At 33.8% G+C, this 72089-nt stretch overlaps 4 protein-coding genes and 3 non-coding genes across 7 annotated transcripts; 5 read left to right on the forward strand and 2 right to left on the reverse strand.

Annotated features, from left to right (window-relative positions):
• The first annotated feature begins 13887 nt into the window (after positions 1-13887).
• Positions 13888-16461, forward strand: LOC108328372 (uncharacterized). The gene is made up of 3 exons (XM_017562232.2): positions 13888-14702; positions 15081-15800; positions 16121-16461. The coding sequence occupies exons 1-3, from the start codon at positions 14067-14069 to the stop codon at positions 16286-16288; spliced, it is 1524 nt and encodes a 507-aa protein (XP_017417721.1). The 5' UTR covers positions 13888-14066; the 3' UTR covers positions 16289-16461.
• A 130-nt stretch (positions 16462-16591) lies between these two features.
• LOC108329793 (uncharacterized) lies at positions 16592-21657 on the forward strand. Its single transcript, XM_017564182.2, has 7 exons — positions 16592-17065; positions 17176-17388; positions 17876-17942; positions 19095-19426; positions 19542-19683; positions 19819-19944; positions 20836-21657. The coding sequence occupies exons 1-7, from the start codon at positions 17044-17046 to the stop codon at positions 21218-21220; spliced, it is 1287 nt and encodes a 428-aa protein (XP_017419671.1). The 5' UTR covers positions 16592-17043; the 3' UTR covers positions 21221-21657.
• A 1197-nt stretch (positions 21658-22854) lies between these two features.
• LOC128195705 (small nucleolar RNA snoR26) lies at positions 22855-22946 on the forward strand. Its single transcript, XR_008247501.1, has one exon. It is a non-coding gene; the product is annotated as a small nucleolar RNA snoR26 (small nucleolar RNA).
• A 116-nt stretch (positions 22947-23062) lies between these two features.
• Positions 23063-23152, forward strand: LOC128195706 (small nucleolar RNA snoR27). Its single transcript, XR_008247502.1, has one exon. It is a non-coding gene; the product is annotated as a small nucleolar RNA snoR27 (small nucleolar RNA).
• Positions 23153-23553: 401 nt separating this feature from the next.
• On the forward strand, positions 23554-23644 carry LOC128195707 (small nucleolar RNA snoR27). The gene has a single exon (XR_008247503.1). It is a non-coding gene; the product is annotated as a small nucleolar RNA snoR27 (small nucleolar RNA).
• A 9323-nt stretch (positions 23645-32967) lies between these two features.
• LOC108327362 (uncharacterized) lies at positions 32968-34394 on the reverse strand. Its single transcript, XM_017561076.1, has 3 exons — positions 33810-34394; positions 33494-33719; positions 32968-33419 (listed from the first exon to the last, which is right to left on the reverse strand). The coding sequence occupies exons 1-3, from the start codon at positions 34392-34394 to the stop codon at positions 32968-32970; spliced, it is 1263 nt and encodes a 420-aa protein (XP_017416565.1).
• A 4596-nt stretch (positions 34395-38990) lies between these two features.
• Positions 38991-40480, reverse strand: LOC108327755 (L-type lectin-domain containing receptor kinase S.4). Its single transcript, XM_017561452.2, has one exon. The coding sequence runs from the start codon at positions 40246-40248 to the stop codon at positions 39178-39180; it is 1071 nt and encodes a 356-aa protein (XP_017416941.2). The 5' UTR covers positions 40249-40480; the 3' UTR covers positions 38991-39177.
• Between the last annotated feature and the right edge of the window lie 31609 nt (positions 40481-72089).

A 72089-nucleotide genomic window follows, 5' to 3' on the forward strand; every position in this document is an offset into this window, starting at 1 on the left:
TGACCGAACGGTTTACAAAAGCCAAATACCGAACGGTCATACATACAAAGATGGGAAAGTGGCGACAGACCACCTTATTACAAAAACTACTCTACTGACCGAACGTCCTAAGGTTCGGTCTTAACTTCAACTTCTACCAAATTTTCTTCTTCCAGCGTATCTTCCAACAGCGCGTCCCCTTCTGCTCACATCCACACGGATGATCATTGCAACGACAAGACGAACGTACAAAACGAGACACGACAGAAAACAAACACAAGGTAAGCTTATGTAATTTAATTCATGCATAAACATACATTTCACAAAATCATTCAACAAGATAATTCATAGTTCGTTCACACAAATCCTAATACTAGACTGACTGTCCGGACTGTATGAAATCTGCGTAGCTACAGGCGTTCGTGCACCCGGGTGATGTAGTAACTAGGATGCCCTCAACAACTGCCACCCGAGGTTAGCCCTTTTCAATTCACTCTTTCCTTTTCAATTCACTCTTTCCTTTTCTGACCATTTTCAATCCCTGACATATTATTTTAACATAAATTAATTCAATTTTGCCACGTCATAATTTTTTAATTTAAATAAATATTTCATCTAATCAAACAATACACATCAGCATAAACACATCAGCTAAATTTAACGTCGTTTGAGAACACTTAACGGTTAGGGTAAAATTTGCTCATTTTTACAAGAAATATGACCCAATTGAGACAGTTGCAAAAATGAGGACCCAACTGAGATTTTCATACAAAATTTAGGACCAACCGAGGGTTTAAACCTTTTTATAATTATAAAACTCATTAATTTTAAAATTAGAAGGAAATTTTTTTATTATTTTTATAATGACAAGAAAACTTCTTTATTATTTTTAAAATTAGAAGGAAAAGTATAATTTATTTTTAAAACTAGAAGGAAAATTATAATTTATTTTTAAAATTAGAAGGAAAAATTGTAATTTATTTTTAAAATTAGAAGAAAAATTCTTCGTTATTTTTCAACCAACTCTAACCTTATTTTTTACATGTAGAAACAATTAAATATAAATCTAATAATTATATTTCAATAATATAGTTAGAGTTGGTTTAAAATAATAAAAGAAATATTTAATAAAAATGTTAATTTTAATAAAAATTAAATTTTGTCTTAATTTAGAGAGGGACAAAAATGAGACTGAATTGAAGAAAATTAACCAAAATTGAAACTAAATTGAACAAAATTAATGAAAATTAGGACTCAATTGAATAAAATTAAAGAAAAGATTTTAAAAAATTAATAAAAGGTTAAAAAAAACGCAACCTGACAAGTGACACTTATATTTTGTTAACCATTTAGATGACATTATGAAAAACAGTAATAAAATTGAACATAATTTATAATAATAGGAATCACATTGAACATCTCAAAAAAAAAAATGAGTATCACATTGAATAAAGTTAACAAAATAAGGACCAAAAAAGAATTTAAGGCTAAATTCAACTAATTCAATTTGAAAAATTGATTGGTTAAAAATGTTGTCCTTGTCGTTAAGTACAAAAAGGTGTGTTTGAATCTTAAAAATGATTAGAGGTGGAGTAAGAATTTTAGAGAGAAGGTTAAGAATTTCATAAAAAAGTGTAAAACCCAATCTTGTCCCAATAAATAAATTCATTTAAAAAATATGTTTTCAATTAACAGTAAGTAAAATAAGCAAAAAATGAAATAATTTTTCTTTAAATTTTCAAACTGTAATTTCAGCACAAAAATAATAAAAAATGATAATAAAAATAAATTAGTCCAATTTGTTTTTAATTAATTTTGTGAGTCCAACAACTCAAGGATTTTATACATATCCTCGCCCCTAATCTTTGTTTTACACATCTCACAAAACATGTCACAAGTAAATATTTTAAAATCTCTGGTTTTAAAGGAATATATGATTTTAATAATTAGAACCAATAATAATACTAATTAGAAGCAATATCTTCATATCATGTTATGATTTGCTCCATAGAGTTTTTAAGTCAGAGAAAGATATGATTATAATAATTTGAAGCAACATATATAATAATAATTAGAGTCAATTTCTCAGACATTATATTATGATTTGATTTTTGCAATATAAAGACCAATTCCTTCCTTAATAGTTCACTTATAATTAAGACTAGGATTACAATATGTGCATAGATACACCATTATTTAATACCTCCTCTCTACATATTAAACTTCATACTTTATCTTGTCCTTACACTCAAAACTAATCACCATTAATTCTTCATCACTTCCCCAACATCAACCTTGTCATCTTCCGTGTATCTTCATAAACAAATTGTTTCGAGTAAAATTTTCCTGCATATCATCATCTTAACATTTTTCAACAAGATACACACATTTTTGTTCTTATTCTATTTTTGCTACACTATTTTGCTCATTTTCTAAGATTATGAATTTTCTTTTCTTTATAAGATTTATTTCATTTTTCATGTCTTGTCATACCCTTTTACATTTGTGTATCATAAATATTCAAACTCATTTTTCTTCTTAAAAAAAACAAAATATTAAAAAACTATAAAATAATAAAAAATTATTTTTTGGCGTTTTAAAGGTATGAGTACTTGTATGATTGTCTGCATCGTCCTAGTATTTAATATCTTTTTTAATAATTGAATAATGTTTATAAAGATATAAGTACTCGTGTCATCATGCACATTGTAAGGCCCTTGAAAATAGTTGTAATTAAGATGCTAGATTATTTTTGAAATATAGAAAATTTTTATGTATAAATGCTACAGTAAAATGCTACAATAAAATACGTATAGTGCTATAGTGAAATATGTACAATGCTACAGTAAGAATACCTCGTGAATCATGTGTTACTATAGTACTGCTACAAGAAAAATGTAGTACAAGCTACAATACTGCTACAGTGAAATGTAGTACATCTACAGTACTACTACAGTACCCCTAACTTCAATAACAATAGGGGTGAGAAATGAAGTTTTGGAGGAAGGAAAGTGAAATTGAGTAAGACTTTCATCGAAAATAAGGAGATATTAGGACTAGAATCTGAGTTGTAGAGAAGGTAGCAAGAGCTTTTGAAGAGGTGCTCTTCATCCAGGAAGGAGTGAGAATCAGGTAACAGGAGTTAACCTTGAGTATTTTATTTTTGTATGATCTAAATACTTGAATATGTTTAAAATTGTGATTCTCTTTATGGATTTAGAATGATATTCTGCTTCTGTTGCATTTTTTTCTGGAAGGATAAGAAGTTGTCTAACCGGCTTTGCCAAATTCAACTTCTCTTGCATTTTTTCTGGAAGGATAAGAAGTTGCCTAACCGGCTTTGCCAGATTTAACTTCTTGTTTCCCTGAGACTTTTATTATGTTTCTTTTTCTCTTGCATTTTTTTTGAAGGATAAAAAGTTGTCTAACCGGCTTTGCCAGATTCAACTTCTTGTTTACCCAGGACTTTTATTGTGTTTCTTTTTCTCATGCATTTTTTATTGGAAGGATAAGAAGTTATCTAACCGGCTATGCCAGATTCAACTTCTTGTTTCCCCAGGATTTTATTGTATTTCTTTTTCTCTTGTATTTTTTGGAAGGATAAGAAGTTTTCTAACCGTCTATGCCAGATTCAACTTCTTAGTTCCCAAAACGTTTATATTGTGATATTTTATTATATTTAATTTATTTTGTGATATATTCATTTTGTATGGAATCTCTGATGAATACATTTTATTATGTTGAATAAGTAAACTATAAAACTGTGGAAGTAAATACTCAATCAAATTGTGAAATTTAAAATTTTGATCATGTTTTTTTTGTTTTCGAAGCTATCTTAGTAAAACTCTAATTGCTACTTAGTCTACCCTTAGATCAATCTGGAAATTTAATATATAGTTTATAAGACATAGATATTAACTTTGACAGTCATGATCTTTAATTTGAGAATTGTACTTAGAGGAAATAATATTATAATTTTAGGTAGAATGACCATCACTTTATTTTTATCTCTAACTTATATCGGAAAAAATCTAAATTCCCACTTCTTTTTCCGATAGATTAAGTTGGAAATTTTGATAAATGATTCTAGAAATATATTTTGATCACGCGCATGTGTAACTGGATGTCTGTACTTATAGGAATTAATTCTGCATTTTTGATAGAGTTGAAAACCCAAATTGAATAATGTTTCGAGTTGTATAAATCTCAATCTCTACCTAGTTACGCGTTAGATTAACCTAAAATTTAGATATGTAGTTCCTAAGACATGTTGATGTATCTTGACTGTTCATTTTTTTAACTAAGTGGTGTTTATTAAGGATCTCAATTTTATGTTCCTGAATTACGGATGCAAAATTTCAAATGTCCACTTTATTAATGGTTAGATTGAACTGAAATATTTACCCAAGATTCTAGGTAAATTATGATTTAATTTACCAATTTAGATCATGAATTTGGAACTTGTACTAAGAACAAATTTTTATGTAACGTCATAAAAGAATTGTTGATTTAAAAACTTTGATTGGTGAAATTGTGTTGACTTTGTACTCGTTCTGGGAAAGATAAGATTATAAGAAGAGTATGATATCTGGTAGTAGGTTTATTTTATTTTGGATATTAACACGAAAATGGGTTATTATCAATTTATGATTAGAGAATGAACATGATTGAGTTAGGTGGATGAGATGATATGATTTGTTGATTTTAGGAAATGTTGGGGTTAATATAAGCAATCATTAATTATGAAATGATGGTTACTACCGGGAGTAGTATATTTGGTTTATACCATGAGACCTTGATATGAGCAGAGTAACCCATGAGGTTTATGAAAGCAGGCAGAGAGTGGTCTAACCATAAGGCTTTGACATAAACATATTACTCATAAGTCTTATAGAAGCAGGAAGAGAGCGGTCTGACCATAAGGCTTCGGAAAGTAAAACATAGTATACGAATAAGGCTTAAGGAACCAGACAGAGAGCAGTCTGACCATAAGGCTTCGTGAGTAAGCATAGTTGTCGCAACCAGAATCGCGACGAGACGATGATCCAAAAAACATAACGGGTTTGAAAAAGAAATTGTGGAGTCGCCACCATAGTTTATTCTGGAAAACTACGAAAAAACCATAAAATGATAAGGCATGGTCTAGGAAAAACCAGATTTTGGGTTCGGGAGTCGGTTACGTGTAAGGAAGGTATTAGCACCCTACAACGCCTGTCCTAAGGTAGTACCTTTAACTAAATACGCGAATGTGATGTGGTTTTCAAAATGTTTAACTATCCCCTAAAATAAAACTCTTAAAGAAACAAAAATATTTTTTTAATTTTTTGGGCCCGACAAGGATTGACCTCGCTCCTACGTATTCCCATTCAGAATGAGAAATCAGGGTTACGTAGTTCTTTTGGAAACTGTGTTGGAAATTTTGTTTAGGAAATTGTTTGAGAATTTTGTTTGGAAATGATTTTGGATTTTTGGGAAGTGAACTTGACATGGACTAGCCTTGCTCCTACGTATCTCCACTTTTGATAAAGAATCAAGGATCACGTAGTTCTGGCTGAAAGATTGCTTGTTCAAGATGGATGTTTTTAGTTTTTGAAGGTTTTTTCATTTTTGGTATTTTTTATAAAAAGAAAGAGGAAAGGTCTTTAGCACAAGGACGATGCGAGCGATCACACATGTGCTTAACCTTTAAAATATTTTTTAGTATTTTTTTATAAAAGAAAGAGAAAAGGTTTTAGCACAAGGACGATGCGAGCGATCACACATGTGCTTAACCTTTAAAACATATTTTCTTGGTATTTTTTATAAAAGAAAGAGAAAAGGTTTTTAGCACAAGGACGATGCGAGCGATCACACACGTGCTTAACCTTTAAAATATATTTTTTTTAGTATTTTTCATAAAAGAAAGAGAAAAGATTTTTTAGCACAAGGACGATGCGAGCGATCACACACGTGCTTAACTTTTAAAATATTTTTTTGGTATTTTTTATAAAAGAAAGAGAAAAGGTTTTCAGCACAAGGACGAGCGATCACACATGTGCTTAACCTTTAAAATATGTTTTGGTATTTTTTTATAAAAAAAAGAGAAAAGGTTTTTAGCACAAGGACGATGCGAGCGATCACACATGTGCTTAACCTTTGAAATATTTTTTTTGTATTTTTATAAGAGAAAGAAATATATTAAGCATTAGAACGATGCGAACAATCACAAGAATGCTTATTTACTTATTTAGGAAAACTTGTGAGTATTGAGTGTTAGGCCAATGCGTATGATCGCACAAACACTCCTACCATCATTTAATTTTTATATTTTATTATTATTTTTTTTTACTTTATATTTTTTACTCTTTTTTTTATCTTTCATTTTTTTGTAATTTTTACTAAACGAGAATAATAATGATATTTGTATATGTGTCCAAATGAAATAGAAAATAAAGAAACTTTATTTAGTTATTAACAAAGAAAAGAAAAAAAAATACAAGAAACACTACGAACGATATTTTTGTTTTTATAACTTTATCTTTTTTTATATACTATAATTTAAAATTTTATCTTTCTATTTTTATAATTTTGGTTAAGCAAATGTTAACTAATAGAATAAAAGCAAACCCAAACATAAAAATAGTGCAACAAAAAGACAACAATAAAGGTGTGGTGTGTGCTTTTGAAAAACGGATGCAGGAAGTAAAACAAAAACACATAAAAGTCCAATAAACGTAGGGGTGTATAGAAAAAACCAGGTGTGTCGGAAAACTCCTTATCTCAAGCCCAAAAGACGATAGGAGTGCAACAGTGAGGTTTAGGGGTGCCGCGTAGTAGATGTTGGTCAGGCCCGAGGCTCCTTTCTTGTTGTTTGCAAAAACAGAATGGAAGGGGGTGTGGATATGAGTTGCGCCTCAACAGAAAGAAAGGAGCAGCCCACGCCGGGCCCAAGGCCTCTTCCCAGCAGAAACATTTGGGGTCTGCCAGCTTAAACCCATTCATGCCCAGCACTCCAAAGACCAAGGGTTCCCTTCGAGGAAGAAACAGTTCGCCTTTCCCACGGGTGCGTGTCGCCGTCCTCACCAGAACTGGTCGTCGCGAGTCTCGGCCTAAAGCATCGCCAGCACCGTCGCTCACCGCCTCCGCCTAACCAGCCGCCGCTCACGATCACAACCCAACCTCCACCCAAATGGCCACCGCAGACTGCAATCCACGGCGTCGCTAATGACGACACTCGCCGTCGGAGCCGTCGTCGGCCACGGCACCAGGCTCCCCTTCTCCTTCTTCTTTTCGCGAGACAGAAACCCCCTCGTTCGTGAAGACGTTGGTCGTTCGTCACGCAAGCTGTCGCATGCCTCCAAGCCAGGGTCCTTGCTCTCCGTCGAGCTCTCTCCACCATCACCGCATCGCCGCCACTATCGAGCCTGCCGCCAGCGCTGCCTAGAGCCAATGGCGCTTCCTAAAGCCGGTTGTACTGCTCCCTTCTTCGTTTTCTGTGAGACGGGTCCTCCCTCCAACTTGGGGCACGTCGTTCTGCCTTCCACCTTGAGACAACCACCACCAGAGGTTCTGCTAGCGCCTCCATTGGACCCTAGTCGCCACCCATGACTACCAGTGGGCTTACAAATGGAGTATGGGTCAGTGACAACATCTCCTTTCTTCTCCTATCTCTATTTCGATTAAGTACTGACAATGAAGACGATCAAATTTGGGGCCTCCTTCTCTGTTTAATTGATGTTATGTGTGATGAATCGGAAGAGCGGATTTGATGCTTCAAGAGTTTCGATGGATGAAGCCAAATGATAAAATACTTGTGGAGATAAATGAGAAGAGTAAGTTCAGTATGTGATGGGGGAAAATGGGTTTCGACCTCTGCTTGAGTTGAATTTCTAAAGATGAAGGAGTATGTGGTTGTATGTGATGGTTGAAGGAGCTGGAGGATGGAATGAGAGCAACAGAAGCTTGGGCTGCGGGTTTTTGCTAATTGGAAAAAAATGAAGTTGAGTGGGAGAATCCCCTTCTCTTTGATGTGCGTGATGTAGAAAAATAGAGAAAAGGGTCCGAGGTGAATGATGGATCTGTTGGAGGTGAGGAATTGGGAGGGAAAGGGAAAATGTGGTTGGGGGTGGTTACTGGTGATGTTCTTGATGGAGGAAATTGGTTTCTCAGGAGGTCTCGCTGTTGTGAGTGAGAGGAGTTGAGGGGAGTGTCTGAGTGAATCCTCTTGGTGTCTGCGTGAAGGGAGTCAAGGTCACAGGTTCTCTCTAGGGCGTGGTCAGTGAGCCCCTCCCATGACCCTCCTCGCCGGATTCCAATGAAGCCCTCTCCTTTTGACTTTTTTCCTTTTTCATGTATCTTTCCTGATTAAAGCCATCCTTGATTAAAGTCATCTTGTTCAGACATCCTTTCACCTATAGGAGCGTTTTAGCTTGTACACTATGAGCGTTACTATGCATGTTGTTGCAGGAGGACAAGGCCCTATGTTAAGCCTGTTGTGATAGCTTGCAGGTGAAAAGCTCAATTCGAGCTTGTGATGAGAATCGGAAGAAAGCAAAGCACCAGTACTACTACCTTTTTCTTCTTCTTTTTTTTCTTCTCTTTTTTGTTTATTTTTATTTTTTCTAAAAAAAAGACTAAATCAAATAAAGTGAAATAACTAATATATAAAAAAAGTAAAATTAAAACATAACTTAAAAATAAAAATGAAAGAAAATAGCATAAAATAAAATAAGACAAAAATAAAATAAAATAAACCTATTACAGTCAATCCGGACGAAATTGGGTGTTGACAATAATATACTTGTAAGGTTTACGAAAATGAGAAGGATGATTATAAAAGAAGTTAAGAAAAAAAAAACGAATTAATGATATCGGGATAATTGTGTTTATAATTTGTAATAATACATGATTGAATTATATATTATAAATAAGTTTAATGATTGTATGTTATGGTTAGCTTACTCTTATTTGTTTGTACTATGATCGTATAACTCATGTTATACGTGAGCAGATAATGGTGCAGATGCGGTTGAAAAAGCTTAGAATTGATGAGAGACATGCTTGGAAAAACTTTCAGGGATTTTTGTAAAAAGAATAAGCTTGTATTAGAAAAATATGTTGTGTAAGGCTTTTAAGTTTAATTTCAAACTTATGTTAAGTGGTAAAGACTATATTGTTTAAAGTTTGTAAGTTTGGAACCGTACTTTGGATAAATTGAAATAAAGTTTGGTTGTTTATATCAAATATCAAATTAATTTGGTGTTTACTACTAGTAATATCCTGAAATTATTTGGGTGTTACATTGTGGTATCAGAGCAATGGTTTTCAAAAATCTTTTGGGGTTGTGGGGAATGAACTTGTTATTCTTAGTAAAACTCTTTATTGTTTATGGTGAGAATGACTATTTGAAGAAGTTCAAATCATATGCTAAATTGTATTATTTTTTTTTGAAAGAAATCACTTAAATCTCGACAAAGATGCAACAATAACCAGTTGATCAAGTACCTCAAAATCATTCTAGCTTGAATGACTTCCTATGGCATGACCCTACTAAGTTTAATGGGGAGGCTACTCCTGATGAGGCTGACTCATGGCTAAGGCAAAATGAAAAGATTTTTCGAGTAATAACATGCTCAGAAGAACAGAAATTAACTTATGCATCATTTCTTTTGGTGGGTGAGGCCGAATATTGGTGGGAAAGTATGCAAAAGTTGATGACGGTTTGTGGTGAGGCTGTGAATTGGGAGAACTTTAAGATAAGGTTCTTGGAAAAATATTTTCCAAAGAGTGCAAAATTTGCAAGGGAGGCAGAATTTTTGACCTTACAACAAAGAAGGCTATTATTGCAGGAGTACGTGGTAAAATTTAACTATCTCTCGAGATTTTATACCCAAAATATTACAGAAGAATGGAGATGTCGAAAATTCGAGGGAGGACTAAGGCATGAGCTGAAGAAGGTACTTATGCCATAGAAATACAAGATTTTCCAGCATTGGTAGAGAAAGCCAAAATGATAGAATTACTAGAGGTTGATCCAAATAGGGTTTCCAAACCTTCAAAGGGAGAATCTTCAATGAAATTCAACAAAAAGCCTTATGAAAAACCACAACTATCCTATCGAGGAACAGTGAAGTGTTTTGAGTATGGAGAAGCACATTTCAGACGCGACTACCCTAAACTTATTGGAGAAAAAGTTAAAGGGAAGAAATGTTTCATTTGTAATGATCCGGGACACTTTGCTAATGTTTGTCCAAAGAAAAAGAAAGTGGGTGAAGCACAACAACAAGATTCTGCTGAAATAAAACCCCGGGCAACATGAAAAGTATTCGCAATGTTTGCGGAAAAGGATACTAAGCCAGGTACTTTAATCTTACACACCTATATGTTGTTAGGAGAATGTGTATATGTTTTGTTTGATTCTGGAACCACACACTCCTTTATATCCCTAGCATGTTTTAAAAGACTAGAATTACCAATGCAAGATCTAGGGTGTGAATTAGTAGTTTCTACACCAGCATCGGGATCAGTTACGACCAGTTCAGTCTGTGTCGGATGCCCGATCCAAATTGCAGGACATAAGTTCTGATAACAGTTGAAAAACTATTATTTTTATACTTAATTTTGACCTTAAAGACAACCTTTATGACTTAAAAATTAGCTTGGAATCATGCTTTTGCTTATGTTTTGGAAATAAGAGAGTTGGATGGGTTTTATTCTTAGTTTTCCTTGTTTTTGCAAGAATTGAGATGAATTAGATGAAAGAAGTTGAAGTAGTATGGAGCTGGACTCAACAAAGGAAGTGAAAGTGCTTAAAAGTAGAGTCGCAGTCACCGTTGAGCGCAATTCTACTGCTGAGCGGCATTCTGAAGTCCCGCAATCACCGTTGAGGGGCCAAAACTGCAACTGAGCGTCAATTCTGAAGACGCGCACTTACCGATGAGCGGAAAAAGTGCCGCTGAGCGCCATTTATTTGGGCTTGGGCCTATTTTCTGTAATCTTTAGGAAACTTTATAAGGTTTTAGCCGAATTAGGGTTAGTATCTTTGGACAGAAAGAGACGAAATCACACTTTCTTCACCCCTTGGAGGAGGATTTTGGATGCTCAAGCTCTATTCTTCAACTTCTAGGGTTCTATCTTTCATTCTTTCATTGTTTTTCATCTAGTTTCACCATGTTTATGGTGAACTAAACCTTCATTGTTGTTGGGGAACCGATGTAATCCTTTGAAACTCTCATGTATTGAATTGATTCTTTAATTGATATGTTTTCTTTCATTAATTGTTAGGGTTTTTCTTCTATACACTATGCATGTTTTGTTTAACTCATTCAATTGCATGATCATTGATATTATTTGTATGGACACATATAAGTAAATCTAGAACTGAAGAAATTCTCCCAAGAGCAATATTGCCTAGACATAGGGATAGAAGGATTGGTTGCCTTTAAGCTTCTGTACGAATGTAATGCATGAATAATTGCTAGGGAGACAATACATTGTAAACTAGTGATTAGGAGTAGGCTTTCTTCACCGAGACATCGGGTTTAAGGTAAATTAGAAAGTGGCATTAACATTAATGAAGAAAGATGAATTCTTGAATACATGAGAGTGGATAGGATGAATCGGAAACCCCAACAACATTATCATTCATATTCTACATCAACCGTTTTTGCATGTTTTTATTCCATTGATCAAAACTTTGCATTCATGTTTATTTTTCGTAATTCAACAACAATGTTTTCGTTTACAAGTCTAATTTAATCAATAAATCACATAACTATTTAGGCCGCGAGTCCTTTGGGAAACGATACTTGGTCTTACCATTTTATTATTACTTGATACGATTCGGTACACTTGCCGAGTGTTAACAAGTTCAAAGTGAACTTGATCTGCTTACCCCTTTAAAATCTACACATTATCTAGATCATTTATAGAAAGATTAAGTGTCAAACAAACCTTAAAAGAAACCACAAAAGCAAAAGAATTGCACAATAAAGAGAATTTGGAAAAGATCATGACGTTGAGCGGCACATCCTTACTGCTAAGCGCCATTTGTTGCACAAAATTGACGCCTGAGCGCCACCTTGGTGCCGCTGAGTGCCAAAGCTCTTGGCTTTCTGGCGTTTAAGCACTGTTGCCTACTGTTGAACGCCACACTAGAAGTTTAACAACTTCAAATTTTGATCTATATGCCCTCAATACTTATTTAAAATGATCCAATTTGCATCTTTAACACTACAATTGATTTTAAAACATGTTTATCCTTCATCTTTGATACAAATTAACTCATTTGATTAGTGTCTTGGTCCATTAGATCAACCCTAACTATCCAAACACACATGCAACAAATTTGACACTCTACTAACCATAATTTAGTGAACTAATTAACTATACAAATCTCAAATGACCCAAAAACAGTCCTTAATCATCAAGTATACCCATTCAACCATCTCTTCAAAAGTTCACCTATCAAAACCCATCTTTTTAGACAAAAACTAACACACAACACTCCCTTTTCACCACTTTCAATTCTACAATAGTTTCGTACCTAATTAAACTTCAAAACAACAATATTAAAGGTTCAAGCTCGTACCAATTCACAATCATAAATAGCAATATTCCTCAATGGACAACATTCAATCATCAATATACAAACATCACTCAACAAGCATCTCAATTGATAACATATTCAACCAACATTATCTAACAACCTATCATACATACAATCATACTCCTTAACATGAATTTAAAGAAATTATTAGTTTCCCATATCTGGTTGGAAAACTCACACAACTCTAACAAAGTAAACCACTCTTACTTCAGTTCTGATAACTCTATCTATACCTTCAAATTGTAGAATGATAATCAGGGTAAGTTATTAGGACCACTGATTAACAAGGAGCTAAAAAAGAAAGTTGGATGATACATGCGACAAGATTACTTGCATGTGTCTTAAATAGCTAATCAAAGTAAAAAAGAATAGAAACTAACTTACTGTATAAAGTAATCTAATCAAATGAAATTGTAAACCTCACTACCATTGAGACATAAAAAAGAAAGTTGGATGATACATGCGACAAGATTACTTGCATGTGTCTTAAATAGCTAATCAAAGTAAAATAGAGTAGAAACTAATTTACTCTATAAAGTAATCTAATGAAATGAAATTATAAACCTCACTACCGTTGAAACATATAATTTAGGAACTAAAAAACTTAGAGAAAAGAAAGAAAAAGTCTAGAGAAAATGTTCTAAAGAGATGATAAGTGTTGTAAATAACGAGACACGTTTATAAAAACTTTTAACATTAAAATAATCTGGTCTCATTAATTTAAAATACCTACAAATTCTAATACTCTATTTTTTTAATTCTTACATTTTTTTATGAATAAAGAAATTATTTATGAAATAATGTTAACTTTTCAAAAATGAAAATAATTATTTACGAAATTACTCACTTGAATCTAAACATAGACTTACGTATAAAAGAATTATGTTGTAAAATTAAAAAAAAAACACACACATATATTCATAAAAATTTGCGAGTTGTTTCTAGTATCAGTTAAAGAATTTATTAATTAAAGAAATTATTTTATTTTTACATCCTATACCTATATAAAAAGAATTTATCATTATAATGTATTTTTTTTTTACTTTTATCTTTAGTTATCATTTTATTTAAATTTAAAAGATTTTTAAAAATTTAATTATTTTTAAAAATTTAATTACTTTTTAAAATTAAATAAATAAATAAAATTACTAAATAAATAAAATTATTTACAAAATAAATAAAAACTATTCATAATTAAATTATAAAAATTATTTATATTTATTTTTAAATTATAATTTTATTATTATGCAGGTTTGCACTAGTCATACATAACCCTTTTAAGCATCAATATATGAGGTAAGGTATGTTCCATCGTATAGTGGACCCACCCATACACCTTTCCTTCAATCTTAGTGAATTCCAAAGCATGAAACTTTGTTAGAAGCTTGCATTATTTTCCTTTTCATGGTTCCACTTCATTCCTTTACCCTTCACCAAAAATAAGAACAGAACATAAAACCCTTTTCGCTTCATTAATTTTCTGAAGTTTTATGTTTCAGAAATGGCTTCAAATCAAGAAGCAACAATCCCTTTGAAATTTTGGGTGGACGAAGAACAAAACAGTGTAATTGTGGCAGAAGCGAGTGGAGACTTCGTTGATGTTCTCTTCAGTTTCCTCACCCTTCCACTGGGAACCATCATCAGGCTTGTGTCAAAAAACCAACCTCACCAACCGTTAGAGATCGGTTGCATCGGCAACCTTTACCAGAGTGTGGAAAAGTTCAACACTAACGTCTTCTGGAACCGTATCTGCCGGCAAATGCTGCTCTCTCCGCGCAACCCTTCGGAAACCTCTTGCCAGAGACTGAAACTGAAGGTGGATGATACAGTGCCCACAAAGTATTTCGTGTGTGGGTACTGTTTAAAGGGCAGTGATTTGTTGCTGAGTACTTTTGGTGGGGCAAGTTGCTACTGTGGGAAGTTGATGACCAAAGAGATGAAAGTGCTGGAAGAGTCAAAGGAAGAGGGCTCTTGGGGAAATGGTGTTTTTGTTAAAGGGGATGCCATGTTCTTGATCTTTGATGATTTGAGAGTGCTGAACAGCTCTCCAGGTAACACTGTTCAGCAACTCCTCCAACTTGGATACAAAGACTTCAACAAGATGAAAGAAATTTCTGTAAATGTTGGCATGAAGGAGGTAATAATATGTTGATAATGATGTTTGCTCACCTATATGCTATTAGACACCCCAAAGGTGAAATAGCTATGTTAGAGAAAACTTCTTTATCATTATTTTCTTTAAGAAATGATTTTTAATTTATGCATGAGTTAATTTTAGATTATGAAGAAATATGGTTAATCAAACTTGTAATAAATTAGGCTTAATTGTATTGTTTTATCTTCCAGGTATCATAATTGTAACATTATTTCAGGTTGCAACTATGCCAACTGGGTCCTGTCTTGTATGCATTATTGATAACCTTGTGCAATTCCTTATGGAGAGGAGCATTCCTTTAGTATAATTTTTTGATAGTATTAGGAAATTACCTTCAGTATAACACTTTGTTTTTTTCAGATATTTAGCATACTAAAGCAAGCATTAACCTCCAAATCTCCTCTAAGTGATGTATTTTTGGCAAACAGAGAATCTAAGCCAACACTCCCTTCCTTCTCACTAGATTCTGGCCTAAGCCACCATAAATGTTCTTTAGAAGTCAAGATAACAGTGAGCAAATCACAGAACAAGATTCTGTTTGCTGAAGCAGAGGGAAACTTTGTGGATTTTCTATTCAGCTTCCTTACCATACCTCTTGGATCTATTATAAACCTCATGAATGGCAAATCATCCTTTGGAAGCATTGATAACTTGTACAAAAGTGTGAAGGATCTTAATTCATCATGGTTCATAGGATCAGCAAACAATTCCTTACTGAATCCATGTGTCCCTCATCAATTTGGTTGTACATGCCAGCCAATACATGTTCCAGAAGAAGACAGTCCCAGTTATTGGTATGGCACTAAGGTAGTGAATGCCAATATCAAACGTGAAGCGATTTCAAAGAATCAAGACGTGTTACAAGATCCAGTGGCTATGAAAATTTTTGAACCAAGATGTTCTGATGGAGCAAGAGGACCTGCCGTGGGATTTATGAAGAGGCCCTGTATATTTGTTGTGAGGGATGATCTTCAAGTGTCACCAATGACAACTACTTCTAGCATTTCCTTCGTACAAGAGTTTCATTTGCCATTGGATGATTTTGAGGAACATTTGGTGGAAATTAAGAACTCACGCGAGGTAATCATGCTCACAATCCACTCTTAAGACTTGTTCTTTGGCGTTGCTATAAGGAAATTTATTCATACATTGTATGAAAATCTGATCATATATATGGTGAAGTTATTACGAAGTAACTTTAGGTTGAAAGTCTACACTAACATTTACATCAAATTTGCTTTTACAGTGAAATTATCCAAAATTAGATTAGATTATTTTAAAGTCAGTTTAAACAAAATAATTTTACAAATAGTTGGTCATAATGAAACTTTCTACAACTTTTCTTCCATTGACACTTGTTTTTCAATTCTTAATATGTTAATTGTGTCTATTTTGGTCAGGCGCTAAACCTGTTGAGAGCTTCTTTGACATCTAAAGCTGCTTTAACAGATAGTCTATTCTACTTACTGAAGAGAAGGAAAAAGGAAATGTGTATTTTGAGATGTATTGGCTGGAAGGAAGAAGGAGATGAAAAGAAAAAAGATGGAAACAGAAAAGAAAATTATTGAATTGTTATTTTTTTTTTAATTTGAACAGGGGCTTGTCATGGTTGGACACGGTTTCGACACTTGCAAGAAAGGATTAAAAAATTATTTTTGTTTCGGCTTCTGTAAACAGATCTGAGTTGAAATTTGCATGGATTTTGAAAAAATAAAATAAAATCTTCTGTTGATTAAAGAAATCAATGTATTGGAAAAATACCATGTTTATGTAGTGAAGTTTATAATAATATCTAACTTATATAATAATATAATTAAAGTTTATAATCAATAACTTGAACATATAAATTACACCCTAGATTTACAACAGATATTTCGTATCGTGATACAAAATTGTGTTTAATAGGATCCTTAATTTTAAAAAAAAAAAAAATAGTTGTACCCACGTACCGTGATTGCATAATCAATGGTTTTTCCCCTGTCTATTTACCATTGAAATCGAGTGGTGAATACAAATTTATTTTAATTTAATAAGTTATTTTAAGTTGGAGCAACCAATATGATTTTAATTTAATAAATATATAATTTATGAAGAAATAATAAATTTCCACACCAAAAACTTCCGTTTCTGTATAACAGCAAGTGGGGCACGCGGTGTGTTAACCCGCAGGGTCATTCACAATGATCAAATCATAACACCGTTTGACTCGCGTGTTTGTGTATCCACAATTCTATTTCCTTAATGGCAAAGTTATTATCTCGATTATAAGGCACCAAAGTCAATTACCTCTCTCAACTCTCAACTCTAAACTCTCCATCCCGCCATGGAGGAGCCTCTGCTATCAGGTACAATTTCACTTCTTTGATGGCAAAGTTTCAATTTTAATGGCTGATTTTGAATTTTTAAAACGATTCTGATTCTGGGTAATTTTTAATTTTTCTTGGGTTTGAATTAGATAAGAGAAGTGGATCGGTTGAAGCGGACAGTGGAAAATGGAGCTCGTATCAGTATGTGGGTCGAACCGGTTCTGCTAGACCAACTGCTTCATTGGCTGGAACTGAGGTAAGTGTGGATGAAATACGATCCGCAGCTGCTGCTTCCTCTTCTGGTTACTATCCTCCTTCTCTTCACGGGGCTTTGGTTGGTTCTCCTGAGCCTGATCCTACAGGTGTGTTCTCTTGTGGTTCCTGATTCTCGTTTCAATTATGATGATTGCGAAGGTTTTCAATTGCAGTCACAGCCGCAGTTTCATTTCCACCCTTGAAATTGGGGATACATGCGGCTAAAGTAGCCACAGTTGCTTTCGCAAAGACCCCAAAGACATTGCTGTTGTGGCTGTAATTTACTGTTTTTTTACCTCTGTGTTTGGTTTTTATATTGTATTTTCTTTTTCATTGCACCACTAATTCATTCAAAAATTTTGACCCATATGTGTTCATTATTGTGTAATAATTAAAAAGTTGTGGGCTCTAAAGTAATAGTCATTGTACAACGGCTGCCATTGGAGATTGGGTAGGGGGATTTTTCTGGTTTTTCTTTAGCAGTGTCTTCTATTATAATTTTTAGACAAATGGAGATTTACTAGTTTAAGTTTATTGCCAGAAGATACTTTTCCTGTGTAACCTGGATGCTGAATACATTATTACCTGTTGCAGAGCAAGCTCTTGTCTATCAAGGTGGATATGGAGGAGATTACAGTGGACCAAGACTCCAATTCCAGAGGTATAACATCTGCAAAAAAATCCATAAAACATGTGTTTTCATGTAGCTTCTCATATTGGAACTGGGCTGTACAATAAGCTGTTTAATGTTTTGGTTTCATTGTCGGAAAGAATTAATGGAGGGTTTTATTATAACAATGATTCAAACCTTGTTGTTACCGAAATTAGATGGTGGAAATAAAATAAATGTATAGAAGTGTGGACAGGTAGACAATGTTTTATGAGGCAGAAAGATGGAGAATCAAATTAGATGGTGGAAATAAAATAATGTTGTTAATTCTTATGGTGTACAATGTAGAGTTACAAAGTGCTTTCTAGGTGCTAGCTTTTTGAGTGTTCGGAGGGGTCTAGCTAAGATTTCAGATCAGAAAACAGAAACAAAGATGTATGGAGTTTGATATTTAAGGGCTAATTTATAAGTCGCTTTGATTAAAGAGAACATGCATCAAACGAAGGTACATTTGCTACCTGAAAATGTGTAAGTAAATGTATCTGATGTTGGTGGTGGTGTTATGCAGCACTTTTAGGAATCATTCGGAAATAAGTGAAATCATATTCAGCAGAAAGCAACTAATTTATATGCTAGAGTCTATTTTACAGTGAAAATAAGATAGGTTATCTCCCCCTTTACGTGCTTGAGAAAATAGTAAATAGCAATAGCTCAAAAGGGGTTTGAAGGGGAGAAAAATTAGGAGGGTTCATCGAGATAAATGTCTGTCATCGTTAATGACTTCATTAAAATGTTACTTCCCTCCTTTTATTATTGGTTGGCGTTTATGGTTTTTTCACATAAATTAAGAAAAAAAAAATTACTTCAAGACAATAATATTTGTTAGGGACCAATTATACTGAAATATCTTTACTCTTTTAATTTCTTATTTACTGAAATGTCAATTGGTATGATTTTTCTCGAAGCTAAAACAATAATCAATATGAAATGGAAGGACTTTTAGACTCTTTCCTCTAATAGGTAAAGGAATTGGCACCGCATTTTTTGGTGAGGCATATTATGATTGTTTATTTAAAAAGTATCTTCCGCATGTGACGTGTGTCTAAGATGCATCCTTTTGATAAAGGCCATTCTGATATGAACTTCTCAAGGTCAATAATATATTGGCAAATAATCTTTGTTTACCGGGTGATCCTCTTTTAGGAAAATTCTGGATGAAGTGGAGATACGAGAGTTGCTCATTGATCATGTTGGTCATCGCTGCTGTTGGGGTAGCCGTCCTGCTCGAACGTGGAAGATTCATGCAGTGGAAGACTGTAATGTTTATGTAGGAACACTGGATACATTTATAGAGGAAAGAGAGATCATAAGAGAGACTGAACCATACCTTGGTGGCGGTATTGATGGAAAAGATAATGGACCTGAACTTGGTATTTGGGAATTGGATCTAAGATCTCAGTTCCCTATTCTATTTGTACCCTACAATGAAGTGCGGCAAAAGATTCCTCATTCTGAAGTTATTGAGAAATGCTCAGGTGAATTCTCGATTTTGATTTCCAAGATTCACAAATAAAATATGTACACTCATATACTACTATTTCATCACTATTTCCTTTTACCTCTCCTAACAAAATTGTCGAAATTATTCAGTTTGTGCTGGAAGAGGAAGTACAGTCTGTGCTACATGCAATGCAGACCAAGAACCTGGATTTTATAAGGAAAATCAGATGACTCAGTGTGCAACTTGTTATGGAAGGGGTTTAATAGCTCATAAAGATGGTTCAGACACAGAGTGAGTAATTTGTTTGTTCATATAATAGATCAATGTTGAATCGAAGCAGTAGTCAAAAGCCCTGGCCTCATTGCTTTCTCTCAAGGTGGAAGTTTATAGTTGTAATTCATTTATTTAAGTTACATTTTCTTGCAGATGTGTGAAGTGTAAGGGCAGGGGAAAGATTCCTTGTGTGACTTGTGGATCACGTGGGCTAATTAAGTGTGTAACATGTAATGGAGGTGGTTCTCTTCTAGCACGCAATATAGCTATTATTCGATGGTATGTCAATCTGGCTGTCTAATATTTACTCAAACTTGTACATAATAATAATATATTATCTGGAGTAGTTACTTACTTTAGCAGGCACACCTTGTCATCATTTGCGTGCTTTAGTTATAATTTAAACCAGTGTGATATGCATTAAAAGTCTCTGTAGAATGAACTGCATCAGCAGTAATTATGAACCGTTTTATGACTTCTCTGTAACTGTGGCTGAATAAGACAATCCTGCATTTATTAGCTCCATAGCCCTCTGCGTCCACCTTTTTTTATCCCAAAAGGGTGATGTTCATTTTGTGAAATACAAGTGCTCTGTCAAAGCAAGGGAGTTTCAAACATGGTAAAATATTGATATAAAGAGAGAACAAGTAAAATAACATTTATGTAATTTAATCATCCTCTTGAAGCTAAAGTTGGCTCCAACTTTTTGAAATGAAACTTTGCTGTTTATTGTGATTTGGAAGTATGGTTGATAGTTAGAAGAGAAGGATATGAACGCTAAGGTGTTGTTTAGGTAACCCAAGATAGGAAAAGCTGAGGAAGACCTTTTGAATACACAAAAGATGATTCAATGCACGAAATCAACTGAAATAATACTAACAGACTTTGTAGAAAATGGATTATATGTACTTGAATGGCCATTGTGCTGTATGCATCATAAAGATTTTGTACTGTTTAAAGCGGTGAATCCAAAATTTAGTTAGAGGTCAAGGCCAGTGTCACAATTTGATGTTTGAGCGTTACTGCTCAATCCTTGTGCAGAAATGTTATCTGTCACTATAGATGCGGCACTTCTATTATATAATCTAGTTTAAGAGATTCATGTTGATGTGAATAACATTGATTCCGTTTATTTACAATTCTAAAAGACCAGTGTTTGCGCTGCTACAGGAAGACTCTTTCAACTCGGAAAGTAAATGCAACAAGTGGAGCAGCATCAGTACCGGATGAGGTTTTCAATAGGTCCAAAGGGGTGGAATTGTGTAACACTCAGGCACACCAATGCACACCAGCCTTTTTTGCAGATTCTTATTTTCTCAACAAGTTTTCTTCTGATGTAATTGCTGAAAGAGCACAAGTACCTGCCACTGCAAGGGTCATATGTGAGAGGCACACAATCTCAGTTGTGCCAGTAACTCGTGTAACCATGTGTCACAGTCGGCAATCCTTCAGTTTCTATATCATAGAATATGGCAGGGAGGTGTATCTTAAGGATTATTACCCTGCAAGATTTTGCTGGGGCCTGTGCCCATGTCTGGAGTGGTTGAAGTTGTAATGTTTGAAACTTGTCATACTGGCAGCATTAAGGGGTACACCAGGTTCCATCTACAAGATTATGAGTTGTGTTTATTTGTTCAGTTTGATACAGAAACAGATTTCTGGGTTTGAGAGGTGTGAAGATGAACAGTGTACTATTTATCGTTTTTTGCCATTGAATAAAAATCATGTATTTGGTTTCTATTTTTCATAAAAAATCATCACCTAGTAGGATTTCTAGCTGGTTTTATTAAAGCTTCAATCTTTGTGACATTCCTTGCTTTCTCGTCTCCATGGAATGGAAGTAATGAAGAGCAGTTTCAAGTCTAAACACAAGTCCTTCATGAGATAATTACAGCAAAACATGTGTTGTAAAAGGAAAAATCAAAGTTAGCAAATACTGAACACATTTTTGTCTTTCAACCTTTTATGAATCTAATTTATCAGTAACTTTAATTTTGAGAAGATTTAGATATGTTTTTAGTTTTTCTATAATGTAAACTTTTATTTTAGTTCATATATAATGTTATTATTTATTTTTATCTCTGAAAATTTTGAAATATCTATTTTTTTTTTTAGTTTTCATAACATAGTTTTATTCTTCAAAATTTGAAATCATTACTTTTAATTTCTAATTTTTATTTTAACATAGACAAATAAGAGGAATTTTAAAATTTTATTACTAGCGTCATATGTGTGATATTTATTATATTACAAACATTAATATGTACTTGAATTTTTCTTCCCAATATATAACTATCTAATATTACATAATATTATTAGGGACTATAACTTAAAATTGGTTTATTTTAGGCAAGGTAGAAATATATTTAAACCAATTTTATAATATTATATTAGATATTGAATTTTAAAATAAATTAGTTGTTACTCTCGAACAAACTGGATTTTGAACATAAGAGGAATGAAGTAGCATAACACTTTAAAAGTATTTAATTATTATCTTTAGAAATCTATTTCTGTCAAAGTTACATTTTTTTTTTGTATTTTAAAAAATATTTCAATTTTAATAAATAACATTTGAGTTGAAGTGAGATAAAATATATATTCTTATATTAAAAATTAAGTTATATAAGAAATACATCTTGAAGATTATCTTTCCATATATCAAAAATATATTTCTTCTTAGTATATTTTTTATTTGCTTTAATAATTTTATTTTATCTCTATTTCACTGTCTATTTGTTTAGGGAGAAAAAAAATTGTATGCACTTGTTTCCATAAAAATTAAAAAATTTATAATAGTTAATGTCAATAATTTTATGTATTTATTGTCAAATTTAAATTTAAATAATTTTTAAAAATGAAAATTTGGTTTAAGAGATCGTATCTCAATTATAAAGTAATGTATTGCTGGCGACAAATTATTTTGTTACAATTGAATATATATATATATATATATATAACTTCTTGTTGAAGAAGTTGGGAAAAATTAGCACATCCCAAGAAAACCCTAGGTTCTACGCAGTTCTTTAAATTCTCAGAACCCTCACGCCGCAGAGAAATCGTTGAACTTGAAACCTCCTCCATTCCCATTACCATTTCATTTGAATAACATAGTTTGAGGATCAAACATTCTATTCTCTCTTTTAGATTCCAATCACCTTCAGAGGTTGTGGTTAGGTCTCTGTTTTACGAGCGTCAGTGATGAGCAATTCCAATATGTTATCCTTGCACTATGATTGCCAGTGAAGAAACTAATGGGGAATGATTACTCTGAGATGCTCTTTCTTCAATCTCTCTCTATTTTTTTTTTCTAAAAAAATCAGTTTTTTATCAATTCACACGCCACAAAAATTGATTTTTTTATTTATTTTAATTTCTTTTGTTAGTTGGCTTGATTTATGGATCCGTGATGTTATAATTAAACTGCGTTATCTATCTGAAACTTCCTTCAGGAATTGAAGATAACCATTACTCGCTGAGATCCATTGTTGTTCTTATTAGATTTTTGTCATGCAATGTGAATCCGTAGAATGGAGCTTAAAAGATCATTTGTATGTATAGTGAGTTGCATTGTTGTATGATTTCTTCACTAGTATGGGTTCAGACTAAAGCTTTAAATTGTGGTGGTAATTGTGATTTTGTTAGGGTTTTGTTATTTCATGGAATTGTGGATAACTGCATGATGTGGTCACAAACTCTATAATGTTGTGGCCGAAATCACAGTTGCACAGCAGCTTTTAAAGTATTGCTTCAGGCTATTTGATGCTATTGAATATTGATTGTCTATATCAGATTCAGAGTTCTGTTGTGTTTTGTATTTGCTCTATTAAGATTTTGTTGGGTCTGCCTTGTTTTTTCACAGTAGCACGTTTGCATCTTGGGAAATATATGGGATCTGTGATGGTGTTCTAAAACTGCGTTATCTATCTGTAGTTTCTTCAAAAGAACTGAAGATAATCGTAATCTACTGAGATCTTGCTTGGCGAATTGTGCCTTTAAATCATCGTGCATACTAACGTCACCATTTTCTCTACATTTGTGATCAAATATATTTTTTGATAGGAAAAGTTTGTGATAAACTTTTATCTATTTTAAAGTTCCAAAATTCATAATGGGAATTCAAATATAATTGTTTGTAAACTCAGTCAAAAGAAATTATCCTAATAGACTTGTTCACGTTGAAATGGATTGAATTGTTACAACGGATAATTTTTAAAATGTAATTTCAAAATCGAATACGAAATGAATAAAAAGTATTGAAAGGTTATGTTTGAACTGATTACAGAACGTATACTTTTCGTCTCTAAACAGGGAGAATTCGAATGGAACAAAAACACGGTCATTTGTGTACACGTAACACGTCCATCTTATGAATTGTGTCCTTATTGCGAATAGTAAGGGCTTTTTCCTTTTCATCTAAGAGTGTTGCTTCCACCACTCCCTACATATTCCTCCACCATTCCATACCTATTTTGTCTGGTTATACATTCGTTTACATATATATTTTAATTTATTATTTTTATTTAAAAAAAAATGAACAGCACATCCGTTTAATAATTTTTTCAAAAATATTTTAATTATTATTTAAATAATAATACATAAACTAAATTTATTTAAATAAAATAAAATTAATTTATAAATAATTAAATAACAATTTTAAAAAAATTAAATAATATTTATATATTAATTTAAAATATAATAAATTAATAAACTAAAAACTTTGTTTTAATAAATTTTTTAAAAATATTTTAATTATTATTTAAATAATAATACATAAATTAAATTAATAATAATTATTTTGTTAAATAAAATAAAATTAATTTATAAATAATTAAGTAGTAATTTAAAAAAAAATTAAAAAATATTTATATATTAATTTAAAATACAATAAATTAAAAAACAAAAAAAAAATTAAAAAAAAAAAAGAAAACTCAACGGATGTGGCACATCTGTTAACGGATATGGCACATCTGTTAACGGATGTGGCACATCCGAAGAATTTTTTCTTCAACGGATGTCGACATCCGTTTAAGAAAAGAGGTGAGATGTAGGATATTTTAAAATATAAATGATAGTTTTGAAATTTAAAAAAAGTGTGGTGATGTAGGGAGCAATGTGGGGTGGTGTAGGGAGTAACTCTCTTCAGCTAAACATGAATTCACTTATGGTAACCCGATCTCTTTCGACAATACAGATGAGGCCTGATGCAAGTCTAACCTTGTGTTTGAATCGAGAATTTTAATAATAAATTAAATTACATAATATCTGAATTATTTATAATTGAGTTTTTGGATAAAGTAATTGAAATATTTTTAAAAATATTTGGTTTGTAATTCAAATTGCACTGATTAGGCTAATTAGGCTAATTAGGCTTGACATTTAGTATGTGTTAGATCGTCTTGATTTTTTATTTGATTCAAGTCATTTGATGTGATTTTTGATTCAAGTCAAGTGGTTTGATCCTTGACTATATCTATCCTTTGTTTAAAGTTTAATCAATTTTACCTATAATGTCAAAGATTAAGCTAAGTCGGTCTAAGTCTCAATTTGAACGAAAGGTTTAATCCTTTTTATCAAAGGTAATCAATCTTAACCAATAGTTGAGATTAGGGCTGGGCATGATTATCCTAACTGTACTAAACTATAGATTATCTATACTATATTATACTATAAAAACTAAACTGCTTTTATTAAAAACCGAATTATACTATTTTGTAGTTCAATTTAAAAAAATTGAACTTTCCTATTAGTAGTTCAGTTAACTCAGTTAACTGTTTTAAAACAGTAAGAAAATACAACTTGATTAAAACAAATTGCTGCTTCACCCAAACATAATGAAAACATACTATTTAATTTTTAATCAAATAACTTATTGAAAAGTGATTTTAAATAAACAAATATCCTAAATTAAATTTCTAAAAGAAAAAGTTTAAGTGTTAGTTTTAAAAAAAAATACTCTAAGAATTTAGATAAACTTTTCAAACTTGTTCCTCCGAAATAGTTTTAAGAAAAAAAATATATTTAATACTATTTACAAATTGGTATGAATTATTTTTTTCTCATACATGTAACTTAATTATTTATATTAATTTATATTTTTATATCCTAATTTTCATAATTATATATCATATTCGTTTATTATTATTTTTATTTTTACTAAAAATTATTATACTATTGAAATTTATAATTGGATAGATTTTGACTAAGGTTTTTCTTATCAATTTTTTTTAGTGTAATCTATGCAATTAAATTTTATTTAAGTTAAGAATTTAAATAAACTTTTCAAACTTATTCTAAAATAGTTTTAAGATAAAAAAAAAAGAAAAAACATTTAATACTATTTACAAATTGTTATGAATTATTTTTTCTCATAAAATATGTAACTTAGTTATTTGTATTAATTTATATTTGTATATCCTACTTTTCATAATTATATATCATACTCGTTTATTATTATTTTTATTTTTACTAAAAATTATTATGCTGTTGAAATTTATAAATGAATAGATTTTGACCAAGGTTTTTCTTATCATTTTTTCTAATGTAATCAATGCAATTAAATTTTATTTAAGTTAAGAATTTAAATAAATTTTTCAAACTTATTCTGAAATAGTTTTAAGATAAAAAAAACATGCAGTTTCTGTATGTTTACGATGCCAATACGAATTGCAGTTTATTTTGGTTACTATTGTATGGTTTACCATATGAAATAGTTAACTGCCAATAGAAAAATCCAATTTTTTTTAAATTGAATGGCGAGTATAGTTCAGTTTTTAATAAAAATAGTTTAGTTTTTATAGTATAGATATAGTTTAGTACAATTAGGCTAATTATGCCCAGCACAATAAATAGTTAACTAAACTGTGAATTATAAAACAATTTATTGAATTGTATTGCAGTTAACTAAACTAAAAAATAGTTCAGTTCAGTTTTTTTGAACTATTTTTTAGTTCAGTCCAGTTTTTTTGAACTATTTAATAGTTAACTATAATTGGTTTATAGTACAGTGCAAACAGTGCAGTTTGCCCACCCCTAGTTGAGATTAGTTTACCTTAGCCAAAGGTTGAGACTAGTTGACTCTTGATATGTTGTCATTGAAGCTATCAAATTAATACTACTTTTCAAGTAATTTTAGTATTGTCAAGTTAGTAGTCAATAAAGTAGATAAGTCGTCTTTCAACGAATACGATTTTGTTTTTCAATATTTGGCTCTTATGAATGATATGCAATATTCAAGATTAAAAGTGAGAAATTATGCTAATAGAATTAATGTTTGAAAAATGTTCGAGTTTAAGTGAAGAACCTATAGAAAACTTTGAAAGAATTATAATAAAATCAATTACATATGAAAGTGAGCAATAAAAGAGGAATTAAACTGGTATGTCAAAGAAGGGGCAAATAGATGGTGCGTGATGGAGGATGGTGGTGGCGGCATGGTGAATTAGGGTTTTGGTGGCGGCGCAACATAGGGTTTGGTAGATGATGACACTGACGTGGCAGCTAATGTGACATAGCTAACGAGGTGGCATCATATGGTTTGGATGACAACATTGGGTAAAGTCTAGTTAGGAGGGTGTGTATAAGAAAATTTAGGAAGCCAAGGCACGAAAATTTAGGAAAGTTTTAGCTGTAAATATTGTCTATTTGGTCATTTGTATATTTTTTTTCTCTATTGCAATTATGGCTACTTATTTTCATGTTTTACATCAATTAAACTTTAATTTTAGCTTCATGAACAAACATTATAACATTCAAAAATAATTTATGTGCTAAAAATAACTTTTTGACTCTGTAATTCTTAAACTTAATAAATTTAATCGTCGCAAATTCATTTTAAATCAATCATTTAAACACAAGAATCTTATTAAATTTTAAATTTTAAAGCATAAATGTGGACATAAATATGGACTCATCAACCCAAATCAAAGATTGAAACTAATTAGCCTTAGTTAAAGATTGAGAAAATTTGACCATGATCGAATTGGAATAGGATGAATATCAAAAAGAGTCAATGCAAACTGAAGGTTAAGCCAAATAGACTTTATTAAGAAAAGATTGTTTAAAGAGACAAGACACTCTAACACCTTTTGTTTTGAAGTTTAACAAATAAATACTTAACAAAATAATGTTTATTAATTAAAACGTCTAAAAGAAATGCTTGTTAAAATTAGTGTCAAACAACATAAGCAATCAGTGTTTGATGAAAAGGCATCTATCATTATAAATCGTCTAAAATAAAGTTTTGTTAAATGCTATGGGTCAAATGTCACTATGGGTCAAATGTTTAGCCCAATCAGTTGAAGTTGAAAGGTCGAATGGAGTCGAATCAGGCAAAAGGTTGAGTTGAGTCGGTCTGACCGAAGGTCGAGACTAGTTGGCCTGGACTGGAAGTTAAGACAAGTTGGCTTTAGTCGAAGTCAAGCTAAGTTGAGATGAGTCAATCCTGGCTAAAATTTGTGATGATTTGACACTAGCTGAAGGTGGAGTTGAGTAAGTCTAGGTCAATGGTCAACTTAAGTAGATTTGGGTTGAAAATAGAGCCAAGTCACCCGAGATGAAGGTCTAACTCAATTAGCCTGATTTGAAGAATCGAGATGAGTTAACCCAAGCAAAATGTTGAGCTGAGTTGGCCACATAAAAGGTCAAGATGAGTCACTCCTAACCATAAATAATACCTTTTTAAATTTCCTCAATTTCAATTTCAATTTCCTTTTCCTTGTAATTTGCTCATCCATACAAGTCATTTTCCTTAATGTATTGTGTACTGTAGGACCACCCGGTCAGCCAAAGGACCGAGTGACTGACCATTCAGTAAGAAAACGATCGACCGTTCTAAAAATTATTCTGAGCAATAATAGCCATCAATGCGAAGTTAATGAAAATAATTGTCATTTATTGACAATTAATAGGAATAATGTCATTCATTGGTGATTAATGCGTCAGACCTAATGGTAAGCTCATTATAATAATTTATAAATATTTGTCTGACAGAAAAGGTAGGGAATTGAACTCTGATCACTAATCTTTATGATAAGATTATTACGCAAAGTCATTGACTTGAGCGTCGGAGTGTCTTTTGCAGGCACCCTCCCCACAGCTAGGACAAGGAGAAGAGAGAGGATAGCGCAACTGGAGGATGGAGCGGACAACTTTGAATGCTGAGTTAAGGATCTCAATCCTACCGAAACACTTAAAAACTTTCAAAATTTTCAAATAAATGGATTATTGTTTTAAATTGACACTACCAAATGCAACATAAAAGTCTATAATAAAAAAACTTGAATCTTTGACAACATTTATGGTGATTTTTGTCTATTATATACACTACACCTTCACACTTTTAATAGTCACTTATCTCAGTTTATCTCTCTTCTTCCAATATCTTGTCAAATCTTCTCCTATAAAGTCGAAGTCCGAGCGAGTAGGTATTTGTAAAAGGCACTGTGAGAGCGCAAGTTAGTTTTTAGTTATCGATCGATTATCAATATTAAATCTTAAATGTCCAATAAATGCAATCACTTACCTCCTTACCTTACCTTACCTCTGTATTTATAGGTTTCAAAATGAGCTTTTGATTAAGGTTGACCCAATCTTTGATATGAAGGATACCAAACGGTTCCTAAGTCGGTTAGGGTGTGTTCTTTTGGGGGGATTTGTGGGAGATGATTTGAGGGAGATGATTTGAATGGATTTGAGTGGATTTGAGGGTAATTTTTTAGTTGTTTTTTTGAGTGGATTTGTTGGTAATTGAGAGTGGATTTGGAAGTAAAGTTTGTGAGAATTAGTGTAGGATTTGATTGATATGATAGATTTTAAAAATTAGTTTAATTGGTAGAAAATGAAGATGACCAAATTGCCCCTAGTTTTAAAAGTATTATAAAATGTTATTTTGTAATGTTATAATTAATTGTAAAAATGTTTATGAAGAGGAAAAAGTTATGAATATAAATTGTTAAAAATAATGTTTAAAAATTATAAAAGTTATAATGTAGTAAAATGAATGTATTTTAAAATGTAGTTTTAAATTGTAATATAATCTAGTACGAAGTAATATGAATTTATACGTCATTGAACTGAGAATGATTAACATTAATCAAACAACCACAATTAAGTAGCAAGTTATAATATTACATGACCTAAAAAAAGATCCAAAAATTCAACATACAAATATTCTTTAAGTAGTTCATCATGACGTTGATTCAGCAAGGTATCGTTGCAATGCATTGAAACGATATTGTATTGGCATCCCTAATAGACGTCTTGTATGAGATGGATGCGAAGATAAAAAATTGAAGCACTGTCTGATTAAATCATGGTCTTCAATGTTCATAGTCCGTAACAAGTTTTGAATTTGTTCTGTAGTTGGATTAGATGATTGAATCGTAGCATTTACCAGGGTGATTCGACGCTCCATGGCCTGTGTATGTCGTTCAAGAACAGCAGACAGTCTTGTTGATAAATTAATTTGTTTTTGCACTTCATCAATGAGTCGAGAGTCCATCTAATTTGCAGATCAGAAAGTACAAAATTAAATAAACTACTAAAGTTGATGTCAACGACAATAACATTAATATATAATGTAATATTTGAAAGTCTCATACAAACAAAGTTATATATATTGAAGTCATGTAATACATTATCGGAAATATGATGAACTTAATCATCTAAATGCTGAAGAATGGAGTTCACATTTTGATTGAGGTGAGCAAATTGGCGGTTCATGTCTAGGGAAAGGTTTGCCAAGTTATCTTCAATACATTGAACCCGCACCTGCATTTGTTCCATACCCTGCATTCTGTGTCTCGAGTCATGTACTCCTTCCCACATTTGAGTTATCATGTTAGCATTTGATAGAGGTGGAGGAGGCTGCAGACTGTTTTGATGAGGGTCTGGTTGGTCTTCTTCTTCATCATCATCCAGATCGTGTTGCCAAACACCGTTGACATAAATAATTTTCATCCCCTTCAAAGAATTGATAGAAAAGTGATGTCGGGACCCTATATGAGTGCTCGGATCGACATCAACGTGTACTCCACAATATTGCATGATGTGTGTGATAAGGACACCGTATGTGAGCGGTGTGTCACTGGCCTTGCATTTAAGCATATGCTGCATGATGTGATGAGGCCAATTGATTGCTATATTATTTTTGAGCACCCATATCATAAAAATATCTTCGTGCAATAACCTAGCAAAATTCCCTGGTCGTGGAGACAACATATGCACAATAATATAATGAAGAAGCCTATCATTGATATTCAAACAACCTACCGTTAAAACACCTTGACCACCCTGCAAATCTGGTATGATCATAGTAGCTAATGCCATGTCGCAGTCATATGGAAAGTCCTGTGGGATATTTGAGTAACACAATTTCTGACCGTCGTACTTCAAGTTCGCTACATTCAACCAATCAGCAGGTTTGAATCTAATTTTTCTCTTGTTTACCTCACTGAGCATATATCCATTTGATGATATCTTCAGATTTGAATAAAATACCTTGATTAAATCTGGATAGTAGGGTCCCTGTAATGTAAGAAATTGGCTCAACCCTTGAAATAGAAGATGCTGCTAGAAAAATAACCCTGAATCGGTAAATGAATCAAAATTCATTATCTTGGGAGCAACTATACTCCTTGTATAGAAATCAGCTGCATAGTTTTCCATTTGATGACTGTGTGTGAAAAAACGACGCTGATCTAATTGCTCCTCTACAGATGGTCTTACATGGGGTGCATCTTCTACCTCAGTGAGAGTTTCTTTTCCCTTACGGATTTTTCTTGGCCTTTTTGTTGATGATGAGGCCATCTGATAATTTCTTCAACAAATTGTTATAATTAAAACAAGAACAAAGTATATCATAAGATATTACTTATATTTAATAAGTACAACACATAACAACACATAAGAAGAAATGTCATACATCGTAACCATTAACAGAACTAAAAAATCACATCGACCATAGAAATATAATAATTCATAACTAAATTACTGATACAGAATTTCATTTAATACTAATAGAAGTAAGTCTGAGCAGAAGATTCTTAACAGTCACCGCCCGATATCATTTTACATAATTTATTCCATCGCTTATGTGGTGGCAGTCCTATCAACCTCTTCGTACATGTGGGGTTTCCACATAAGAAATCATAACATTGCTCTAGCAAAGTTTCATTAGCAATGTTCATTGCACTCAACATGTCATAAATGTCTGCCTCTGTGTATGTGTAAATCGGGGTACGACGAAGGATCTCCGTTTGGGAACGAAGTATTTCATTTCTGTCCTCCATTGCTGACACTTGACGCACGGCTGCATCAGAAATTACACCAAAATGTACATTTGATGAGTTTAGGACATTTGCGAAACCATCCAGGCTAGTCGTCAACTTATCAAATTGAGAATCAATGACATCGACCATAGGAGCCTTCCTTTTGGAGCCTCTTGAGGATGAAGTTCCACCGGATGGGACGGAAGGCACAGATTGAGTCTGTCCTGGACTATATTCATCGACAGATGGCGGAGGTGATGGTGGAGTTGGGTCTCTATACCCCGCCCACTGAGGCTGTTCTGGGATGTACTCAACATTTTGATTCAAGTCAACATTGACACGAGGACCAACCCGCTATCGACGTGCTTGATGAGCGGTCCGAACACCACTCCCAGAAGCTCGATCAGTTGCCCATAACTCGACCATTAAGTCGTAGTGTTTTATACAATTAACTCTCCATTTTGCCGCAGCTGGCCTCGACTGAACCAACAAACATTAATAAAAAACAATTGGTTTGATATTATTTAATAATTAGGATCCACAAAGATTGAGTATTTTTATAAATACCTGAATCAGGTCCATCCAAACTTCGTCCTTAGCATGAAATGTCATACTAACTGGGTTCCACGCAAATCCACTCAATCCCGAAAACAGGTCATGTACCTCATGCCATTTATCTTTCAAGACTTTTTGACGATTTTTAACATTATTTTTTGTAATTGCGACATAACCAGAGCTATGAAGATGATCAACTATGTTACTATATGCCTGGGATGTCCAGCTTCCGTCAACCCTATTACCGATTCGTGATTCCTCAATCATAGAGTGTAGAAGACGTGCCTCCATATCCTCTGTCCACTTCATGAACTCTCTAGTAGGAGCAGAGGACTCAAGGGCGGTTGCCTTACCTCTGTTCATTTGTTACCTAATTCATAAGCAAAATGGTCACAAGTTAACAACAAACATCCTTAATATAATGTTCTTCTCATATTCATAACATCAAACAATCAAACAACACAATAAATTACAATAACTACGAGTTTTGATAATCTCGCCACATATGATCTGCTATAGAATCCCTGATACTACTACCAATCCTATGGTCATCTTCTCTAACTTGAGATGATGAAACATGATGGTCTTCCCTTTCATTCAACTCATGATCAACTTCATCAAGTAATGCTTGATCGTTATCCACGCCACGAAGGAAGTTGTGTAAGATACAACAAGCTAATACAACGTCGGTCATTGTCTCCAACCCATAGTGTGGTTCAGTGCCACTTCCAATGATAGGGAATCTTTTTTTCAAGACACCAAAAGTTCTTTCAATAACATTTCGCAACGATGAATGTCTATGATTAAACAACTCCCTTGGATTTTGTGGTCCTCTACGTGTATATTCTTTAATGTGATATCGTACGCCTCTATATGGAGTCAAAATTGTGCTTTTCAACATAAATCCAGCATCACCGAGGTAGTATTTTCCTACAATTTTACCAACAAACACGTAATTAGTCACTACGATATAAAATCTTCAACATCGTAATGTACACACCGACCTTCGGGAATAACCAACGGATCATCTCGTTGAAGAGCATTTTTTAAAATTCTTGAATCAGATGCAGTCCCTTCCCACCCAGCAAGAACATATGTGAATTTCATGTCAAAATCACACGCCGCAAAAACATTTTGAGTTGGCCAATCTTTTCTTCCTCGAAATCTTGGAGCTTGAAGTCTGGGCACCTTTACATGAACATGAGTACCGTCTATGGCCCCTAAACAATCCTAATAATAAAAATAACAAGTCATCACAAAAAAATATATTGTTATCACACTTTTATGAAATAACATATACAAATATGTTCATATGAGTACCTTAAAGTACGGGTAAAATCGATTGTTGTTCAAGACATATGGATGAACCTCATTTCCTGAGGGTTGAATTAGGAATTCCGATTCCAAAGTTAAGATAGCATCCAACACATTGTGAAAGTGTCTGCTGACCGTCGAACCAGATCGATGAAAGAAAAATGCGACACTTCGATTCCTAACATTATGGCCAATTATATGAAGAAATTGAGCAACTTGTTGCTCCACTATCGACTGTATGGCATCCTTAACTAACCCGGTTGATCTTAGCCTCTCAACCAAATTAACAAATGCCTCTGGACCCATCCTAATGATGTCACGGTACCGAACCGTATGCACAAGATATGACATTAATTGCTCCCTACGACGGTCTCTATCTGGTAGGTAATTGCTACCACTACTCGAATCACTAGAGTACATATTCAAGATACTCAACGCGTGTGCAACAATGCATAACATTGTTACTGCAGCCAATGAAGTCGTTATTTGTAATTGTTGACGTATCAATGCGATAATATTGAAGTCTACACCGACCACATCATCATCTATATCTTCACGGTCCAAATATGATAAATCTAATTGTCCTTCCATCTATATTTACTTAACAAAATACATACTATTAACAACGTCATTTGTACATACAACTAAAATCAACACGATAATTAACTTCTTATATGCACGTAATCATATCTTACTTAACAATATTCATGCATTCATATCATAAATAAACAAAATACATCATATTTATTCAGTTAATAATCCACATTCATGCATATTACTTAAATGTAATAATATGAAACATACCTATTGAAGACACTTGAGAATCTTTAAATTGAGTATTTTTCACCAAGACTTGAGACTTAAGCTTAGATTCAGTACGCACTCACATTTGTAATGATCCCAATCAGATACTACTTTGCTTCCTCCAATATTCAAATAAATTGAGTGACAATTCAAAAACAAACCTGTTAAAAAAACAACATCAATAACTTATGTAATATAATGGTTAAAAGAAACTGTGAACATTATTAAATATCTACCTTCAACTCACTATGCTGACTGATTTAACACACCAACTTAGGAAACTGAACCAGGTACCGATACAAAATTATTAACATACACCCACCAATTTTTTCACACCTCAAAAATCTGTAATCAAAGCATAGGACGAAGATCATTACTAACATACACATGTTATGGGAAGAACAACATTGTCTTCAACACTACAACTATATACGAAATGGACACAATAATCAATTTTTAATCCCTGACCTGTTTTCCTTCTTGGTCAAAGATTGTGACCCTCTCTGCTACATCACCTTATTCGGAATACAACTGCAATTACATACAAAGAGAGTTATAAACATTAACACAATAGTCTTCATCAACCAAAAAGATAGAAACATAACCAAACTGTTTGTTTATACCAATACATGTCCAAAAGTTGCTCCTTCAAAAAGCACCAGGTACACAAAGGAGTATTGCACGTTCTGAGATACTTCTCCAGATGTGAAAAATGGTCTTCTTCTGGCCAAAGAAAGTGTGAAACAACAACAATATAAAGAAACTGAGATACAACTTATGAAAGTGGACACATACATAACTATGTTTACTACACATGTGAGTTTTCCGTAGCTTACCAATGCTATGCACCTACGTAGCTTACCAAATGCACCTTACAATTACATACACCTGCAACACATACAAATGGTTAAATGGTTAGGGTGTTGCTTAACAAAAACCAAATCACTCTCGGGCTTATCCTGCATGTACAAGTTTAAACCCTTGCCACAAAAGCTCAACACCCCCCTCGTCCTCCTCCTGTCCACAACCATCCCCATGAACCTCTCCTCCACCGGACAAACTTTGATCTTCTTCTCCATGGAAGACATCTCCCTGTTGTCCCTCCTCCCATTCTTCGTCTGAGGTGTGCGTAACCCCAACGCTGGCATCACTTCCATAAACGAGCAATGCCTTCCGTAAATCAATGGAGTGAAGCAATGACTGCGACGGAGGAAGGAATGCACACATGGAAGTCCAAATAAGTCACACACCACAACCTCATCAAGCGGATACGAAGGCAATCCAAACGAAAGTCAGACGCGCACACCCTGCATGCAACCGGACAAGCCACAGTGCAACTGAATAAGCATCTGGATTAAGGCGTAACCGGTTACATCAACCTGTAACCAAATACGGCATTAAGGCTTGCTGTTCATGAAGTTGTAACCGGTTACGCCTCCCTGTAACCGATTACGCCTCACACTTCCTGCAACTCTATACTCCGACAACGCCCACCGCTTCTCCTGCGGAAAGGACCTCCCGGATCATCTCTTCTTCTTTCCGAATACACAGCCGTCACCAAGTCAACTTCTTCAACCCCTGCTTCCACGCTTGGCAGCTTCATCCACTCGGTCATCATCATGAATAACGTTCTTCCTCATCGTCCTCAACAACGTTCTTCCTCCTCCATTCAACATTGTCTACCTCTTCAAGTAAACCACAATGCTTCTACCTGCAACAACCACTTCAAAACGGAAAGAAACATTACCTCTCCTCCACACAGCTGCTCACTCTGACTTCAATACTTCACCACACACACTCGGGCAAACCTGGTTAAAGTAAACTCTTCTCACTTGGCTGTTTATCTACTTCCCAACAACTTATTAATGGCGTGCATGCTTTATGTACATTGGTTCAAACCGCTTTGCCACTATTCTCTCCTTTGCAGTCAATGGCAGTGAATGGTTGTGTCAAACAGCGAATCATACAGGGAATCTCGTTTCAACAATGTGCTGCAAAAGCAAATTTTAAATTCAAGATTGCCATTCCCAGGACAGCTTGGCTGGTGTTCACATGCCCACAGTCCACTTTACTCTTCAACCCACGGTACATGCCTTGTTTCACGTGAAAGCACAGTGCATGTCTTTATATTTTAACTTATTTCATATGCTTTTATGCGGTTAGTGAAAATGAAAATGGAATAACCTTGCTAACAGTGCGTAAATCATAAAATACGTGCAGGGCATTTGAGTAATTGTATGGTATTTCTTCGCAAATTCGCGCACCTAAGGGAGATTGTATGCACAGTGTATTCTCGCAAATCACCGCTTTTTCATCCGACCAAATCTTCGCAAATCGACACAAAAGAACAACGTATTCTTTGTAAATCAATCCTCCCTTATCCACATGAACAGGGAAATCAGCTCAAACGAATAGAGCCTTAGCGACCATTCGGTTAACATCGTTTTTTAAAATTTTCAGAATTAATTTTCTATATGGTTGACCCACGGAGTGACGTAAACTGATTTGTCTATGCGCCAACTTTCATTGAGGTTAGGGTTGTTTACCTAGTGATGTGTAGAGCATAGGTTTGATGAGTCACTTCACTTGTAATGGCGTAACCCACTACAAACCATAAATAAAAAATGTCTAATGAGACAAAAAAAAGGAAAAATGTAATTAGCCCGTGAATATGCCCCTTGACTGAGCAATGAACTATTTCATGCTAAATAATCTGAAGCATCAATTGCCATCATCTAAGCAATGACTAATAAACAACTAATTTCATGTGGCAATAATAACACCAAATTTTATCATATTCAAACGGTGCGCAGTTTCTTTTTTTTTCTCTAGAGAAGAATATAATTGACATTCTTCTTTCTCTGTTTCAAATAAAAAGAAAACAATGATGGCAATAGAGACGTCTCACTTACAAAATGTAATAGTTATCACGAAATGCATGCAAAGGACACAATAATTGATGTGTAATCTATCAGAAATTACTTCTGTGTAGCATTACTAGATTAAGAAAAGTTAAAGCATGGTATACTTCATACCACAATATTTCGCAGGTAATGTCATGTTGATCAGATTACTTGAGAAATCATAAGCAAACTACACATCTATGAAGAAAATTTCATTATCTATGAATGTACTACAAATACAAATGGTTGACAGAGGAATAGGAAACTACAATATTTAAAACAACTTTACTTCAGGCTTTGTAAGCTTCAGCTTGTAGACATTATATTCATCATTGCAGCCACTTGGAAAGCTATTTCCAATCTCGTTAATTTACCAAAGGATAAGAGCCAGGACAAGGTTAGGTTACTATTGTCTGCACTTATCCAATGAGATCGAATCATGGAAAACAAAAACATTCATGGTAAATAATAACAAATAAAAAAAAAAAAGAACAAGTTGTTACTGTGTCCATGATCACTATTACACAAAAAATTGTATGACTTACAAAGAACATACCTTAATAAGAGTGTCATCACAAGAAAACTCAATAATTCTCAAGCACTACAAAGCTCTCAAGAAAATAACCGAACCATTTTTAAGTACCAGGATATTCCATAACTAAACTAGATAAATTTTAAGTCATTAATACAAGTATCTACTGCATTAGCAGATCAGGTGTTTGATCCTTTTATTGCAGAAACATTTTGAGCTGAATGCAGAGAGAGCCACATAATAGATGCCTAAAAAGTATACACCAACCGACCTACGTAGCATTAACTGCTTGAATATGAATGAAAGGCTGCAGAGTGCACAACAAATCAAACTACATGTCAAATTGTCAATGATACTGCTACAAGTTTCTGCTGCCTCTAAATATTGGTTTCACACAAGATATCAATAAAAGGGGATACAAAGTTTCCTGTCAAATGAGAAACACCTGTAATGAAATGAAGAATTGATCCAATTCTGAACGTTCTACTTTCCTTCCATGTTTTCCCTTTTATGGAAGCTGTGCTCCTCACTCCTCAGAGTTTATTTCCTTTTTTTTACGTTTAATCTCATCATAGAAAATGGGAAACAATATGTTAAATAAAGATAAAAGGGAGGGGTTACAGAAGAATTCAACTTTACAAAATAATATTTTCAAATAAAAAAATCCATTTCCATCACTGTGAAAACCAACAACAAAGGTATTGGTATATATGATATATCCATACACTATCAGCCTTCATTAACTATGTATAGACATTATAGTAATTCTCTTACTTTAATTTGTTACAGTAAACAAGTATCAAGCAGATATCACATTTTTACTAATAGCCAACCAATATTTCAATATACAGACTGATTATAGTTATTTGTCATCTTCATTCAATAAAATCTGTGTCAACATCATATTATAAATTAGTAAGATAGATTTGGACATTTGATCACGATTCAGGGAAAAAAAAAGGAAGACAAATAATCCTTAATACAGAGTTAGATCTGGATCTCAATTTGCTCAAAAATAGATAATAACACAAGTAAATAAAATAGTTTTTTTTTATCAAACTACAACAAAGCAAAACCTGAATACAAGAAACAGTGATTTACAATGCAAGCATCCAACTACATCCCTCCTGTAGATCTACTCCTTAGCATCTTTGATGGTTTTATCTACAACAATGTCCACTTTCTTGTACTCAAAATCTACAGGCTGCATTGCATACTCCTCCGGCACCACTGGTCGTTTATTACCAAAGATGGTCCACAAATACAGCACAATGAATGCAGTCAATGCCCCACATCCAGCACCAAATATCATTGCAGCAAGAACCCTCAAAAGGCAATCACTCCTAGATTTCACTGCAGGAGTTTCAGCGTTCTTAGAAAGGACCTTTGGATCCAGAGGCTCAGAATGCATCCAGTGTGGAAAGTGCCTCACAATAAAGCTCCATGAATAGAGAAAGGATGCTTGAGAAATGTTCCCTTTCAGTGTACTAAACCCTGCATACATCTCTTCAGTACCCCAAACATTCGACAAGTCAATTGAATGCCAAAGCAATGGATCAGATGGCCTTGATTGACCGTAGTGATTCAATCTAACTTCTAGCCGCTTTGAACTCGCTTCATAATCAATCCAAGCATGCAATTTCCCTTCACTTTTTAGACCCATAATGACAGATGAGGCATTGATTGTCTTAACAGGAACAGAACTACCAACATTAATGGACACAATACAACTACCAGAACTCCCATTCCTACCCTCAACACTAAACTGAACACCAACAATCTTAAAATCGTGTTCCTTCAATCCAAAAGAAAACCCATATGAACTATTACGAAAAACCTCACCTTCAACACCACTTGGAACCATAACAAAAGCCAAGCTACCCTTCCCACTATTCAAGGACATTGAAAACCCAACGTAGGTTGAAAATGAGACCAATTCCCTTGCTCCACCATGGACAAGCTTGATGGGCTTCTTGTACATGACTCTCCCATCATTCCCAGAAAGAAGGACTTCAGCACCCTCATTGATAACTTTTGCATTGCCATAAAGCTCCACACTTGACTTGAACTCAGGGTCTTTCTCAAAATCTGTGAAAGAGAAGGAAGAAACTGGATCAAAAGCTTGGGTTTTGAGGAAGAAGACGAGGAAGACGAAGCCGGCGAAGTGATGGGAAATGAAAAATGGTGCCATAATTGAAGTGGGCATGAGCTAAATCTGCAAGGGTACGCCTCTAGAGTTGGTGGGTCGATCCCATTTGCATCAAAAGGGGATTTTGCTGTTTCTAGGGTTTGAGAAGAAAGAAGACGGAGGAAGAAAGTAAAGAATAATGGGTAAGTTGTTGGAGTTGGAGGTTGTGAAAATTAAATACGGTTTAACTGGTTCTCTGCAAATGCATCTGCAGTGTGCACTTCACTTTCACTTTATCCCAGTAGTAGGAGTAGCTCAAACTAGGGAATATAATAATAAATGCTCTTCTAACTTTTTCTATCAAATATTATTTATTTTTCTAAAACAAATTATAATACTTGTTTTCTTTTTCAGAATTTGAAGGCTTTAAACATGCGTTTTGATGAAAGATTGATATTTATTTATTTATTTTTTAAAATTTTCGTATATTTTGGTTTTTAAATTTAAAAAATAATAAATATAATTTTTTATGTATCAAATATGTATTTTTATCTGAATTAAAACAATTTTAATGATATATGTCAAATAAATTTAATATAATTAAGTTAAAAAATTTATATTTATTTATTTTTAAAGTTTAACAATATATAAAAAAATAAATTTTAATTTTATGTCAAAATAATTCAAAGATCAAAAAATATATTTAACTCAAATTTGTATAATACAAGTTAAATGAAAAATTATTCATCTTGTCATAATTTGGTTGAAAATTCTATTTGTAGCTTACATTCTCTGAAATGTTTAATCAGTGATATGTCAATTTTGGTAAAGAAAAAACAGCAATTATTCTTCTGCAACGAACAGTAATACTCGTTTTCCAAAGTAAAAAAAAAATGCTAATTCTTTTGATTAAGAAAGACGAAGAAGAAAATCATAGTTGGCACTAGTTGCTTTCAAGTCTTAAAATGGTAACAATCGCATTTTACTTTCATCCAATTATGTGTTTTTTTCCTGCATTATGGTTAACTCTATCAAATTACATCTATTTTATTTTACTTTTTTGTTTTAGCACACACTGACTCAATAATAAATGCACTCCATTAATTATAAAAAAAAAGAGTCTTGGAGGAGAAATTAAGAAGAAAGGATGTTTGAGAGATGAGCATAAATTGCTTCACATGATAGGAAGGATCCATGTCACGCATGAGGTCGTTTTCAGTACCCAAATAGATGCTGTTTTTGGCACTTCTCTTACATATTTAAACCAACCACAATAAAATTTGTGATTTTTTTTATGAATTGATTGTACATGTAAAATTTAGGCTTAATATCCTATATTTTCCCAGTTTCGCTCGAAAATGTTAAATTAGTGTATCCTTTAAAAAATGCGTCAATTACGTCTTCACTTAATAAAATTTGCATCAATTAAATCCCTTTCGTTAAATCTGTACAAACGGCGTTAATTATCTTGATGCAAATTATCTTAACGCCGTTTGTACGGATTTAACGGAAGGGATTTCATTGATGCAAATTTTATTAAGTGAGGACGTAATTGACACATTTTTTAAAAGATGAACTAATTTGACATTTTCGAACGAAACAGGAAAAAAAATAGGATATTAAGCCTAAAATTTAAGGGTCTTAGTAGTAATATTCTGTTTTTCTTTTCATATTTTAATTGAGAGAACTAGTGTCTTTTTAAAATGTCATTATTATTGTGGAAATGTTTTTAATCCAACCATGATGACAAATTGATACATTTTTTTGCCAGATGTTATAAGAAAAACAAAAGTCTATATAAGACGCAAGCATTTATTATAAAAAGAAAGAAAGCCTGAATAAATATTCCCCTTAAGACTACTTTTTAAATATATATCAAACAAAAAAATAAATTGGTAAAATTTAATTTTAGGAAAAAATATTTCACTGAGGTAAATTTTACATATTGGTGTTTCATTACATTGACATGAATTATTATTAGGTTAGTAATCTTATGACAAGTTCCATATTATTGTTTATAGAATTGTGAGAAAGAGTATGATACTATTTTAAACAGAGATATTATTACTCCTTAATCAGATATTAATATGATACTATTTTGATCAAATATATTATTACTTCTTAATCAGAAATTAAGAACCATAAATGCATTATTAATATAACAAGTTTTGCTTATTTATAAACAAATTTTTTTATTGAAACTTCTCTCTCTCTCTCTATAATTGTAACTTGTTTGCAAATAAGAGCTTTAAGGGTCAATTAGAATTAAATTAATTATAGTAATATATTACAAAGTAATTTTAGTAAAATTTTTAAATAAATGCCTTTTCAATTTGTATAATTTGATAATTGCATGTACTGCAATTACAGCATGTAAATTATACCTGCTACATCTAAAATTTTAAACTTCGACTCTATATATAGTTCTCCCTACTAGACAACATCAAACAAATCCCCTACCTAAGCTATTCTTAACTCATAATTGTACTTACTTCATATGTGTCCCACAAATAAAATTTGATTAGTAAAACAAATATATCTAATATTTACTTTCTAAATTATTAAATATCACAATTTAAGTAATATAATTTACCATACATTCTTAAATGATCATATGCTTGAAATAGGAGATAATAGTTATATAAATTATATACACACAAAAAGTCAATATAATTCCTAAAGATATCAGAAAAATATAATTGTTAAATCAATATAATTTTTTGATAGATAAGTTCACATGGTTCTTGAAAGGGACTCTACCATCTTAATTTCGAAGTAAAATAACTATACCCTTGTATAATATGCACACAAAAAAATATAATGATAACAATAATCTGAACATTAGAAAAATTATTGGATACAGAAATAATTTCAGTAAAGTTAAATTTTTTTGTAAGATTATGTGACAAGCACTTTGAGTATCAATACTTTGTCTTTATTTTTTCATGACAAGTATCTATACTTGTCTTCTCCTCAAAGCGATAACCACCTTTTCTTTAAGAAAGGATAATTTCTCTTTTTTGTATGGCAACATAGAAAAAGTTGTGCGTGAATGAGAAATGCCAAATGTTACAAATATGTACAGTCAGAATTCCTACTTTATGCAAAAGGGGACCATATACAAGCAATTAATTCACATATTCCTAATATATTAAATTTTAAATATGACTTGGGATTTCTATATTGGATCAAAATAAAAAAGTTAAGTGGTATATAAAAAGATATAAAACTTACAATCATTAAATCATGTTATAAGTAGTATCAAATCTATAACCAATAAGTTTCACTTTAGATGAAGAATTTGTTGGTAGATAATTAGTCAATTGGGTTAACTAAATGTTTAAAAAATAGTTTTTTTAAATTACTTATTTTTTTAGTGATTGTATTGAAAAAGTTGAGTAAAAGATAAATATAAAGAAAGTGGTCCAATACTGTGAGTACTGAAATACTAATAATTGTAAATTGAAGGGAGAAAAAAAAGATAGAATATATGAAGAATTTGATTTTATGAATTGAGTGAGATGGAGGAAGAATCCATCCAAAGATGGAGAAAGTGACAATGGCAAAGGCAATGCCAGCTCAGCTAACCCATCAAATTCAAAAATAAATGACCATGTTTACTACGCGTGCTTTCTTTGTCTTCTTTCCCAACCCAACACATGCAACAGAACAACCCATATTTGGATATACTTTAAACTTCATCTTCACTCCACACATATAGAATTATTTCTCAGACAAAACTTAGATACAATTTTTTTTGTTTTAGCTCCCTTCATATAGTATGAAATTAGATGTTTTAAGATAAAATTGCCTTATTTTTTATTAATATATACTAGAAAATGATTATATTTAGGTCACAATATCAAATCCTTTTATTATATCATCTTATCTTTTTTATCATCATTCCAAGTTTTCTCATTAATGTGAATTAATCTATACTTAATCGATAATTATTTTATAAAATATGTGAATGTTCAACTAACAAACTTCTCTAGTATAAATAGTATTTGTATTGTTTTTGAAATACTATGAAAATTTATCCGAAGTGTAGATAATTATTTTTTTTTGTAAAATGTTAATTCATATTATAAAATTAAACTTAAAATATAAATGGAGAGAGAAAATAATCATACTTATGATATTTTATTTAAATTCTTACTTTAATATTTATTCATTTTTTTTATTAATAATTTTTGTTTTTGTTGGGTCAAGATGTAACCAAAATATTTCTCTAGCTTGAGATGTATCAGGTAGTTCTAGTTTCCACTCTTCTCTCTCTTCTTCCACTTTTTTCTCCCTTCTTCAGATAATAAGTCATTTTCACTATAGATGTCGAGATATTATCTTTCGATGGGTGATGTGACCTCAGCTAAAAAGACACTTTGACGCTCAAGTCAATTACTGATAGTAAGATAACAAAATTACAATGAATGATACTACTGACATACCTCGTGAATAATGACTATATATAGTACTTGGATTGTTCTTGCTTATTGGGCCTAGGATTACCTTGTTTTAGAGTTTTCAATATTTACTTATTCTTAATCCTTTTGTGATTTGTGCTTTTACTTATGTGAATTCGTACTGCATTAATGGTGTACGTTTCCTTGGCTTCTTGATGCAAGCCAAGGTTTCCTTGTCCCTCTAAAGGCTGAGGTGTACACGACCGATATGTGTACAATTTTAAAAGTAAGTAAAAGTGTTGAATCCATATAAATTTAGAGTAATACTAAGAACTATACTAAATTTATACTACTAGACATACAATAAAAAAAAGTAAGATTACATACAAAACCTTAAAGAAAAGTTAAAATTAAACACTACAATACTTAAAAAAAAAAAAATTAAAATGAGAAAGCTACCCTAATAGAAATATGTAAAATTGATATTGTTGGGATTAGACTTCACCACCCAACTCTCTTGTTTCATTAATCTTGAGAATAAAGATTTTCCTCTTCTTGGTCATCAATCCTTATCAAGAAAAGTTATACTCTAATGTCTTAGAGCAAACTCTAAGTATACCCTATTAAGTTACAATTTATTGTCAATTCAATAAAATAAACTCACATTAATAATCAACAAGTTATTCTCTATTCCTAGACAAATTATTTATTGATTATCTTATCTAATGTCAAGAACTCATAAGGACTTTTTAACCTCTTACAACTTCAACTAATTTATGGTTGATCAAGTCACAATAAACAATAAGCTTAAAGATTAAACATCGTAATATAACATGGTATGTAAATATAATCAAAATATATAAGGGATTTTAGTGATTATATATAACTTTGACAAAAAGAAGATTAAGCTACTCATAACATGAAATCTACACAAAAGGATGAAGAAGAAATAGAGGTGCAAGTCATGTATGGTGTCTGTACTACACAGGATCCGTCGAAAAGAGACTGAACAGAGACGATCGATCAAAGACGTGAGGACAATACATCGACCATCTGGACGAAAGTTCCAGTCGACCTGGTATGCACACTGAAGGGCATTAATGTGAGTAATTATCGTATCATATATGCATATATATATTATATTTATGAATGATTGGCAGGTATATTTATACTGCATTAATGGTTAATCAATAGTCTTTTGCAGGTCAACCACCCATAAGAGCGGATTACGTTTTCGAACAGCATTGGACAATAAAAAAAGAGTAGAGCAAAGAAGGACGACCGACCCTCGGACAAATTCAACCGAAAAATTTTGGCGCCCACCATGGGACCAAGCGACATCCCCATGAAACCACGAGGAAACAGACGTGTAGACGTGCGCTTGGCCTCGACATTGCTATTTCGGATCAATACCAAATTTTGCAACAAAAGTACAAAATTCCATAGTAATTTCTAAAGGCATGTCTTTTATTTTGAAAACTTTCAGGAAGGTTCATCCTACAATCAACCTTGACAAATTCCACTTTTCATTATAATTTATAAATTATAATATATTTGTTTACCTCATATTTTTGTGAGTAAAAATATGCTGAACAAGAAGGTTCAGTCCTACATTCAACCTTCACAGGTTCCACTTTTCATTATAATTTATAAATTATAATATATTTGTTTACCTCATATTTTTGTGAGTAAAAATATCCTGCACAGGAAGGTTCAGTCCTACATTCAACCTTGACAAGTTTCACTTTTCATTATAATTTATAAATTATAATATATTTGTTTATCTCATATTTTTGTGAGTAAAAATATCCTGCACAGGAAGGTTCACTCCTACCTTCAACCTTGATAGGTTCCACTTTTCATTATAATTTATAAATTATAATATATTTGTTTTCCTCATATTTTTATGAGTAAAAATATCCTGCACAGGAAGGTTCAGTCCTACATTCAACCTTGACAAGTTCCACTTTTCATTATAATTTATAAATTATAATATATTTGTTTACCTCATATTGTTGTGAGTAAAAATATCCTGCAGTTAAGTCCTACATTCAACCTTGACAAGTTTCACTTTTCATTATAATTTATAAATTATAATATATTTGTTTACCTCATATTTTTGTGAGTAAAAATATCCTGCACAGGAAGATTCACTCCTACGTTCAACCTTGACAGGTTCCACTTTTCATTATAATTTATAAATTATAATATATTTGTTTACCTCATATTTTTGTGAGTAAAAATATCCTGCAGAAGAAGGTCCAGTCCTACATTCAACCTTGACAGGTTCCACTTTTCATTATAATTTATAAATTATAATATATTTGTTTAACTCTTATTTCTGAGTAAAAATATTCTGCACAGGAAGGTTCACTCCTACGTTCAACCTTGACAGGTTCCACTTTTCATTATAATTTATAAATTATAATATATTTGTTGAAGTCATATTTTTGTGAGTAAAAATATACTGCACAGTCCTACGTTCAACCTTATTAGGTTCTAGTGACTTTTTATTATAATTTATAATATATTGAAGTGTTTACTTAACACATATTTTTGTGAGTAAAAATATCTTGTGCACGAAGGTCCAGACTTACGTTCAACCATGGTCTCGTAGTGACCAACTCACTAGCAACCCCGAGCGACCAAGTGCCCAGCTTACTTGCACCTTCTAGTGATCCACTCACTAGCGATCCCGGACGGCCATGTGAAGACACTCAACCATGGTCTCGTAGTGACCAGCTCACTAGCAACCCCGGGCGGCCAAGTGACCAGCTCACTTGCACCTTCTAGTGATCCACTCACTAGCGATTCCGGGCGGCCATGCGAAGACACTCAACCATGGTCTCGTAGTGACAAGCTCACTAGCAACCCCGAGCGACCAAGTGACCAGCTCACTTGCATCTTCTAGTGATCCACTCACTAGCGATTCCGGGCAGCTATGCGAAGACATTCAACTATGGTCTTCTAGCGACTAGCTCAAACCACTCCTACCACGACTCAACTACAAAAAGTTAAACCTCTTCGCACCTGCAAACAACTGCTCGGGGCTTGGGGGGCTTAATGTACTATACAGGATCCGCCGATAAGAGACTGAACAAAGACGATCAATCAAAGACGTAAGGACAATATATCAGCCATCTGGACGAAAGTGCCAGTCGGCCTGGTATGCACACTAAAGGGCATTAATGGGTAATTAATGTGAGTAATTATCGTATCATATGCATATATATTACATTTATGAATGATTGGAAGGTATATTTATACTGCATTAATGGTTAATCAATGGACTTGGCTGCCACAAGTCCTATAAATATACAATTGGTATCCAGGTACAGAGGCCGGATCTAGCCTTTTCTATCTTAATCTATTATAATAAAATATAGACCTCTTTATGAAACATATCTGACTTGATCGTCGGAGTGTCTTTTGCAGGTCAACCACCCATAAGAGCGGATTAGGTTTTCGGAGAGCATTGGACAATCAAAAAAGAGCAGAGCAAAGAAGGACGACCGATCCTCAGACAAATTCAACCGAAACAATGTCTCTAGTGGATGAGCTTCTCTTCTCGACTTCATTCCTCCTTCTTTTCATGCTTTCCCCTTTCTCTTATATGTGATTTCAAGTCAAAGGAAGAGCATTCCATAAGTGACACATTGAGTCAAAACTTGGACTTGTTAGGCAAGGCTTATGAGCAATGTTTTCACACTCTCTATTTATAGATCTTGTTAGGCTAGAATTAGTTGCCGTTGGGCAAAACCTAGTTTATAATTTGGCTAGGAGAAGGCTGATTAAGCACAAAGTTAATTTTGATTAAGCAAGACATCACTTTAGCTAAGTAAGGAATTACTCCAACTAAGTAAGAGATCGTGTTGGCCTCACTATCTTTGTTTCTTTCATATTCCTTTATTCTCCCAACTTTTTCTTCTTCACTAAATCCTACCAAAAGAGTTCTAAAATGTTAAATGTATCAATAAGAAAAATATAATGTCTTTATCGTTATTATGTAAAAGGATTAAATATGTTTTTGGTCCCTTAACTTTTAGTGAAAATTGGAAATAGTCTTTCTTCAAAACTTTGGTCTAATTTAGTCCCTAAATTTAAAAATGCATAGATTTAGCCTTTTTAACTAAATTTATTTAAGATTATTTGATGTTTCAAACGTGTTTCATGATAATAGCATTTGATTTGTTTATATCATTTGACACATTTTCACTTCAATGTTAATTGAGAAACACGTTTGAAACGCGTTTGAAACATCAAATAAATTTAACAAAATTTGGTTAAAAGGACTGGATTCATGCAGTTCTAAAGATGGGATACTAAATTAGGCCAAAGTTTTGAAGATTGACTAATTCTATTTTTCATTGAAAGTTAAGGGACTAAAAACATATTTAACCCTATTTAAAAAATAACTAAGAAACTCTAAAAATCATCTTAAAGTGTTTATAAGAAATTAAATAAGTGAATATTGTGCTTAATAAATTAAACATAAAGAACATTTATCAAATTCTCCCAAACTTAACATATTGCTTGTTCTTAAGAAATAGTCACCAAAATATTTTCAACACTATCATAATAAACACAACTTCTAAACTAAGTATAATTATATAAATATGACATGAGCATAATCCACATAAGATTGATACCACTTTAACTCAAGCTAAACACTTGTATTTATGTGTCTTTTTTCTTATATGATGTTTAACTTTGTCATTTATACTCAATGTAAGACTTAACATTACACTTCGATTATTATTAACAATTACTAATTCTAATACTTAACATGACTATAACACTAATGTAAAAAAGAAAAGCACACACAAAAGTCCAAACTAAAGATATTAATTATAGATTGGATACTACAGAACATGATACAACTTTTGATTTGAAATCAATCACATTTTCATTTCTTACTCAATTTTAATTCTCTATTTTCCAGTGGTCAAAATTCAAGCACTTAATGGATACAAAAGACTCAAAAGTTAGGGAGATGGTAGAGGAGAGAAGGAGATGATACAAGTTGGAAAATAGTGAAGAAGAGTGGAAGAAAGAAGAAAATGGTGGTGGAAGGTACATGGTGAAAAAGGGAAGAAAAAAAGAAGAAAAGGATAATAAAAGGTAGATGAAAAAAAAACGAAAAAGAAATTGATATGTCGTTACTTTTAAACATACTAGCACCAATTCAATGGAAGATATTATATTGAATCAATCTTATGCATTTGAAACCCAAATACTAATTAAACTTAAAAAATTAATATAAAAAATAAAAATATGGAACAAAATTTTGCAAGACTTTATGGTTTGTCAATGTTGTTCATTCTAATTTATAATAAATACATAGTTATATTTTGAGTTTATTATAAATAATGTATATTAAGATATAAGATTATTTTTAACTATTGATTATTTTTGTAAAAATATTAAAATTCAAAATTAAACAAGAAGATGAAGAGGATTGGTTAGAAAAGGTAACACGAACAAAATAAAAAGAGGTTTGAGATGGTTCAAAAAGTTTTTTTTTTTAAATCAAATAAAAATAAAATTAAAGAAAAATTTAAAAAATAAAATTATATGTTTAATATATCATTATAAAAATATGTAATTTTTCTAAGACTTATTTTTAGTGTTATTGGCGGTTTTAACTTTTGGAAAATATGTTTTCCACGATTGCAAAAAACGCTAGGATAAGCAGCATCGCTAAGTATTACCGGCGGTTTTTTGCTAAACCGTCACAAATTTTCTGAGATTTCTGGAAATCATCGTAATTTTCCGAGATTCTGCTAAAACCGTCATAATTTCTACCGATTTCGCAAAAACCATTAAAACTAACTGGAGTTTTATATAAACTGATGGACGAACGCCCGAGGAGAGGTCGACGACGCGACGCAGACTCCTTCGAAGCTTCCTCCAGATGTGAACGCAGCGGAGAAAAACAAAAAAAACTCGAAGAAGAACAAGAAAAATAGAGGGTTAAATTCGATAGAAACCCTAGAAATGGAAGGAAACCCAATATTAACCGATTAATCGGTTCAAAATGAAGATTGAACGGTGGAAAATGGATTGAATCGGGAAACAAGGTTTGATCGGTGGAAATTGTGAAAAATATTGTTTCAATCGATGAAATCGAAGGAAACCTAAGGAAGAGGTGTTTTACTCGAAAAATAGAGAGGAAGCAGAGATCTGGAGATGAGATGAATGAAGCTAGGGTTTGTAGCGAGATTACCTTAAGGTGCAAGTTGGGGTTGAAACGAGAAATGGAATCTCGCGAGGCTTCGATAGGCAGGGGACGCGAAGGAGTATGGTTTTGTGAAGAGAAATGTGTTGCGCAAATGAAGAATCCTCTCTGATGCGCGAGAGATTCAATGCAAATGAAGGAGATGGCAATGAAAGGAAGGTGTGGCGAGGCTTTGCGCGAGAGAAAGGAAGACGAGGGCTAAGGAGCGCGGACGAGCAGATTGAAATAACGGTGATGATGTGTGATGAGAGAGAAGCACGGTGGAAAGGAAGTGAAAGTGAGAGAGGTGCTTGGAAGGTGGCTAGAGGGAGTCTTTGGACTCTCTAGCCTGACTTTCAAGAGAGAATTGTTTCTATTTCAGAAAACTTAATTCTCATTAATTTCAAAAGTACCAATACAATAGAGAAGCTGGGTATTTATAGTAACCCATGCTCCTTAAGAGCTAAACTATAAAAGATAAAAATACAAAAAGAGGACTACGTCAAGTACGATTCCATCATAAACCGTCGGAAATAGCCGGAGTTTATTATAACCACCCCTATTTGCAAGGGTTTTCTCCAAAACCACCATAAATGTATTGATAAAGAATATGATTTATCATGCATATATTGTTTGACAACCTATTTGCTGAGGCATAATACATTATGATTTTAAGTCAACTTATATTTCCAACGGTTTCAATTGATCAAGTTTCACTATTTATGATATGTTTGGGTTTTCTGAAATGAAGCAAAAACAATGAATTTTCAAAAACTAAACAAATGAATAGCTCAAATTTTCAAAAAGAAAATATGCAGATACGCATTTGCTCATTACTTGGAAATAAATAACCTTAAAACTACTATTATCAATCTCTTATTGCGTTTAACTCTGAAAAAGGTATATCGATGTTGATTGTTATTCTAAATATTGTAAATATAATTTTATATAAAGTAAATAATTTATAGGCTAAATACCTCTGATGGTCCCTATTTTCGTTAGGTGTTCGATTTGGTCCCAGTTTTTTTTTCTGTTCAATGTTGTCCTAAAAAAATGTAATTTTTTTTCAAGTTTCAATTGATCAAGTTTCACTATTTATGATATGTTTGGGTTTTCTGAAATGAAGCAAAAACAATGAATTGTCAAAAACTAAACAAATGAATAGCTCAAATTTTCAAAAAGAAAATATGCAGATACGCATTTGCTCATTACTTGGAAATAAATAACCTTAAAACTACTATTATCAATCTCTTATTACGTTTAACTCTGAAAAAGGTATATCGATGTTGATTGTTATTCTAAATATTGTAAATATAATTTTATATAAAGTAAATAATTTATAGGCTAAATACCTCAGATGGTCCCTATTTTTGTTAGGTGTGTTCGATTTGGTCCCAGTTTTTCATTTCTGTTCAGTGTTGTCCTAAAGAATGTAATTTTTGTTCAATTTAGTCCTTTTTGCAAACGACGTTTAAATCGTTAACGACAGCCAGTCTAGATGTGCACAAGACTAATGAGATGGCCTTTAACTTCTGCCACGTCACCATCTTCTTCAACCTTCAGCCCAAACAGAAACCGAAACCCTAGCGCCGCCACCAAACCCTAACACCGACCACAACAGAGATCATCCAAAGTCACCATGCCGCCGCGAAGCTGCTCCTGCAGAGAACCATGGCAGCCATCACGCGCAACCTCCATGGCCACCACCATCAAAGTCACGATCTCCCCAGGCCGCCGCGCTACCCAGATCACCTTCGCGCCTCCGCCATCATAGGATTTTCTCAAGCCGCCCACCCAAACCGCCAGAAACAGAGAAAGCTGAATCACACTAGCCAAATCGAGAGCTTCATCGTCAGTGCGACAATCCTTGCCGTCGTCGCGCAAAGCTCCAAGGCCATCATCTTCTCCAACCTGTAGAGAACCACAACGAAATCCAGAAAAATCCCAAATCAAAGAAACCTAAAATCGCACCGTTGCTTGCCTCCACCGGCCACCATGAGTGCTTTCTTACACAACTAGGTTCGTCTTCTTCATTCTACCATGAGCCGCACAATTCGCGAAGTCATCCTCCATTGAAGGAAAGCCGCAAGCAGCGTTTTCCTTCTTCTCGCGGCGTAGGCGCAAGAAGGTTTCCCCCAAATGTAGAACCCTAATTTTGGGTTGAAGATTGAAGAAGATGGTGACGTGACAAAAGTTAAATGCCATCTCATTAGTCTTGTGCACACCTGGACTGTCTGCCATTAATGATTTAAACGCCGTTTGCAAAAAGGAATAAATTGAACAAAGATTACATTCTTTAGGACAACATTGAACAGAAAAAAAAACTGGGACCAAATCGAACACACCTAACGAAAACAGGGACCATCAGGGGTATTAAGCCTAATTTATAATACACATCTATATACTCAAATAAAAAGAAACTAAAACTGAAGAAATTTATGGTAAATAGTAAGTAACAGTTTACAAACACAATCACCATCAATCAAGGAGCAACAACATATAATTCCAATACCAAACCATAAACCAACGTGACTAACCAAAAGTTATCACTCGAGCAAACCAAAAGTCACTTCCCAGCATATAATCTGCATGTTATCACCCAACCAAAAACCACTTCCTAGCATAGAGAGCACCTAAAAGACTAGACTCTAATTTTATTACAGCTTACTCAATTCATTAAATTATTATACCATTACTAACAGTGTCAGGTATACCATTGAAACTTGATTTGAATGCAACCGATTTATTTTCCCTTGACTTAAACTCCAAACTTAGTCTAACATCCATGCACATAATCATCATGACAACAAAACAATTAAACCTCATGGTATTACAGTTAATTCAAACTACAAAACATCTCACAAATTCCATGAAAGTGTCAGAACATATGGCAAACATCAGTAGCATTCGAACATAATTTTTTACCTCTACAACAAGCTTATTATAGATACCATTAAAGGATGCAGGTTAACACCATTATCATATATTATGTTGTTGCTCCTTGATTGATGGTGATTGTGTTTGTAAACTGTTACTTACTATTTACCATAAATTTCTTCAGTTTTAGTTTCTTTTTATTTGAGTATATAGATGTGTATTATAAATTAGGCTTAATACCCCTGATGGTCCCTGTTTTCGTTAGGTGTGTTCGATTTGGTCCTAGTTTTTTTTTCTGTTCAATGTTGTCCTAACATCAGTAGCATTCGAACATAATTTTTTACCTCTACAACAAGCTTATTATAGATATCATTAAAGGATGCAGGTTAACACCATTATCATATATAGTCAAAACATGGCACCGAACAAGACAACACCATGTTAAGACCTCGACAAGTGTACCAAATCGTATCAAGTAATAATAATTGGTAAGACTAAGTATCGTTTCCCAAGAGACTCACGACACTAAACAATCATGTAATTACTTAACTAATTAAGAATTTGAAGAACATTTTAGGATTTTGAATGCAAAAACAAGAAATTAAATATGAATGCACTTTTGATCAATTGAAAAAAACATAAAGATGAATGGATGATATTGAAAATACGAGATGGATATGTTGTTGGGGTTTAGATTTCACCTAGTTTACTCTCATGCATATATGAATTCATCTTCTTCATTAATGTTAATATCACTTTCTAAATTACTTAAAACCCGGTGTCTCGGTGAAGAAAGCCTATCCTTAATTACTAGATCACAATGTCTTGTATCCCTAATAATTAATTCTGCATTACGATTAGAAGCTTAAGATAACCAAAACTCATATCCCCATCCCTAAGCAATACTGCTTTTGGGAGAAATTCTCTAGATCTAGGTTTCCCCGTATGTGTCCATATCACGAAAATCAATAATCCTGTCATGAATGAGTTAAACATAACAAGCATAGAGCAAAGAAGAATAACCCTAATAATTATGAAAGAAGAAAATATCAATTAAAACCAATTCAAATGAGAGTTTACAAGATTACATCGTCTCTCAACAACAACTTGAATTCAGTTCCCCCTTGTCATGGAGAAACTAGATGAATAATGGAATGAGAATGAAAGATAAACCCTAAAAACCGAAGAGGAGAGCTTCCGCATCCACTTCTGCCTCCAAAGAGTTTGAAAAATCTGAATTTGTGTCAATTCTGTCAAAAGATACTCCCTCTAGGACGTCCAAGTCCTTATATACAACTGAATTGGATCATGGGCCAACGTTGACACCGCTCAGCGCCCCAACTTAGGGCGCCCAGGTGAGCTTGCGAGAGGAGTGGCGCTCAACGCCCCAGGAAGGTGACCGAATCGTATCAAGTAATAAACTCGGTAAGACCAAGTATCGTTCTCCCAAAGGACTCACGACCTAGTTAGTTATATGATTTGTTGATTATTTAAGACTTGTGAACAAATTGTTATAAGTTTCAAATGCAAAAGACAAAAAGTAAACATGTATGCATGTGATGATCAATGGGAAAGAAGAACACAAACACTGAACGAATTATATGGATGAGTATGTTGTTGGGGTAATCAATTTCATCTTATCTACTCTCATATATTTTAGGAATTCATCATTCTTTTCATCAATGTTAATGCCACTCTCTAAATTACCTTAAACCCGATGTCTCGGCGAAGAAAGCCTAATCATAATCACTACTTTACAATGTCTTGTCTCCCTAGCAGTTAATCATGCATTATAGTGAACGGAAGCTTAACGGCAACCAACCATCATACTCCTATGTCTAGGTTTATACTACTGTTGGGAGAGTTTCCCCGGATCTAGATTTTACCGTATGTGTCCATATCAATAAAACCAATAATCATGACATCAAATGAGTTAAACAATGCATGCTTTGAGCAAAGAAGAAAAACCATAACTAATGATGAAAGAAAGCATGTATCATAAATATGATGTTTAAACACAAAATTCCATATATGAGAGCTTCAAAAGATTTCATTGATTCCCCAACAACAAGAAGAGTTTAGTTCACCATATTCATAGTGAAACTAGATGAAATACAATGAAAAAGTGGAAGAGATAGAAAAACCCTAGAAAGAGAAGAGGATAGCCGTCACCATCTCCAATTCTACCCCCAAGGGGTGAAAAGTGTGTTTTGCGTCTTCTCCAGCCAAAGATACAAACCCTAGGACGTTCTAAAGCTTATATATTATTCTAAAAAATACAGAAAATTAGGCCCAAGCCCATAAAAGTAGCAGAAAACCGGTCCAAGCCCATTTAGAATGGCGCTCAACGGTATTTTACCGCTGAGCGGTACTAGCGCATGATCCATTTTGCCCCCCAACTGCTGTTTTGCCCCTCAGCGGTGATTTCGGCACCTAAAAACTGCCGCTCAGTGCAAAATTACCGCTCAGCGCCACTCGGTCGCAACTTTTTCTGCATTCTGGTTGACTTTTCAACATTCTTGTTGACTTTTCTGGTTTCTGGTTGACTTTTCAGCATTCCAATCATGGTACTTCAATTCTTCTTTCAAATCATTCAATTAGCCTACAAAATCAAGGGAATCTTGCACAAAACCATTAAATTCACCTTCAACTCTTTTATTCACAAGACTAAAGCAAAAATATGAGTTCAAGCTAGTTTCTAAGTCTTAAACGTTGCTTTTGGTATCAATTTTAAGCATAAAAATAACGGTTTTTCAACTATTACAGAAGGGCGCCCAGGCGTGAAACGTTACTTGAAGACTGGCGCTGAATGTCCATCAAAGGGCGCTCAGGCGTGAATGCGAGACTCTTGCGTTGAGGGCCCGAGAGGAGGGCGTCCAAGCGTCCTGCGACCTTCTGCAGCCTTCTCTTCTGGTGCTCTTTCTGAGTTCCAACTTCTTGACATTTAACTCCTCTTCCAATTCATCCCAGTTTCTTACAAAATCAAGGGAATTTAGTGATAAAATCTTCAAGTATAACCTCAACTCTCTTTATTCACCAAAATAAGCTAAAAATAAGAGAACAAGCAAGTTTCTAGGTCAAAAAGGGTTCATTTATTATCAAAATTTAATCCCAAATAATGGTGAAATCAACCGTTATCACAACCCCAAACTTGAAACTTTGCTTGTCTTCAAGCAAAAACAACATGTGATTCAGCCTAAACAACACTTCAATGGTTCAACATATCACAAAGCACTTTCTTCTAAGACAAGTAATCACTCATAACTACTTATCATAAAAATATCAGTCAAGATGCATTGATGCTTTAGCCCAACAAGCTCAACTATGGTGCTCACATGTTCACAATATATAACAGATGCAAACTCATGAATGATCAACAACAAAACAAAAATGTTATCCTATAGTGCATGGAACAATTCCTCACCAAGGATAGTGTTTCACTCAAGCACTCAAAAGTGTTTCACTCAAGCACTTAAAAGTGTTTCACTCTAGCACTCAAAAGTGTATAGTGAGGTGACACTCTTACACTCTACCATCACAATATCACATGAATTAACTATGCCTTTCATTTAACCACATATCAAACACACTCACAAGCAAGTTATCATCACAAGGACTTTTTGAGGCTTGTATTGAGGCCGGGCTAAGAAGAAAATTGATTTTTCTAGACAAAGAAAGTTCCTTGAGTTAAGAGAGTGCGTAATTCATTTATTCACATTAACAATCAACTCTCTTTCTTCTTTTATGTGAGAAACCAATCTTCAATTCATTCCCAATTTTACTTTCATTGAGCTTAACCTTTTCTTCTCTTCTCTTTTCTTTTTCTTTTGCTTTTTGCTTTCGCTCAATGCTCTTTAATGACTTTCACAAAGTTATTTCTAGTTTCTTACAACCCCAAACTTGAACCATTCTCCATTACCACATAAGCATACACTACTTAACTCAAGGTAAGGATTTCAAAAAGGGCTTTTCAACTTTCAACTTTAGGCTCAAGGTTCAAAGGGTAAAGAGAAACATTGTCCTTTGTTGGGTTCACCTATTGGCATTGGATCTAAGGGAGAAGAAAACATGGCCTTGATCATATGTAACAAGAAAACAAGTGGTTCAATCATAGAAAATTAGGCAAAATCAATCATGCTTCCAAAGCAATAACACTCAATCAATCAAAAACTCTGGAGTCCAAACTCTCACAGGATAAATCAAGTTCCACAATTTAATAACCTCATGCTCAACAAATTAATCATAATTGAAATCATGCATCAGTTTCTAACAATCATTAGCAACCACCAGTCTATAAGACTAGACCATGCATCATCTCAACATCAATCAACACAATAAAGTAGCACAAGATACATTACTTATCACAAACACATTAGCTAAACCATTCAAGCATACTTCATCAAGCCAAGTACAATACATATTAACCACTTTCAAAGTTCACAATTTCATAATAAAGCAGAAGAAAAAAATATCCTGTTAGAATAGCATCCATTAGTAGACGCTATCCAACATCCATCAGTAGAGGCTCTTCTTCATATCCAGCATCCATCAGTAAATGCTCTCCATCAAATCAACCTCTACTGTCATCAAAATCATCATCATCACCGTCTTCCTCTTCTTCATCTTCAACATCCTCCTCCATAACAACTCCTCTAGATGCTCCAGCTCCTCCACTAGCCTAAGATGGATCTATAGGCCATGCAACATGAGCCATGAAGTCCTCCTAAGACATGAACTGTCTCTCAAGAAAGGTAGAAGTCAAGGTCAGCAGTAACGCCTGTTCTCCTCTGTACAATGCCTCCATCTTGCATTTCATTAGAGACATCTACATGCCTCTCATCTAGAAAGGAGTAGCATCCTGGGCCTGATCCTGCTGAGCCTACTGTGGTGCTCTCCTATGAGGCCTAGGAGGTTGTGGTGCTGGCATAGGGATTCCTCCCTCATCCAACATGCAGTACTGGGTGTAATAGGAGGCATCAATCTCCTTCCATGGACGTTCAAATGGAGGTGTGGAGGTATTCACTCCTGCAAGCTCACACAAGTGAGTAATGAGAGAGGGGTGTCCTAGAGGTGATTTGTTGCTCACAACATGGGAATAATGCTTAATCTCATCTGCTATTACCTGCCCCACATTAATATTTAAACCTTTAAGGACACAATAGAGGAAGACTGCTTTGTTTGTGGGGAGTTCTGATACATGTGAATAGGGTTGGATATTGGCATGAGTGAATGTCATCCAATATTTTGCCAAAGGAGTTAAGTAGGACCTCCTAATATGAATTGGCGTGTAATTCCTATTCCTTTGAAACTGACCACCTGTCATGCATAAAGTCCCCTCCACATCAGCATAATTAACCTCCTCATCTAGTGCTAGAGCAAACTAACACTTCTCCCCTGTCCATTCAGTACTAAGAAACCTATTGATTGTGACAACATCATATGGTATTCTTTTTCCCCTCACATAGCTTATATATGCCTCATGAGTAGTGTTAACCCTCGGCAAGTGTAACCGAATCATATCAAGTAATAAAAAATGGTAAGACCAAGTATCGTTTCCCAAAGGACTCACGGCCTAAACAGTTATATGACTCATGAGTAGTGCTCTTTCTGTCCTTTCTGAGTTCCAACTTCTTGACATTTAACTCCTCTTTCAATTCATCCAAGTTTCCTACAAAATCAAGGGACTTTAGTGATAAAATCTTCAAGTATAACCTCAACTCTCTTATTCACCAAAATAAGCTAACAACAAGAGAACAAGCAAGTTTCTAGGTCAAAAAGGATTCATTTATTATCAAAATTTTAAACCCAAATAATGGTGAAATCAACCGTTATCACACCAAAAAACCCAAAACAAATGAAACTCGTTCATCAGAAACAACCATATCATAAATAGTCCAAAATCATAAAAGAGAACGAGCATTGACTCCAAAGACTTTAGATGGGCAAGTACCCAAACCTAAATCGCTAACGCGTCCACAATGTTCTTGGATTCCTAAAGCATGAGCAATGAATCTGAATTGGATATTGTGTTTTATTGAGACGATGTTGTGGATTCATATGCTTCAATTTTTTCCTACATTCAACGTTTAATAAAATAGTTATGGAAACATATAAGTTATGGAAACAAGTACATTAACATATAAACTCACTTCCAAAGAATACGGTCATAAGTAGGAATAAAATAGTTATGGAAACATATAAGTTATGCTAAACCCAGTTCCCATGTGGTTGGTTTTCGATGATGACAACACATATATGTTACCATGACAACAACATAAATGTGTCCTTACGTTTTATACATATGTTGCTAAACTGATTGTTATGTATACACACCATGATCATAAATGTGTTTACTTTTGTTGTATGCATTCTCATGTGTTCATATGTTAAAACGACTTGCACAAAGCAAATATGTATGAAGTAATCGATTACACTGGTTTAGTAATCAATTAATTTCATCAGATAGATTTTGCTTAAAACTGTGGCAAACTACACAAGTCTCAAATCGATTACATTATGTGTAAAATTGATTAAAACTCGTGTCTTTGCAAACTTGTTAAGACTCCGGCAAGTGTACCAAATCGTATCAAGTAATATAAAATGGTAAGACCAAATATCGTATCCCAAAGGACTCACGGCCTAAACAGTTATGTGATTTATTGATTAAATAAGACTTGAAAACAAACTCTTTTGGGTTTAGAATGCAAATACTAAAAAGTATATATGCATGCAATTTGATCAATTGGACAAAAGTGCAAAGATGAATGGTTTTGATATTATGGAATGAATATGTTGTTAGGGGTTATATTTCACCTAGTTTACTCTCATGTATATATGAATTCTACTTCTTCATTAATGTCAATGTCACTCTTTAAAATACTCAAAATCTGATTCCTCGACGAATAAAGCCTATCCTTAACTATTAGTTCATACGATTTCTAGCATTCCTAATAATAATTCTGAAGAACATAATCTTAAGACAACCATAACTTATACCCCCATTCCTGAGCAATACTACTTCTGGGAATAATTCTCTAGATCATGAATTGTAAGATACCTTCCGGTACTCATGCAAATCATACATCATGCTAAAGAATGAGTTAAACAATTAATGAAAGAAGCATATATAATCAAGAATCAATTCAATACATGAGAGTTTACAAAGGTTACATCATCCCCAACAACAAATAGAGTTTAGTTCACCATTGACATGGTGAAACTAGATGAATAATGGAAAAAGAATGAAAGATAAAACCCTAGAAATTAAAGATAGGAGCTTCCACATCCAAATCCGCCTCCGAGGGAGCAAGGACTGTGTTTCTGAGCCTATTACGTCCAAAGATGTGAACCCTAGGACGTCCAAGTCCTTAAATAGAACATAAAAATAACATAAAACGGGTCCTAGCCCATAAATTCCTGAATGACTTTGTGATAATCGATTATTGCCATTCCATAATCGATTATTGCAGTTAAAAATGCAAGTTTTACAAAGTTTACAAGACTTTCCTACTATATTTAATTTCTACAAATTGCTTTTAAATAATTCTAATATCTTCTTCAACTAAAACTTCTTGCAGCATCATCAAAACAATTTTCTTCAAGATTTACCAATACTCCTTATTGGTAACACATGGAACTACTCCTCACTTAGAAAAAGTGTTTCTCTCGAACACACAGGTGTATATAAAGGTGACTCATTCACTCTACTATCACAATGTCACATAAATCAAGTTTTCCTTTCATTTAACCACAATCAATCAAACTCACAAGCAAGTATCATCACAAGGGCTTTTGTATGGCTTGTAATGTGGCTGGGCTAAGAAGAAAATTGGTTTTTCCGGATCACAAAATCCTTAAGTTAAGAGAGTCATTCATAATTTCATCATTTAAACACACTCTCTCACTTCAAGAAACCATTCTCATTTCTTCCCAACTTTCCTTTGCGTTGGGCTTTTCTTTTCTTTCTTTTCTTTTCCTTTTCTTTTGCTTTTTTTTTTCATTTGCTCAACACTTAGCTCAATGCTTATTTTCTTCCAAATTTCCCAACAACACCAAACTTGAACCTTTATCAATATACCACACAAAATATGCTCAACTTAACTCAAGGTAAGGATTTTCAAAAAGTGTTTTCATATCATGTTTAAAGCTAAATGGTCAAAGGATAGAACACATTGTGCTCTTTTTTATTGGGCTAAAATCATGCATTGGCTAAAAAGGGATAACAACAATTGGCCTTGATCATATGACACATGCAAGCAAGTGATTCAATCATACAAACCTGAGCAAAGTCATTCATGTTTTCAAAGTAATTGTAATCATTCAAAAAAAATCTGGAGTTCAATCCTCACATAGGCTAATTCACATTCCAACATTTAGATAAACATCCTGCTCAGTAACACAATCACAAATCATCATGCATTTGTTTCACGATATTGTGAGCAACCACCTGTATTTCAGCATCATGCATCATCTCAACATCAATCAATATAATCAGCATCATAAAACAACACTCATCACAAACATCATCATCATCAAACCATTGCACCACAAATAAAGTTTTAAGCCAAGTACATCATAACCTTTTCTAAATAACATAAAGACGAACATAAATTAAAAAAGATAAGTTTAGAAAGCTGGGTTGCCTCTAAGTAAACGCTTCTTTAACGTCAGTAGCTTGACCCAATAAAGCTCAAGTTTGATTTTCAATGTTGATGTGCTTCTTCCTTTCATGACACCAACATAATCTCAGCATCTTTCTTGTCACCAACTTGACTCTCCTAGACTAAGGAGCCTCAATCTCAAGAACTCCATTTGCCTTTATATCCTTGATAACCCATAACTTGTTCTTGAGTTTCACTAGTTTTCCAAGGTAGGGTTCATTATTTTCCATCACAGAGTCATGGTGAACGAGTTTTTCTTCCTTATCTCCATCATCTTCCTTCAGCCTTGGAAAGCAACAACTATGATTCCTCTTGACTGTCTTGGTAGCTTTATCAGGTAGACTAGTCACTGATAGAACTTCGTCTTTAACTTTAAGACTAGCCTTCGTTAATTGTATTGGCTTCCCAACTTCAAAGACATTGAAAGTTACCTCTTCATCTTGGTCTTTAGTCGTTATAACCCCATCATCCACATGAATGACAACTTTAGTTGTCTTAATGAATGACCTTCCATGGATGAGGGGCATCTCTACATAAATAAGGGCATTAGATTGATACTAGCTCTAAGTCAACTAGAGCCTTCCCTATATCATGATTCCCAATGGTGCAAGGGATGGTGAAACTCCCTGGATCTTTGAATTTGGGAGGTAGTGTCTTCTGCAATATGGCACTGAAATTACCCTGCACTTCAATTTTTTCCTCATCTATATATTTCTTCTCTTTGAGGAACTGCTTCATGTGCTTTGCATAAGCAGAGATTTGGTGCAGTGCTTCGGTCAAAGGCATAGTAATCTCCAATTGTTTGAAAATCTCCATGAAATGCCTATATTGCTTCTCTTTTTCATTCTTTGAAAAGCTCTTTGGATAAGGAAGGGGCTTCTCAAATATTTTTTCTTTTTTTCTCTCTTCTCTCTCCTTTTCTTTTTCCTTCCCCTCATCTTTCTCTTTTCTTGCCCTTTCTTTTCTCTCTTTATTTTCTTCTTCTACTTCACTCAACTTAGCTTTTTCTTTTCTCTCAACTTTTCTCTCATCTAACATCTTGCCACTTCTAGTCATAATGACATTGCACTCCTCCTTAGGGTTAACTGCAATATTAGCCCCAAAAATCTTGTCAAACATCTCTAACTTTTTAGCCAATTGACCAACTTGTATCTCCAAGTTTCTAATGGAAAATTCAGTGCTCTTCTGAGTAGAGACGGACACTTGCATGAATTGTTGAAGGGTGTCTTCCAGTTTTGTCATCTTTTCAGATAAAGAGGATTGTGGTTTCCATTGCTGCTGTGGTGGTCTATTAAATTGCTCAACTTACCCTTGACCCATGCTTGAGTGAGGTTTCCACCCTTGGTTGAAATTACCTGGGTGGTCCTAATTATCCATATAATTTCATTTTTCTTGGGTATTGGCTTGGATGGCACAATGTCCATTCACAATGTCCATTCATCAGGGTCTCTAATTGTTGAGTCATCATCTTGTTTTGAGCCAACAGAGCATCTTGAGATTGTAACTGAAGAACTCCTTTATGTTGAAATTGAGCTCTTTCGTTCTGCATCTCTGATAGGCTGTCGTTGAAGCTATCAAATTAATACTACTTTTCAAGGCAACTTCAGTATTGCCAAGTAGTATTCAAGAAGGTAGATAGGGCTAAAGTAACCCTGAGTCGTCTCCCAACGAACACGGAATTGCTTTTGAATATCTGACTCTTACGAATGCTATGCAATGCTTATGGATAAAAGTAATGTTTGGAGAATGTTTAAAGAACAAATAAGAAACTCAAAAATAGTTACGATGAAATAAGCTAATTCCACTACTTTTCCAAGACAGATTCATCATCAGTTATTCACGGATAATTGTTCAATTGATTATTGTTTAAGTTTCAAATTAATTAAAGTACATTCTTAATTAATTCGAGGGCGATCATGCATTTAACCAAAGTAAATTCTCAATCAAATGCAAAACCTTACTAGATTATTCACAATAAATTTAACCAAAGTACATTCTCAATCAAATTCTATTGTGTTTAATCATGTCTATTCTTAAATCTCCTAACCAAGTTAAAAGTTAATCAATCAAAGTAAATTCTCAATTAATTATAGTTGAAATTGATACTACCAACCAAAGTACATTCTCAATTGATAGTAAAAATCATTTAATCATATGAAAGTTCCTAAATTAAATCAAAGTAGATTCTCAATTAAACCTAGAAACCCTATAACTCATATAATCAATATGCATATAGATTCAAACACATTATGATGGAAAAATCTTTGCTTTTAACAAGATAGAGAGATGAAAGACATAGAGAGAACAACTTAAATCAATAACCAAAGTAAACAATTGCATTAACTCAATCTAACCTTAGAATCCATAATGGAATTACAGTAGAATAGCCCTAGATGCTTAGCTCTCCATGAATGGAGTTGAATACAAGATGAAAGAAAAGTAAGAGGAGTATGAGAGAATGAATGAATTCAGTGAAGTCCTTGGGTCTCTTTATATAGGGCTTGATTGGGCTTGGACTCTTAGTATTCAGTTGACAAAATCTTTTATCTTATATCTTCCAAATAACTAAAAGATTTAGATAATTATAACATTATTTGGAAGATATTTTCTGTTGATATTCCCAAATTAAATTAATTCAACAAATGCCCTGAAATTTCTTCTATCTGCACTTTAGCCCCTTCTGAATTTCTGAAATTGCAAGAAAGCCCCTCAGTTTGACCACTTTTGACTAGAGGAGACTTGTTGACCTGCTTTGACCAGTTTTGACCTAGCTTTCACGCACCAATCAGGGCTTCACACGTGGCAGCCCTCTTCCTTCCCCAATTAGGGTTTCAGATTGGGGCAAAGGGCTTCTCTTCTCGTCCGCGGTGTTGCGAATCATGGAGGCGCGACTTCGCATTTTGGAATGGGTTCCTTTGCTTGTTGCGATTGCTCTATGCGTTTGGCTTCCTTTGATTTTCAGGTGGAGACGCGAAGACGATGATGAGAACGAAGGCAGCGACGACGTGGTGGTTGTTTGCGGTGGCGCGATTTGGTTTCGAGAATGGAGAAGATGAAGATGACGGTGGCTGTGGAAGAAGGTTGCAAGAAGCGTGGTGTCACGTCGGCCATGGATGTCGCGCTTTGGTGTTGGCGGTGCGACGAGGAAGAAGTGGCCTGAAGATTGTTCGGTCATGGTAGCGGCGAGGAGGCTCGCGAAGTGATGGCGACTTTGGGTGGCGTTCTGCAGCGGCGTGATGGAGAAGAAGGGTTGTGCGATGATGCGGTGCAGAGCTTGCGTCAATGGAGGAGAGGTGCTGTGGTGGCGGGAGTGGTGGTCGCGGAAACAGCGGACGTTGACAGTGGTTGCTGTGCGAGAAAGGATAGTTGCGTGTAAGTGGCAACCTCGCGGCGGCTGGCGGCACGGTAGAGACGGCAACACGGTAGAGACGACGGCTAACGAAGCTTGGGTTGTGCGAGAACGATGGTGGCTGTCCGGTGACGGAACGGCGCGGCGCCGCTAGGGAGATTAGGGTTTCTAGAGAAGGAGATGATGATGACGTGGCAGATGGAGGTGATGTGGTAGTGTGTGGTTGGCTAAATCTGTGTGGGGAGGATTTGGACACGTGGGATGATCTAGTGGAGTTTGGCTTAGGAGGGGTACGGGTAGGGAAATTTAGGACGTGTATAGAGTTACTGTTTGGCTTAGTATTGGGCCTGGTTAAGAGAAGAGGGGTGTATGTAGGGATTTTAGGAGGTGCAAAGGTAAAGTATGTCTGCTTGGCCCATATGTATATTATTTTCCAAAAAAAATCTGATTTTAGGCCTCGAATTGCCATTTGGACCAATAAAACTTATATTTTCAGCTGCACAAATAAACGTAAGAATTTCCAATAATAATTTATGCAACTAAAAATCACTTTTTAAGTCCCTTTTTATTCCCAAACCCAATATATCTAATCATAACAAATCCTCTTTAAATTACTCATTCAAGCATATGAATTCATCAAAAATTTGAATTTTAAAGCATAAATATGCACTCATCAATCTCATTATCATTAGTAGCCATGTTTTCAATCAACTCAAACGCTTCCTCTAGAGTCTTATCTAATATTTCCTCTAGCTGAGGCAGCTAACATCAATTTAGTATGTGAGCCAAGTCCTCCAAGGAATATAATGACTATTGTGGCTTCATCAAAGCCATGTGTGGACGTCTTTCTCAACAAGCTTTTGTATCTATCTCACGCTTGACCTAATTTCTCCTCCATGCTCTGTTGAAAAGAAAATATTTCTTGTTTACCTTTGACTGAGGGAAGTACTTATTCCGGAAATGTGCTACCACATCTTCCCACTTAGCGAAACTATTCTCAGGGAAAGAATTTAGGAAAATCTTAGCATTGTCTCCCAAAGAGAAGGGAAACAAACTAAGTTTAATAGCTTCATCTAGTACATCATAAATCTTCACTGTATTGCATATCTCATCAAATGTGGTCAGATGCTCATAATGATTTTCATGTATTATTCCATTGAATTGATTGCTCTACACCAAGTGAAAAAGAGCAGGCTTCATCTCCATGTTGGTAGCATTTACCCTTGGCCTGGCAATACTGTTAAAATACAAAGGACCAGTAACTGTTGCGTAATCCTCCAGAGTTCGTCTCACTAGACCCATATTTCGATTGCCAGCAATGTCTTCTGTTTCCTGATTTGTAAAGAGAAGTTACAATTTTTCCTTGCTTCTAGTGCGAATTGTATCCTGCATGCACAAGAAAACAAACCCTGGAAAGCAATTGTTAGCACAACACAAAAACAAAAATTAAAATAAAAATAAAAATTAAAACAATAAAAACCAAGTCAAAGCTAATCAATAATAAAGAGATAAAAAAATGAAAAGATAAAAAGATAAAAAGATAAAAAGATGAAAAGCTTAAAAGATAAAAAGATAAAAATAAAATAAAAATCAAGTCAAAGCTAATCAATAATAACACAAATAGAATAGTTAAACCACGAGTCCCCGACAACGGCGCCAAAAACTTGTTAAGACTCCGGCAAGTGTACCGAATCGTATCAAGTAATATAAAATGGTAAGACCAAGTATCGTATCCCAAAGGACCCACGACCTAAACAGTTATGTGAGTTCTTGATTAAATAAGACTTGAAAACAAACTCTTTTGGGTTTATGATTTCTTGATTAAATAAGAATTGAAAACAAACTCTTTTGGGTTTAGAATGCAAATACTAAAAAGTAAATATGCATGCAATTTGATCAATTGGACAAAAGTGCAAAGATGAACGGTTTTGATATTATGGAATGAATATGTTGTTGGGGGTTAGATTTCACCTAGTTTACTCTCATGTATATATGAATTCTACTTCTTCATTAATGTCAATGTCACTCTCTAAAATACTTAAAACTTGATTCCTCGGTGAAGAAAGCCTATCCTTATCTATTAGTTCATACATTTCTAGCATTCCTAATAATTAATTCTGAAGAAGAGAAGCTTAAGACAACCAGAACTCATACCCCCATTCTTGAGCAATACTGCTTCTGGGAATAATTCTCCGGTTCAAGAATTGTAAGATACCTTCCGATACTCATGTAAATCATACATCATGCTAAAGAATGCGTTAAACGAAGCCATTACGCAAAGAAGAATTACCCTAACAATTAATGAAAGAGGCATATATAATCAAGAGTCAATTCAATACAAGAGAGTTTACAAAGGTTACATCATCCCCAACAACAAATAGAGTTTAGTTCACCATTGACATGGTGAAACTAGATGAACAATGGAAAAAGAATGAAAGATAAAACCCTAGAAATTGAAGATATGAGCTTCTGCATCCAAATCTGCCTCCGAGGGAGCAATGAGTGTGTTTCTTAGCCTATTCCGTCCAAATATGTGAACCCTAGGACGTCCAAGTCCTTAAATATAACATAAAAATGACATAAAACCGGTCCAAGCCCACAAGACTAGCGCTTAGCGCCCCACTTAGGGCGCCCAGCGGTGTGCGAGTCAGAATTGGCGCTCAGCGCCCCTAGAAGGGCACCCAGGCATGGTTGACTTTTCTGCATTTGGGATGACTTTTATGCATTCTGGTTGACTTTTCTGCACTCTAGTTGACTGTTCAGCATTTTGGTTGACTTTTCTGCATTCGAACTATTTGGTACTTTAACTCTTCTTTCAAATCATTTCAATTCCTATTGAAAACACTCAAATCTAGCACAAAGCCATTAAATTCACCTTCAACTCTCTTATTCATCAAAAGTATGATTCCAAGCTAGTTTCTAAGTCAAAAAATGGTGTTTTTAGTATCAAAATTAAGTATCAAATAACGGTAAATTCAACCGTTATCAAAAAACCTGTTTGAAATGTGCAATGATGTGATTTTGAAGAAAAAGTTTTCAAAATTGTCTAAGTGTAGGACTTAACCGATTACACTGTTTACGTAATCAATTAAGTCTGGTATTATTTGAAAATTGTTTTCAAGCTAAGTCTAACTAAAATAAAGGTCATATTTTTAAATGTTTTGACTTAGTGTTAACATGCAATCGATTACATTGTTTGCATATTCAATTAAATCTGTTAGAATGTAATCTTGTTATAACTCTGATAAAGCATAACCGATTACATTATTTTTGTAATCGATTAAAGTGTGTCTTGTTAGAAATAATGAGGTCTGTTTCTCAACACCAAGAGAGGGGATGAATTTGTGTTTTATAAAAAACTTGCACTTTTCAATCTTTTTCGCAAAATATAATGTTCTTGAAATCTTTCTTGTGTAGTAAGGAAGTATGTGTGCAATGAAACAGTAAATGAAAATGTAAAGAGATAATAAAGGAGAGAAAAAGAAACACAGTTTTTATCCCGATTCGCCTTCAATACCTACATCCAGTCACCCTTCCAATCAACCACTGATTGAAGGATACACACCAAAGGTTTTATTGTAAATACATGCTCACAAAGTAAACACCTTTCCCACTCAAACAATCAAATATAGAAACAATAACACATGAAAACACAGTACCCCATGGTCTTGTTGCAGAATCCCTTTGAGAATCCCCTCTCAAAGTCAAGAGCACACCACTCTTCTTCCAAACGCTCACGTCCAGGGAAACATCAAGTCAAAGATTGCAAGTCTTCTCTTTTGATCAATACAGATGCACCTTCAGTCGTGCTAATGTGATAAGCCAATGTAATCCACAAAGATGCCTAATTAGAATTGTTCAAGATTCTTCAAACTCTTCGGGTTCTTGATTGAATCATAAGGTTGTTGCATCTGTTGTGTATGTCTTGATTATGTGAGCACTACAGTTGAAGCTTGATTGGATAAAGCATCATTAATCTTGACTAATCTTTCTATGATGAGCAGACATGAGTGTTTTACTTGTCCTAGGTGAAAATTCTTTTTGGTGTGCTAGATCATTGTAGTATGATTATTTTGTTTAAGTCAAATTACATTTTGCTTGAGGACAAGCAACGTTTCAAGTTTGGGGTTATGATAACGGTTAAAAATATTGTTATCTGTTATGCAATTTTGATATTAAATCAACCCTTTTTGGACTTAGAAGCTTGCTTTAACTCATGTTTTTAGTTTAGTTTTGTGAATACGTGAGTAGAGGGTATACTTGATTTTATAACTAAATTCCTTTGATTTTGTAGGGTTATTGGTATGATTTGGAAGAAGAAAAAAAGTATCAAGGAGTTGGAATTCAAGAGGAACAATAAAAGCATTAGAGAACGAGCACAGGAGGTCACGCAAGGCGCCTGGGCGCCCTAGTAAGGGCGTTGAGCGCCAACTTTTGTGACGCATGGCGCCTGGGCGCCCCAATAAGGACGCTGAGCGCCAGCTTTCTCCCGCACACCGCCTGGGCGCCCTCTGAGGAGCACTGAGCACCATTTTTCTTGTAGTTTCGCCTGCTTGCCCTAAGTAGGGGCGCTGAGCGCCAACGAAGTTGACCCATGATCCAATTTAGCCCTATTTAAGGACTTGCACGACCTAGGGTTGGTATCTCTTGATGGCTTGAGCATAAAAACACACTTTTCGTCCCTTGGAAGCATATTTGGGGATGTGGGAGCTCTCCTCTTCAGTTTCTAGGGTTTTTCTATCTCTTGCATTTCATTGTTCATCTAGTTTCTTCTTGATAATGGAGAACTAAACCTTATTTGTTGTTGGGGAAGATGTAACCTCTGAACGCTCATGTATTTGAATTGATTCCTATTTATTTATGCTTCTTTCATCAATTGTTAGGGTTATTCTTCTTTGCTCTATGCTTGTTATGTTTAACTCATTCATGACATAATTATTGGTTTTCGTGATATGGACACATACGGGGAAACCTAGATCTGGAGAATTTTCTCCCAAAAACATTATTTCCTAGACATAAAAGGATATGAGTTTTGGTCATCTTAAGCTTCTAATCGTAGTTCAGAATTAATTATTAGGGATACAAGACATTGTGATATAGTAATTAAGGATAGGCTTTTTTCGCCGAGACATTGGGTTTTAAGTAATTTAGAAAGTGATGTTAACAATTGAATGAAGAAGATGAGTTCTTATATTCATCAGAGTAGACTAGGTGAAATCTAAACCCCAACAACATACTCATCTCATATTTTCAACTTCATCCACTCATTCTAGTGTTTAGCCTCAATTGATCAATTTGCATTCATATTTACTTTCTTGTTTTGCATTCAAAACCCTAAAATTGTTCTTCATAGTGTTAATTAGTTAAGTAATTACATGACTGTCTAGTGTCGTGAGTCTCTTGGGAAACGATGCTTGGTCTTACCATTTATTATTACTTGATACAATTCGGTACACTTGCCGACAATTCAGGTGTATGATTTACTGATCAGAATTTGTTTTGCAATCTAGAAGATTATTGATTCCATGTGCGTGTTTCCAGGAAGAAGAACTTGGCGTTCTTGGTACTTTGAGAAGGGTCTCAAAATGTTACTACAGTGAAGAGGATTGTTCTTCTGCAAGGTGTGTTGTATGCTATATTATATTATATTGGTGTGAGTCAAAGAGGAGATTTACATTTTGACAGTGTGGTCTGTAAAACCTTGTTGTAAAAACTCAAATCTTTATAGTGGAAAGTCTATCAATCTAAAGTTGATTGAAAGAGGCTGAAAGTAGGCATTGAGACCAAACCAGGATAAAAAGACTTTGTTTGCTTTCTATCCTTAATCTCTCTACTGCATTATTTTGTTAATTGTATTGTGCGCTTTTAAAGATAATCTAAAGTTTCCAAAAAGATTCAAAAAGAAAAAGTTTTATTGATTACCAATTCACCCCCTCTTGGTAAGAGAAAAAATCCATAACGTTTCTTACAATTGGCACCAGAGCTGGTTTTTTAAAAACTATTTGAAAAATAATCAATTACTCTTTCAATGAAATCGACTAATTGATCTTGATGGCTTCAGTTTCTCAGACCTTCGGAGAATGTGCTTCTACAAATAGACTACCTCTGTTTGCAGGAGAAAATAATCCCTTTTGGAAAATTAGAATGAGGATTTTCATAGAATCTGTTGATAAGGGGATTTGGGATGCTATAATTAATGGTTTTTTTGAGCCTACTAAAATTGTTGATGGAAAAACTGTTTTGAAACTTTTTTCTGAATGGAATAAAGATGAAAATAAACATGCACAATATGATATCAAGGCTAGAAATATTATATCCTCTACACTTACTATTGACGAGTTTTTTAGGGTATCAATGTGCAAAAGTGCAAAAGAAATGTGGGAAGTTCTTGAGGTGACTGATAACGGTTGAAA

This window comes from Vigna angularis, chromosome 2 (assembly GCF_016808095.1).
Source record: "Vigna angularis cultivar LongXiaoDou No.4 chromosome 2, ASM1680809v1, whole genome shotgun sequence".
Classification (NCBI taxonomy): Eukaryota; Viridiplantae; Streptophyta; class Magnoliopsida; order Fabales; family Fabaceae; genus Vigna; species Vigna angularis.

What these genes read in the sequence shown, in the direction of transcription:
- LOC108328372 (XM_017562232.2), top strand. Translation starts at nt 14,067, where the DNA reads ATGGCTTCAAATCAAGAAGCAACAATCCCTTTGAAATTTTGGGTGGAC. An exon ending in TAAATGTTGGCATGAAGGAG is followed by an intron (nt 14,703 to 15,080) that starts GTAATAATATGT and finishes TGTTTTTTTCAG; the next exon opens with ATATTTAGCATACTAAAGCA. An exon ending in AAATTAAGAACTCACGCGAG is followed by an intron (nt 15,801 to 16,120) that starts GTAATCATGCTC and finishes TATTTTGGTCAG; the next exon opens with GCGCTAAACCTGTTGAGAGC.
- LOC108329793 (XM_017564182.2), top strand. Translation starts at nt 17,044, where the DNA reads ATGGAGGAGCCTCTGCTATCAG. An exon ending in CCAAGACTCCAATTCCAGAG is followed by an intron (nt 17,943 to 19,094) that starts GTATAACATCTG and finishes ATCCTCTTTTAG; the next exon opens with GAAAATTCTGGATGAAGTGG. An exon ending in AAAGATGGTTCAGACACAGA is followed by an intron (nt 19,684 to 19,818) that starts GTGAGTAATTTG and finishes ATTTTCTTGCAG; the next exon opens with ATGTGTGAAGTGTAAGGGCA.
- LOC108327362 (XM_017561076.1), bottom strand. Translation starts at nt 34,394, where the DNA reads ATGGAAGGACAATTAGATTTATCATATTTGGACCGTGAAGATATAGAT. An exon ending in GATTTTACCCGTACTTTAAG is followed by an intron (nt 33,720 to 33,809) that starts GTACTCATATGA and finishes TTTTATTATTAG; the next exon opens with GATTGTTTAGGGGCCATAGA. An exon ending in TCCGTTGGTTATTCCCGAAG is followed by an intron (nt 33,420 to 33,493) that starts GTCGGTGTGTAC and finishes GTAAAATTGTAG; the next exon opens with GAAAATACTACCTCGGTGAT.
- LOC108327755 (XM_017561452.2), bottom strand. Translation starts at nt 40,248, where the DNA reads ATGCCCACTTCAATTATGGCACCATTTTTCATTTCCCATCACTTCGCC.